The sequence below is a fragment of the Pogona vitticeps genome, chromosome 3 (genome assembly GCF_051106095.1).
Source record: "Pogona vitticeps strain Pit_001003342236 chromosome 3, PviZW2.1, whole genome shotgun sequence".
NCBI classification, from domain to species: Eukaryota; Metazoa; Chordata; class Lepidosauria; order Squamata; family Agamidae; genus Pogona; species Pogona vitticeps.
Genome location: NC_135785.1, coordinates 108,710,409 through 108,782,497, shown reverse-complemented (window position 1 = coordinate 108,782,497; position 72,089 = coordinate 108,710,409). Strand labels below are relative to the sequence as shown.

At 39.9% G+C, this 72,089-nt stretch overlaps 1 protein-coding gene and 2 long non-coding RNA genes across 4 annotated transcripts; 2 read left to right on the top strand and 1 right to left on the bottom strand.

The window, feature by feature from the left end:
- Positions 1-22,821: 22,821 nt before the first annotated feature.
- On the bottom strand, positions 22,822-23,253 carry LOC110083677 (uncharacterized). Its single transcript, XR_002301349.3, has 2 exons — positions 23,169-23,253; positions 22,822-23,070 (listed from the first exon to the last, which is right to left on the bottom strand). It is a non-coding gene; the product is annotated as an uncharacterized LOC110083677 (long non-coding RNA).
- Positions 23,254-26,362: 3,109 nt separating this feature from the next.
- Positions 26,363-31,018, top strand: LOC140705869 (uncharacterized). The gene is made up of 3 exons (XR_013543869.1): positions 26,363-26,448; positions 27,654-27,733; positions 29,059-31,018. It is a non-coding gene; the product is annotated as an uncharacterized LOC140705869 (long non-coding RNA).
- Positions 31,019-34,890: 3,872 nt separating this feature from the next.
- BMS1 (BMS1 ribosome biogenesis factor) lies at positions 34,891-69,423 on the top strand. 2 transcript variants are annotated; one of them, XM_072995044.2, is made up of 23 exons: positions 34,891-35,013; positions 37,077-37,314; positions 38,253-38,443; positions 40,635-40,714; positions 41,339-41,527; positions 42,835-42,977; positions 43,939-44,060; positions 45,460-45,656; positions 46,329-46,468; positions 47,062-47,792; positions 48,280-48,381; positions 49,741-49,892; positions 50,697-50,778; positions 51,741-51,817; positions 53,711-53,896; positions 54,224-54,412; positions 55,737-55,917; positions 56,868-56,926; positions 57,326-57,448; positions 60,790-60,937; positions 65,286-65,461; positions 66,172-66,333; positions 68,948-69,423. In XM_072995044.2, exons 2-23 carry the CDS (start codon positions 37,139-37,141, stop codon positions 69,176-69,178), a joined length of 3,837 nt encoding a protein of 1,278 aa, XP_072851145.2. In that variant the 5' UTR covers positions 34,891-35,013; positions 37,077-37,138; the 3' UTR covers positions 69,179-69,423. The 2 variants fall into 2 exon arrangements, with proteins under 2 accessions (XP_072851145.2, XP_072851147.2); XM_072995046.2 differs by having other exon boundaries at positions 34,998-35,013; positions 37,106-37,314.
- Positions 69,424-72,089: the final 2,666 nt, after the last annotated feature.

Here is a 72,089-nt window from a genome sequence, read left to right as displayed (position 1 = left end):
TTTATAGCCTACCTAGAATAACAATGTATCTCTTCCTTTTGCCCAAATGGGCCATTTGAAGTAACAGATGGCCTGGCACTGGAATGCATAGAAGAGGAAGAGAGCAATGATTGTTGTAACATTTACCAGTGAATCACCATCTTGAAGGCTGCACGTCTGAGAAACAGTGATTGAAGTCAAGGCTAAACTTGGAATGGAACAAAGTAAATCTAGGGGCTCTCTCACTTTATACCCAAATAAAAGTTCAAAAGGACTAAATCGAGTACTTTCTTGGAGTATGTTCCTATAAGCAGATAACAATGGCTGCATTTTATTATCCCAATCATGCGGGTTCTCTGCTACATATGCCTGAATCATTCTCATTGAGGTCTCATTAAATTTCTCCACTAGACCATTGGTCTGGGGATGATAAGGAGAAGTGATGCAGGTGATTCTGCAGACTTGGCACAATCTCTTCATTATCTTGGAGGTAACAGATGTTCCCAAATCAGTTACTATTTCAAAAGCAAAACCCATTCGGCACATATAGTTAACTAAAGCATCTGCCACAGTTTCAGTCTCTATACTTCTTAGGGGTACTGCTTCAGGGTATCTAGTGGCATAACCTATACTAGATAGGATGAATTTATTTCCATGTCTAGTTGCTTTGGGTAAAGGTCCCACTATGTCCAGACATAAGCGTTGGAAAGGGGTCGAGATCAATGGCAATGGGCATAACTTGTCCTCTCAGTTATGCAGTCTAACACCAGGGTAGACTGGAGGGGCAGGGGGAGTAGCCATTGTTTATAGAAACACTCTAGAGGTTGTTAGGTGTTCTGTGGTGGTGACTCCAGGTCTTGAGGCCTTCCGTGAGTCAATTGGGGCCAGGGATGGTATTGGGATCTTGCTAGGTTACTGTGTTCCCCGTGACCCAGACATTTCCTTACCAGAGCTGGCAGACTTAGTCTCTGCAGCACTGTTGGAATCCCCAAGGTTTCTGGTCTTGGGTGATTTCAACATCCATGTGGAGGTTTCTGATCCAGCTCTTGAGTACTTGGAAACAATTGCTTCCTTGGACATGTCTCAACATGTCAACGGCCCCACCCACATGGGCGGTCACATGTTAGACCTGGTGTTCTCCACCGAACAGAGTGAGTGTGGTCTGATGGTGGACTGGCCTTGTGTCAGTCCCCTTGTCATGGTCAGATCACTGCCTAATAAAATGCAACCTCTCAGTGGCTCTCCCTCCTCATAGGGAGCAATTTTAATGGTCCGCCCTCAAAGGTTACTGGATCCTGTAGGATTCCATGATACGGAATCCAGCTGATCTGACTGGCGCTCCTGTCAAGGCTCTGGTTGATGGCTGGCTTACCACCACCACGGTTGTTGACACAATTGCTCCTAAATGCCCTCTCCATTGCAGAGTTTGTCCAGTGCCCTGGTTTAATCAGCAGCTGTGAGCTATGAAGCAGAATGGGAGAATACTAGAGTGCAATTGGAGACAGAACCTGATGGAATATAATTTGAAAGCTGTCAGGATCATGACTAACCATAACCTTACTAAGGTGAGGGCTGCCAGTCAAGCTCACTTTGCTGTCCAGATAAGTGAAGCTTCTAATTAGCAGATGAAACTTTTCCGTATAATCCGTGATTTTATCCAGATTTTTATCCGTGATTTTTATCCATCGGTGGTTTGGCAAACTCCCTCTCTTTTGGGTGAGTGATTCTCACCATGAAAAGTGAGGTTCGGAACTCGAGGGTCCATCTGGATCCGGCACTCACCATAGAAACCCAGGTAGCATCAGTAGTCCACTCTGTCTATTTCCATCTCTGGTAGATTGCTCAGCTGTGTCCCTATCTTGATGGGGCACTCTCCATTCTGATCCATGTGCTTGTAATCTCAAGATCAGACTACTGTGAGGTTCAGAACTTGGGGGTCCATCATGAACCCACACCCCCTGTAATGCACTCTACATGGGGCTACCTTGGAGACTGATGTGGAAACTTCAAATGGTGCATAATGTGGCAGCCAGACTTCTCACTGGGGTGAGAAAATATCAGCATATTTTCCCTACTCTGGCATTGCATTGGATGCCCGTTCATTTCTGCATTTATTTCAAGGTGTTAATTATGACATATAAAGCCCTAAACAGTTTTAGGACCTCAATATCTAGTGGAATGCCTCCTCCCACCTTGTGCTAGCCAAGAAAGGCAGCTGAGGGGCCTTACACTAAGGGAGAGAAACAACAAGAAACCAGGCCTTCTCGGCAGTGGCCCCTTGCCTCTGGAACAGTCTGCCTGCAGAGATCTGTCTGGCTCCCTCATTGGGTGTTTTTAAGAGCAAACTTAAGATCTGGCTCTTTAGAAAGGCTTTTCCTCCTATCATCACCTGATTACGTTTGCCATCTTGAATTATATTACTGTTGTCTTTATTTTATTATATTGTTTTTACTTTTATCCATTACTGTTAGCCACCCAGAGTAGTCAACATATAAAGCCCTGAACAGTTTGGGACCTTTACTACCTGGCAGAATGTCTATCCCTCAGATCAATCTCCTGTCCCACATCTCCTAATCTTTGATATTGCCAGTGGCCACCCCAAGAGAGGCCCAAAAGTCTAACAACCAGAAACTGGGCCTTCTCAGTAGTGGCTGCCTCACTGTGGATTTCTCTACTGGTAGAAGTGCTTCAGGCCCCCACACTCCTAAAGTTTAGAAAGCAAATAAAAACTGGACTATTCACATAGGCTTTTGAAACCCTTCTCCCTAATCAATTAAGCAATCTTCTGACTGTTTTACATTTATTGTTTAACTAATGACAGTGTTCCTACCATCCTAGAAATCATGTTGTTTCTTTTAGTTGTTGGTCAGCTATAGGGGTGTTTTCCCTTTTTCTGTTTTTCTTGATTTCACATTTATTCTTAATTTTATATTTATTTTGGTTGCAAGCCAACCCAGAGTAATAGCTTGCCACTAGATGGACAGGGTTGAAATTAAATAAATAACCAAATAAGATCAGCTGCAAGCTACACTAGAATGTAATATTAGAATAGTTTAGCTAGCTTGAGTGCAAGTGCCTCTTGCAACAAAGTGCCACATTGCAACAAAATACAGGGTAAGAAGAAGCAGTGAGTTTAGCAACTGTGTGAGTTAAAGGAGAGAGAAAGGAGAATCTGCATAAGGAAAAGGGAGGGAGGGAGAAGGGGCTGTGCAAGAGCGTAAGTGTATTTATTGTCTATTCTAAATCCACTGTAACCTTCAATTTTACACCAGGTACAGATGGATTAGGCACAGAACAAAGTTTTTTTCAATTGCTTATACAGTACTAAGTTTAAAAATCTGTTCAATGAAATTACTGAAGGGGAAGAAATTACCCAGTCCTGGAAACAATCTATAATTGTATTAATTTTAAAACCAGAGAACTTGGCAACAAATATGGGTTCATATAGACCAATATTAATAAATCAGGATGGGAAGATATTCAGAGAGATTTTGGCTATAAGATTAAATACATTTATTTGGAAGTATATTGCTAAGGATCAAAATGGATTCTTACAAGGAAGACAGATGGTAGACTTCATAAGAAGAGTATTAAATACAATGTATATAGCAAAAGAATAAAAAATGAAATCAGGGATGCTATCATTAAATATATTTAATTTTTTTGATTCAGTGGAATGGGATTCATTAAAGGCATTGATTAGACATTTAGGGATCCGTACTCACCTCAATCATATGATACAACTATATTCAAAGGACACAGAATCAGTTACAGTAAATGATGGTAAAACGGAAATAATATCCTTAGACTGAGGAACAAGACAAGGATGCCCCCATCTCCAGTTTTATTCTTTAAATACAATGGATCGAGCAGAGATGTCCAGCACTCCGCCTTGCCCGGTGATCCTTGATATATTTCAGCCTGTGATGCCAGACCTGGTGGACAAAGCGCTTGATCACCGTTGGGCCACCACCTCCTCCCTTGACCCTTGCCTGGCCTGGCTAATCAAAGCATCTAGGTCAGTAACAACAGAATGGGCCACAGCAATAATTAATGGGTCTCTCCAAGAGGGCAAGGTTCCCCTTGCCCTCAAGGAGACACTCATTAGGCCCATTAGGAAGAAACCAAATTTGGCGGCAGATGATATTGGAAATTATAGGCCCATCGCCAATGTTTCTTTCTTGAGCAAAGTGGTAGAGAGGGTGGTGGCACACCAACTTCAAATGCTTGCCTGGCTCCGATCCTTCTTGGAGGACCATCCCCAGAGAGTGCAGCTTGAGGAGAGTGTTTCAGCCCCATGGAGTCTCAACTGTGGGGTTCTGCAGGGGTCGATCATATCCCCAATACTGTTTAATATCTATATGAGGCCGCTGGGCGGGGTCATCAGGGGATGTGGGTCTTCGTGCCACCAGTACGCTGATGACATGCAGCTTTACATCTCTTTTTCACCTACTTCAGTGGATGCCGTTCTATCCCTTCAGCGCTGCCTGGAGACCGTACTACAATGGATGCAGCTGAATGGCTTGAGGCTGAACCTGGACAAGACGGAGGTCTTGAGGGTGGGTGGTTCCTCCATCAGCAGTTTAGGTCATTCCCTCTCTTTTGGGGACGACGACCCTTGCCGCAAAGAGCAAAGTTCGCAGCTTGGGGATACATCTGCACCCGGCACTTACCATGGAAATCCAGGTGGCATCTGTGGCCCGCTCTGCCTACTTCCATCTAAGGTGGATTGCTCAGCTGCGACCGTATCTTGATGGGGGCCCCTCACCACTCTAGTCCACACGCCTGTAATCTTGAGATTAGACTATTGTAATGCTCTCTACGTGGGGCTGCCTTTGAGGTTGATGCGGAAACTTCAAATGGTTCAGAATGCAGCAACCAGGCTCCTTAGTGGGGTGAGGAAATATCAGCATATCTCTCCCACTCTGGCTGCTCTGCATTGGCTGCCCATTTGTTTCCACACTGACTTCAAAGTACTAATGATGACGTATAAAGCCCTAAACGGTTTGGGACCTCAATATCTGGCAGAGTCTTCTCCCACCTAGTTCTACCCAAATCACCCGACATAGCCAGCAGGGATGGCTGAGGGGCCTAATGCCGAGAGAGGCCTGGAAAGAAAGAACAAGAAACCAGGCCTTCTCGGCAGTGGCCCCTCGGCTTTGGAACACCTTCCCGACAGAAATTCGTCTGGTGCCCTCGCTGGATGTTTTTAAAAACCATTTGAAAACATGGCTTTTCAGGCAGGCTTCCCCTCCAGTCAATTAAACTGACCTTTGCTTTTTCTTTAATCTTCTCTTCTTGGCAAGGATGTATATAATTGTTAAAATTTTATTTTATTTTTTAATTTATTTTATTTTATTTATATCCCGCCTATCTGGTCGTATATGATGTTGTTTGCTATGTTTTTATGTATGTAAGCCGCCCCAAGTAAACCTTGTCTAGGGGGCGGGGTAAAAATCTAATTAAAGTAAAGTAAAGTATTCTCACTAACAGAGTTACTAGCAAATACAATAAGAGAAAATAAAGTAATAATATATATAGGATACAAAGAAAAATTCTTGCAGATATGTTATTAATTATCAAGCACTCATTAGAAGTACAAGCTGGATTTCGAAGGGGCAGAGGAACTCAAGACCAAATTGCTAACATGTGCTGGATTATGGAGAAAGCCAGAGAGTTCCAGAAAAACATCTACTTCTGCTTTATTGACTATGCAAAAGCCTTTGACTGTGTGGACCACAGCAAACTATGGCAAGTCCTTAAAGAAATGGGAGTGCCTGACCACCTTATCTATCTCCTGAGAAACCTATATGTGGGACAGGAAGCAACAGTTAGAAGTGTATATGGAACAACTGATTGGTTCAAAATTGAGAAAGGAGTACAACAAGGCTGTATATTGTCTCCCTACTTATTTATATGCAGGATACATCATGCGAAAGGCTGGAGTGGATGAATCCCAAGCCAGAATTAAGATTGCTGGAAGAAAAATCAACAACCTCTGATATGCAGATGATAATTTCATGGCTGCTATCACCATCTGCAGTGATCATGGAGCAAAAAAAAAAGGAAAATCTGTCACTGCCTCCATATCTTCCCCTTCTATTTGCCAGGAGATGATGGGACCAGTGGCCATGATCTTGGTTTTTTTTTATGTTGAGCTTCACACCATTTTTTGCAAGGCCACAGAGCAACGAAAGAAAAACTATGTGTCAAAAGCGAACACTAATGAGCCACACAAACAAGATATCTGGCTAATTGCCTCCGGGGCCACACAACATGTTTGTAGACATGATTTGCTTATAGTAGTTGAAAACCCCAAGGAATCAATAGAAGCTCTAATGGTGGAATTAAAAGAACTTGGTGAAATGGCAGGATTAAAAATAAATCACAACAAAAATTATGACTAAAACCATTCAAAAACAGGAGATTGATGAACTATTACAAATTACAAGCTTCCAGGAAGGAAGGAAAGTAAAATATTTGGGCGTATTTTTCACAAAGAAAGCAAGTACTCTCCTGAAAGATAATTATTTGAAACCGATAGAGGAAATTAAGAAACACCTTTCTAGCTGGGCAAATTTACAATTGTCAACAATGGGCATAATTGCTACAATCAAAATGAATATTCTACCAAAACTCCTATTTCTTTTTCAAACAATTCCAATTGTTTTAAAACAAACAATATTCAAGGAGCCTGAAAAATGCATTTCCAAATTTATCTGGCAGAGTAAAAAAAGAGAAGAATTAAAATCAAGCAATTACAAGACCTAAAAGTAACAGGAAGAATGGAGCTCCTGAATTGGCTTCTCTACTATAGGGCATCTGCATTGGTATGGATCAGGGAGTAGATAACACTGGAAAATATGAGGCTCTTGAAATTAGAAGGATATGATTTGAAATGTGGCTGGCATGCATTCTTATGGTATAACAGGACGGAGGATTTTAAACAATTTAACAACCACATATTAAGGAAGGCACTTCTGTCAATGTAGAATAAAGTGAAAAACCAAATGTATATCAAAATACCACACTCGGTGATGCCAATTGAAGCATTTACTCTACCATATCTGAGAGAAAACAAAAAAAATAGTAAGATACAGTGAGGTTTTAAATCTTGATGGTTCTATCAAAACAACAAGAGCTAGGAGATCAAGGCACCAAAATGGATTGGTTGGTGGAATCACAATTATTATCAAGGTTTGCTAAAGATAATCAACAGGGCTTTTACCTAGAAAATACCCCCTTTTGACTTAGTGTACCTTGGCTCAATGATCTCTGACACTCTCTCCCTAGACATCGAACTGGATAAACGCATTGGCAAAGCAGCCACCATGTTCTCAAGACTCACAAAGAGTACGGCTCAATAAGAAGCTGACGGCATACACCAAGATCCAGGTCTATAGAGCCTGTGTACTGAGCACACTCCTGTACTGCAGTGAGTCCTGAACCCTTTGTGCATGGCAGGAGAGGAAGCTGAACACGTTCCATATGCGTTGTCTCTGATGCCTTTTTTGTATCACCTGGCAGGACAAAGTAGGGTAGCCCTAGATCGAGCTGGAATTTTTAGCATTTATACATTACTGAAACAGTACTGTCTACGTTGGCTTGGGCATGTTGCGAGAATGGCTTATGGGTGGATTCCAAAAGATCTCCTGTATGGATAATTAGTGCAGGGAAATCGCCCAAGAGGGAAACCACAGGTGCAATACAAGGAACCTGCAAGCGGGATCTGAAGGCCTTAGGAATGGACCTCAACACCAAGTAAGTCTAGCAGATGGAAACAACACTGACATTTGTGAGACAGGCAATGTATATGTAAAAAGCCTGAAGGAAATGTTGAAAAATGTATGTTCCAAAGATTAGCCATAATCTAATCAGTGTAGCATGCTTAGACAGAGAAGGTTTTTCTGTTAAGTTTGGAGTAGGAGTTTGCAAATTAGAAAAGGCAAACATCTTAGTTTCTACAGGACATTTAAACACCAATCTCTATGTATCGAATGTATCAAATGAGATGAAATGTTCTACAAATGTATTAAGTTGTGGGAAAATATATGCTTTTGTCAGATATGTGTCTGTGGTGTCAGCAGCCATTGTGAGGAACCGTACAAGTCACGTATGGCAAAGGTGGATGATTAACCTGTTTGCTGGTGTATTCAAAAATTATCTGTCTCTGAGTTGATTAACTTGCCTGTGTATTCAGGAATTTCCTGTTTCTGGGTAAATTGTATTAACTTACTTGTGTATTTAAGGTGTTAACTGTCTATGTTTCCCCTGCTCTGTATTCAGGAATGTTTACCCTACTTGTGTATTCAGGATATTAACCTCCTCTGTTTAGAATAGTTTTTGATTAACTTGTTCAAAGGTAGGGGATACAATAAACTGGGGGGAGGCGACGGATCGAGAGAAATTTCTCACTGAACAGCAGGTTGCACAGCATGCTGTTTCAGTTCATCCGGATCCCGCCCTGAAACATACACCCGAGCGCTCGTCTCCTTTCTCCTTGCTGGTCAAGAGGGGAGGGAGGCTTCATCTGCAGATCCCGAGATAAGTTTCATCTGCAGATCCCTACAATAAGTTTCATCTGCAGATCCCGACAAATGGTGCCCTCTCTGAGGTCCACTCTCGAAGACCACCTACTCATCACGCCCAGTGAAGGGCTACAGCGCGCGCACGCATCCTCAGGATCCCAATGAGTAGGACTGAGGTCAACTTTCGACAATTCGCATTCATCTCGCCCGGCATGGGCCCCAAGACGCATCAATCATCCGCAAGGATCCCTCGGTGAGTGTTCAATTTGTCAAGTAAGACACCTAGACTCCTAACAACATGGGGAATTATATATCAAGTCTTCAAGAACAATATGTACAGGACCAGGAATGGTCTAAAATAGACAGCTATTTTCATGGACAGCCAAGAGTTAAAGCAGAAGTGATTTCTACATGCTCCAAAGTGCGTACTTGTCTTCAAGGTGCATGCAACATCCTTTTTGATCCAGAATTTGAGGCTAATTTGCTCAAACAACTTCCTCAAATTCTGCCTCCCCTCCCTTCAGCCTCTTTGGCTTCCCTGCTGCAATCTGACCAGCCTGAGAACACCTCCTGGAAAACCCAGGATGAATTAAAAGCATTGCCACCTCAGGCAACTGAGATTGATAACCGTCCTTCAATGGATACAACAGGTGCTTGTTCAGAAACTTGTCCAGAAACTAGCTGTGTAATTTCTGTCATGCAAGAATCTCCCACAACAGTTCCTGTCGAATCTGAATTTTTCCCAGCTCAAGGCATCCGTGAACTGCAAAGCGGTAGCAAGGACAATGAGATGGAACGCTTATCTGCCCCATGGCTTGTCTCTAATGACTGCAAGGCCTTGATAAAAGATTCCTTTCCACCAGCAGAAGGACTCATTTGCCTTCCAGAATGCCACGATTTAGCATCTCAGCAAGCAGAAATTAATGCTGATGCACCCCCTGATGGTCCTCTAATTCAGTCAATATTTATGGGAGGAGCTGCATTTGCTACTGCTGTTCAGCAAAGCTTCACGACAACAGCTCTAACTCAAGCAGCAGGAGTGGCTATAAACACATTCCAAGCAGCAAATCAAACTGCATGCCTGACTCCCTTCCTTGCTGGCCTGGAAGCAGCGGCTACCTCAGTGTCTCCACCTGTTCAGCCAAAGTTGCATGATATCTCATGGAATTGGGACCCAGGCCCAGATTTCTTTGATATCATGGACTGGGGTACAATAGCAGCTTTACGAGCATTAGATGCATCATATAAAGAAGGGAAGGAGGAAGAGAATCTAAGGGGGGTAGCTGCTACACCCCAACATGAAGCTTGTTTTGAACTGCTTTTTCCATGTGTTAATCCTGTTTGAGTAAAAAAAATCCTACTCAGCCAGACATGGCAGTTATACAGATCACCAAAGAATGCCTCCCACCTAGCCAGTAGAGAGACTAATGGTGCATATTGGGGTGGGAGGTGGCGAACCAGCTTCTTAAAGTTTCCCCCCATCACCTTCCAATCTGGAGAAAGCATTGTTTACACTCAAGCCACTTGTAAGGATCCAAATGATGTCCTGCACACTCTAGGTTCCATGTTCTTAGAACTACAAATCCTATCACACCTTGCATTGCTGAGTTTCCTGAGTAGCTGAGCATATGGGACTTCATACAAGCCTGCATTCCTGTCTCTGCCTTCCAGGAGTAACAGTGTCACATCCCTGAGAAAATGTTTGTTCCAAATGCTGTAAATTGTCAAAAATGTTTGTTTTCTTTCTGCAGGGTGTTGATAAGAGTGCTTGACCTGTGTTTCCTCTGTCTATTATCAGATCTTAAAGGGTAATGGGTATTGAATGTCACAGAGCTTCGTTTTAATGCTCAGAATTAACTGCAGTTTTTTAGTCTTTGAGCTTTTCCTAATGATGAATTAATTTTGTTGTAGACTATATGTTTATTTCTTTTGCATTTCATGTCTATATCTTTCTATTACAATTGATTGTGGAGAGACTTTTAGCTCACTGTGGCTCTCTCCTAAATATTTCACAAGCTTTCCTTGTAAGCTTTGAAAACTTTTGCACCTGAGGCAGAAAATCTAAAAGCACTTTCCCTATTTCTTACAGTAATAAGAAGCACAATAACTTAACAACTTTTTACTCTTCCATGGCTCCCAAAGTTTTCTGCCTGAAGCAGCTACCTCAGTGTGTCTAATGTTAGGGCCAATTCAACATATGCAAATGATTGTTTCCGATTGCTGCCACAGAGCCATGACTGTATGGGTGTAAGTTTACTCTGAGTTTATGACTGTTCAAGTCTGCATATGACTGTGTTATGGTCATAGCTCCATGATGCCACCTGAGCATTTTTACAGGTATCTTTTTATTATGGGACCAGTCACTCATCAACAGTTAATTTAAATTTAGATATATAGGGCACTAAAAGGCACCTCTATCTTTTTTTCCTACTCATCCCTCAAAATAAAAATGAAACACAGTACAGAATAAAAGAAAAAACAGCTATAAGATTTGACTGGCAGATTATAGGGGTTAAAGTTGCTGTTTTTTAAAGTTGCTGTTATTTTGCCAAGCTGTACACCTGCTGATTGCCTTTTGATTAGTGGCCCAGAAGTACATTTACTGGGACATGTATGGAAGCTACTGCTGAATCCATATCTACCATATACATTTCTCTAATCAAGTCTCATACAAGAAATTCATGATGTGTGTGTGTGTGTTCAGTGGGGAATCACTGAAGCATAGGATTTCCTTTAATTCCACAGGGCAAGCAATTGTGGAAAGAGCACATTTAACTTTTAATTCTCTTTTGCAGAAGCAAACCTCAAGCAAATGAATTTCTGTAGAAGATGTTTCTATGCAAAAGTTCTGTATGCCTTACAATTTTCTGCTTTTTCCCCCATAGCAGTCCGCTGTGTTTTATGTATCTAAATATTCATCATGCACTCTTAGCAATGGAATGGTTAGTGATCAATGTCTTCTTTTCCTGAATATGGTTATGTACTTATTATGCATCATTATTGTAACTGTAATTTTAGTTATCCAATATTGTGTTTGCTTTACTCTACACTGTGATGCTGATGTCATCAGAGCCCTAAGCAATTATCAGGCTGAATATCATATCCTCCATGAAGATGCTGCTTATGACTCGCTGATTACGCAAAGATGGATTTTGCCACCATTCGATAACTGAGCGACATGGATCCCTAGATACAGAACTTTCTGACTGTATAAGTAGCGATGGACGGTTTCAAACAAAAAAAAAGACCAAAAAAAAAAAAAAAGGAAAATGTTGGTAAATGGTTCTGCTGATAGGACAGAACATAGAGCTTATTAGCTAATTCTGGTATTTTCTATAAGTCTATGTATCTTTCTATATTTCTATATTTAGGTACTGTACTATAGGGGTATATAAGTTAAGCCCAGCAGAAATCTTATAGGATGAAGAAATGCTGTAGTGTTTATACTAATGCACTGGAATGCCAAATTCCAGGTTTCATTCCATCTGAACAATGTTTTAAAGTTTTAAAGAATTATATTGCATATGACAATGAGTTTTGGCTCTCAGCGCAACCAGGAGGCAGGTTTAGTTAGTTGAATGCCTCCCTTATTCCAGTAGCCTGGAATATTTCACATTGGGAGATATCTATTCAAATTTTCCTTTCATGCAAGCTAATTTTACAGGATCAGGTTCAATCTGTGCTCACATGTTTCTGAAAGATCCAAATTTAGTTACTATGTGTTCTGCATTCTTCTGTAAGTTTGTACCTCAACTATCTTTTACCACTAAACAATTGTATCAGGTAAAATATCGTGTTCTTGATACTGTCCCACCCTTTGCCGAAGACGAACCTGACTTCATGCCATCATACCAGCACCGGAACCCCCTGGATTCAGAATTTTCAGGAATTTATAACAACCATCGTCTTCAACGAAATAAATAAACGGATGGGATGTGGGAAAATATATGCTTTTGTCAGATATGTGTCTGTGGTGTCAGCAGCCATTGTGAGGAACCGTACAAGTCACGTATGGCAAAGGTGGATGATTAACCTGTTTGCTGGTGTATTCAAAAATTATCTGTCTCTGAGTTGATTAACTTGCCTGTGTATTTAGGAATTTCCTGTTTCTGGGTAAATTGTATTAACTTACTTGTGTATTTAAGGTGTTAACTGTCTATGTTTCCCCTGCTCTGTATTCAGGAATGTTTACCCTACTTGTGTATTCAGGATATTAACCGCCTCTGTTTAGAATAGTTTTTGATTAACTTGTTCAAAGGTAGGGGATACAATAAACTAGGGGGAGGTGACGGATCGAGAGAAATTTCTCACTGAACAGCAGGTTGTACAGCGTGCTGTTTCAGTTCATCTGGATCCCGCCCTGAAACATACACCCGAGCGCTCGTCTCCTTTCTCCTTGCTGGTCAAGAGGGGAGGGAGGCTTCATCTGCAGATCCTGAGATAAGTTTCATATGCAGATCCCTACAATAAGTTTCATCTGCAGATCCCGACATTAAGTAACGTTATGCCACATTTTAAGTGCATACATATTTTACATAGAATTCTAGATCATGCAAGTTTTGATGTGTTAAAGAAGACCCAACAATGTATAAGCAATTTAAATTTAAAGAGTTGTGATAAGTATTTAGATTGCAATGTTTGTAAAGCTTCCAAGTCAAAAAGACATCCAGTCAACAAGAAAAGCAATAGAATAAGTGAAAAATGCTTTAGTCTTGTACATATGGACATTGTGGGTCCATTTCAGGAGTCATTTGGAGGAAATAGGTTCTGTTTAGCAGTTACAGATGACTTCACCAGGTATACTTAAGTTTTCATTTTAAAGCATAAGAGTGAAACATTCCAAAAAGTTTAAGGAGTGGGTGGCTATAGTTGAGCACAGATTTCAAATAAACATAGCCAGTATACCAACAGATCGAGGAGGTGAATTCATGAGTAAGCAATTTAGAGAGTGGCTAAATTAAAAAAGGAATACACCACAGAATTGCTAATGTTCAGGTTCCTCAGGAAAATGGTGCTGCAGAAAAAAAGGAGGCATACTGCAGACAGTGATGAATTCTATGCTAACTGATGCAAAAATGTCTAAAGGTTTTTGGAGTAAAGCCATGCAGTGTGCAAACTACATAATGAACAGTTTGGAACTTTGTTATCCAGAATACCCCATATTTTCTATTACATGGCAAACAGCCAACATTAAACCACATAAAAACTTTTGGTTGTCACGCATGGGTGAATATATCCAAAGGTTCTAGAAGAAAGAATTCTCCTAAGGCAAAAAAGCTGGTATTTATTGGTTACCAAACTGGATGTAAAAGTTAGAGATTCTGTGACCAGTTTGGAAACGTTACAATCAGTAGGTCAGTAAACTTCTGTGAAAATGAGAACTGATCCCACATTCAGACAAACAATGACGTTTTCTTGCCAACATCTAACGACCAACAGAGCCATAGACAAATTAAAGAGGAGAAAGTGAAGTAGAACCTGAGGAGGAGCATGGAACTTGTAGTGAGACAGAGGGACGAAGACCAGAGAGAGTGGTTCCTAGACGTTCCCAAAGATCAAATTTTGGAGTTCTACCTCAGAGATTTACAGTAACAAACATAAATCTAGTTGTAAGTGAGCCAGAGAACCACAAGCAAATGTTAAAATTGACAAAAGCCCAGCAACGAAAGTGGAAAGAGGCCATGGCTGCTGAATACAATTCCTTAAAGGAACATAATATATTTTCACCAGTTAAGTTACCAGAAAGTGAAAATGTGATTGGCTGCAGATGGGTATTGAAGTTAAAAACATTGCCTGATAATGTTTTTAACAGCAGTACAAGGCAAGGTTGGTGGCTCAAGGGTTCACACAGAAGAGGTTTGAGCACTTCAACCAGGTGTTTGTTTCAACAGCCAAAACTGAAACCTTCAGATTAGTTTTGGCTGCATCATGAAAACATGAGGTACATCACATGGATATCTTTACTGCCTATTTAAATGCAGACTTAGAGCAGTGAATATTCATGAAACAAATTCCAGGGTTTGAGCTGAAGAACACACTTGTAGTTCTACAGGTACATAAAGCTTTGTATGGGTTGAAGCAGAGCGCTAGGGCTCTGGAACAATAGTCTAAATAAAAAAATAGAACATTTGGGGTTCAAAAGGAGTTTAGCCAATCCCTGTTTATATGTAAAAAATCAGGGGGGTGTACAATTGTTGTTGCTGTTTTTTGTAGATGACCTGTGCCTAGTTGTACCAAACAATGATTATGTTAAGTGGTTTATATCAAAACTGGGCAAAGAATTCATGTTAAAGCACCTAGGTTTGATATGTAACTATCTTGGAATTGAAGTAGATAGAGACCAAGATGGGAATTTTTTTATATGCCAGAAAAAGAAAATTGAAAACTTGTTAAAAGAAAGTGGTATGGAAAATTGCAATCCACTTAAAACCCCTATGGAAACAAACTTTCACAGACATTTTGAAAGTGAGGAATTCCCAGACAGGGAATTATACCAATCCAGAATAGGATCCCTTTTATATTTAGCAACCTGGACAAGGCCAGATATTGCAGCTTCTGTTAACATTCTTAAGTCAGTTTGCTGCAAAACCTTCTCAAAATCACTGGAATGGGGTAAAAGGGGCACTAAGGTATTTAAAGGGCACCAAAGATTAAAAAATGTTAACAGTACACTATCCAGTACTGTGCAACATTAGTAGGACCTGGGGTAAAATCTCCACTCAGCCATGAAACTCACTGGGTAGCCTCAGGACTACAACTGGCTCAACCTGATCTAACTTTCAGGGTTGTTGTAAGTACCAAGTACAAAAGAGGAAAGCTGAGTGGAGGAGGTACGCAAGTGTAATGTGACAAATAAATGATATTGGCGGCAATCACAAAAATTGTTAGTAAAAATTTTGCTGTGTTCAATCATCTTTACAGATATATTGCTTAGACCTCAAGGAACACTAAATCTTAGAAATCTTATAAGGTCCTCCCCTCCTTTTAATTATTTTTAATCTTATCAACCTCAAGTGTTTCCAGGGAAATTCAGCATCCAGCTCAGCAAGTAAAAGAGTGGGAGCATTAAAAGGAACCATTGAAAAAATCAGCAGTACCCACAAAGATTCTGTGGGATTCTCTTCCTTGCCTACAACTCCAGTACCATATCAGCTTTAATGTATAACAGCCAGGGGTTATCCTGTGTCAAATCTCAGTGCTATTTGCAGAATAAATAGAAGCAGGCAAATGATAATCTTCATTTATCAGCCCTTTATGAAAGCTGAGATGTTCAGCCTTCCCTCTAGGCAAAGGGACTTTTGCATGCATCACGTGGTACAAAACTTGGATATGCAAATATCCACTGAATCACATTTCTTGTCAAAAGGAAGTCACAAGCACAAAGACAACTTATCTGTAAATAGGTGCTTGGCTGCATATGAAAGAAACAAGGATAAGGTTTTGAGGTCATTTAGATGAGTCATCCCAGGAGAATACTCATCTCCCAAGCCAACTTCACCAAAGCATAGAGTGCTGTCCTCTGAAGATGCCGGCCACAGAGACTGGCGAAACATTAGGAAGAACAAACTTCAGAACACTGCCAAAGAGCCCGACAAACCCACAACAACCAGTCATCTATTTATTTTGAACCTAGATTAGGTACAGGTATCTTCTGTTTACAATGCCCAACTTCCTTTTTTTGCCTTTGGATGCAGCTTACAGTATTAGGAAAACATGAAAACAAGCTTCTGAGGGTTGCTGATATGGGTTGCTAGATTTCCCTATTCAGGGAGGGGGGAGTAGGTAATGAAATTGTGTCCTTCAGCATCAGAAAGGGCATTTTAGACTCCTCTACTTGTGAGGAAGGTCAGAGGGGGTAGCTTCCAAGGTGGGCTTCACTCCCCAAACACCTTTATCTGACTGTTTGAATAAATGTTTTTGGTTTATCCAATCAAATCTACTATCAAAATCTACATTAAAAAGTCTAGTTTTATATCCCTGTGTAATAGAGGTGGGCAGGTATGGGGGCTGATGCAGAAGATCTAAGTGGCTGCACATACAACACAATTGTCTGAAACCTTATCTGGGCAAATTTGTTTGAAAGGGGCCCTTGGGCAGTGAAGATTCCATGGGATTCAGCAGCATCAGTCAAATTAACGTTTTTCTTGCTCTGCCCCCTTGAATATTGCCTAGATGGTATCCAATATGTATTGCCCTCCCTGCCATGCTTTTCATCCCAATCTTAACCATGCTGCCCTGAGTTAATTTCAAATACTTCCAAATTCAAAACTGGAATTCTTGGGATTACTTATGGGTGAGGTAAGACCCACTGACATAGGTGCAACTTTTAAGTAAATACAGTTAGGATTTGGTGGTAGAGATTGCAACTGAGTGGTCTACAAAACTGCTTTTGCATCTGACCACTCAACTTTTTAAGAGAAGTACTTAGATAAAATGGGAACCTATTTGGATCTTAATAGTTTCTTGCATTTCAGTGAAAAAAAGGACTGGGAACTTCTACGTTTTCTATAGACTCATTCAGAACAAGAGGATTAAATTTTATGAACAGCTCTGCTGAATGACAAAGAGTATCTTACATTTCCAGTCATAACAAGTGGGGAAGCATTCTGTACAGCTGTATCAAGATGAGCTAGTGTACACCTGTGGGTTACCATGTAAAACCTTAGGTTATGCCTTGCTAGAGTACAAGCTTCCATTGGGCAAGTCAAGCTCTAGAATGCTTGGATCTATATGGTTCTACCTAATGTGCTTGCTAATTGAAACCAACTGGCCAGCTAGAGAGTTTTGCTATGAACCAAGGCAAGGAGAAAGCAGAAAGAATCTATTCTCAGAAACCACGGAGAAAAATTCAATACAATAAGGCAGGTTTTCCAGTTCAGAGGCTGTCATTCAGCCAAGTATTTCCAAGAACAAAGTGCAACTGTTATAAACCAGCACAACATCAGGGGCATTATCGACCACTCCAACAGTACTTTATCAGATCAGCAATAGGCCAACTTTCAGGATCAGCACATCAAGTCTAAATTAGGAGATGCCAGGATTTCCCCCCTATATATAGCAAAAAAGGTGGTAGAAATATATTATTTGAAACATTCTCTTTGGTCACCACCATGTTGATCAAAATCTGCCGGTCTTCTGGAAACCCTGATTCTCCTCTCTAATGGGCAAAAGCTTCTCTGAGGCAGGTTACTCCCATGACTGCAGGGGATCTGTGAGCGGACTGTCCAGTCCCATGGGGCTGGACCCTCGTTATGTCCACCTGTGCAAGGGCATGCGTATTCAAATACGAATACCCCCATCTCTAGACATTATCAATTTCCCTGCCAATTGCCACTTCCAGATAAACAGAAAAAGGCAGTGAAACAGCTGCTTTCCATGCACAGCTCAGTATTATGATTCCTACATGACTGAAGCATAAATATGTTTTCCCAGTGCATTGTCATTCATATTCAGCCTTGCAACAGTTTTTCAGGGATTAAGAAATTTCTAGCCAAATTAAAGAGAAAGTTACCAGGTGGTCTGTGGTCCGTTCTACCCACTTACATCTTCAGCAAATTGCCCAGCTGCGCTCCTGTCTTGATGTTGGGTCACTCACCACTCTGGTCCATGCGCTCGTAGTCTCAAGATTAGACTATTGTAATGCTTTCTACGTGGGTCTGCCTTTGAGAGTGATGTGGACGCTACAAATAGTCCAGAACATGGCCACTGGACTATTAACCGGGATGAAAAGATATCAATATGTTTCCCCCACTCCGACAGCTTTACACTGGTTACCCATTCATTTTCCCATTGATTTCAAGGTATTAATGCTAATATATAAAGTCCTGGTTTAGGCCTCGATACCTGGCAGAGCATCTGTCTGCACTTAGCTCGACATACGTCACTCGATCAAGCCAGACTGGGCAGCTGAGGGGCTTAACCCCAAGAAAGGCCTGGAAGGAGATCCTGTAACAAGAAACTGGACCTTCTTGGTGGTGGCCCCTCATCTTTGGAACACCTTATCCTCAGAGATCTGACTGGCACCACCACTGGGAATTTTTAAAAACCAGTTGAAGACTTGGTTCTTCTGACAGGCCTTCCCCCCTCCTATTGCATAGCTTCCTTTTCCCATCTTGGATCCTGTTTTCTTTATTTTTATTGTTCTTAACGAAGCTATTCAAATGCTGTTTTTATCTTTATGTTCTGCAAGCCACCCAGAGTAGATTCCCGAATCTAGATGGGTGGGGTAAAAATGGAACAAACAAATAAAATAATTATTTAAAAGGGAATACTTATTATGGGGGAAATTTAATGGTAACCGCATGTGTCTTTTAAGTTAAGAAATTCTACTATCTGTAACTTCAAGAGCACAAAGAAGATGGGTTTTCTAGAAATGATCACTCATCACTTTCTAACCTCCTGTGGTATTTGAAGAAATCTTGCACCCATAACATCCTGGGTCATTTTTGTACTACTATGGCTTAGAATTGGGAAATTAACCCATTAACCTGAGCCATGGACTAACTATCTGGGGCAATATGAGTCTGTGTTAAACAGTTTTGCTAGGCCAAGAGGAGGAGAGAGAGAGAGAGAGTGGGGTGGATGGAATTCTGAGATATCATTGTGAGGTAGTTTTATGAACATTGGGTGAATGAAGGCATTGAATGAGGGAAACACAGGTGAACACAGATGTTCTGTTTGGTTTTAACATATAAGCCCTCAACAGTTTGGGACCTCAATACCTGTTGGACCGTCTCTCCCAAAGATTTGCTGAGCATCTTCATGGGATGCTAATTTTTCATCTGGACGTCTGCCCAGGAAGAGGAACTGGAAGTAAGGAATATTTTCAACACCCTTCTGGTCTATGTTTATGTTTGGTTTTAAAACTATCACGTAAAATAAGAAATACATGGAGTGGAAAACAATCAGGAAACAGAAAGAGCTCCCACAGAACCTCTTTCCCCAGAACCAACTCTGAGAGATCCACTATCGGAATGAAGCAAATCCAATTCAGAAGAACAAGCTGATCAGAAAGAACTGCAACTTTTAACAGGTTTTAGAACAGTATCGGTCACATGAACAAAAGAAGCAATGTCAACAGGAGACAAACGGGTAGGTTCAATACAGGCTTTCTGGAAGACTACCATCTGTTTTCATGCCATAGAACAATTTCCAATTTGGTCCTCCAGGTAGAAACATCTCATCCGGATTGGGAGATGCTACTGCTCAGTAACAGATAAAGCAGAAAACAATGTACTGGAACATTATTGGTCCCTACCACCATAATCAAGACCTACTACAGCCTTCTGGAAACATTGTCGTGCCCACACATACCACACAACAGCCAGAGGCTTCTTATGACAAATTTATCCAAACCAGTGAAACCCCTTAGATCATTCCAGGAGGGAAAACAGCTCATTTCCCTTCCAAAAACCACTTATATCCAACCAGAACAGTCAGCACAGCAATATAGCTCAACATTCCAGTTCCTACAAGACCAACAAATATAAATATGCATTGCTGATATACTGTATTCTCCCTCACTCTGAAATTCTTTCTATTATTTTAAATGTGGTTTCAAAAACAGAGGAGAAAAACAATCACATAAGGTGTAAGGCAAGCAAATAAATCGAGAAAATGTAGCCAATTGTCATTTAGTCATTTCCAACTCTTTGTGATCCCATGGACCAGAGCACGCTAGGCCCTACTGTCTTCCACTGCCTCCCAGAGTTGTGTCAAATTCATTCTGGTAGCTTCGATGACACTGTCCAACCATCTTGTCCTCTGTCGTCCCCTTCTCTTGCCTTCACACTTTCCTAACATCAAGGTCTTTTCCAAGGAGTCTTCTTTTCTCATGAGATGGCCAAAATAATGCAGAATAAGAAATTTTCCTCATTTTGGGTGAGTGGGTGGGTGAATGGGTAGGTGGGGGACACTAAATTGAAACGTTTTCCACTAAACCTTGTTCTAATAAACAAACTTCACTGTGATTTCTATCTTGCTTCCTTATTTGGCCACTGTGGAAGTGAGATGCTGGACAAAGGAGGCTCTTCATCTAACCCAGGCAAGGCTCTCCCCCCCGCCTCAAACTATTGTGAGTAGGTTTCCAGCAAAACATTTGTTTCAGAGCATTGCACATACACAAGTGAACACTGCCATTAAAGTTTTAATTGGACCCTAATCCCGGCTGCCTTCTACACCCTAGAGTTCCAAATATAGGAGGTTCCCTTTAACACTATCCATACATGGAAGAATTTTAGCTGTATAAGAGAAACTCAAGAGGAATCCTTCTCCAAGGTTGACACTGCAGGCTAGTTTTGGTCAGTCACTGTTAGACCTGGGCTACAATATAGGGATCATCAGAGTTGGGGAACCACTGGCTACACATAACAAGGGATTTCTAATCAATTTCTCTTTCTATAGTAAGGGGACATTATTCTTCCAAAACAGGAAGAGCAATGCAAACGTTTCTTCATTTTTATAGCTAGAAGGCAGGTGAGAAGCATTTTTAAATGTAACTTTTCTAAGCTTTGGATGTGGCCTGACACAGATTTGCTGCCTAGAACCTTCTAAGAACTGCAATGCAAAGCAGTAACCTGTACAAACCTGGCTAAAAGGTAACATTCAGCTATCATGAAAATATAAGGAATTATTTTGCAAAACTTCAACTACAATGGATAGGAACCGCTGAGGAGGTGCTTGGAGTCACAGCTGCAAATTTAAAAGTAACTTTCCAAATTCTGCAATGCTATTAGTTACCCATCTTATAAGACTGATTGCAGGATTACAGTGTGATATGTGAGAAAAATTCACAAGCCCTCTATCAAAGTAAGATTTTGTCGTATGCTCATCAAGCTGAGCAAATTGATTTGTCACAGTACAAACCTACAAACATTTACGTAGAAATAAGTTATTAAAATAAGAGGCATTTACTCCCATCAGTCTCCAGTTCTAGTGTACATAGCTGTTCCATTCTGCTGATTTTCACTGAAATTTAGACTGCCTTAGCTGTAAATGGTATTAAATCAGCTTGCGTCACACTCACGATATAAAAATTTTCATTGTAAACAGTGGTATCAGAAATTAAAATGAAAGTAAATTAAAGAATGTCCCATTAAGCTCTGGTGAAAATTGGTCCGAGTTCCTAGAAGAATTTCTACCAGAAATTACAGCTTTCCTACATACAGTAGCTGTCAGCTATAAAGGCCAGTGGCCACAGAGACAGATAACTAAGCCCCATTCTGTGTATTCTACAACTTTTGTAGCACCTTGCTTGATGAAGGGCTCTAGTGATCCCGAAAGCTTACGGACAACTGTGCTTTGACTTCACCTAACAATCAACACAGCTCTCTGTGGAATGCTTGAAGACTACCAAACTTAGCTGTGAGATCTAGGAGGGGATTAGACTTGCAGGAAGCAAAACTTTGATACTACCCAATTTGGACTTGAGGACATCTGAAACTGCCTTCAGATGTGCTAATATCAAGCACGCCTAATAAGTGCTTGATCTCCAAGCAGCTGTGAACTTCAGATAAGAAGGAGCTGGGCTTGAAGTCACAAGCAAACTATGTTCACAACAATTATGTCTCCACCCTAGGTACGCCAGGCATCATACCTCCTGATATTTAGGAAATTAGTTAAGAATAGACTCTATAAAGCAGCCTTTAAGAACATATCCCCAAATAATGTTAACATAATTTTTTAAATGTTGGTCTTTTTTTAACTAATGTTCAAGTTGGCATATCACCCTATTGACATATGGAGGTAGCGTTCAGGGCATTGGGGAGGGTTTCATATTTTATTCTGTACCTGTCAACCACCCAGAGTAACATATGTTTACTAATGGAATGGTGTACATATCAAAGAAACAATTGGCAACTGAAACTTTTGTTGCATCTTTCTTCTCAACCAGCAGAGTAGTCATTTCCTGCTGTATCCTAATACTGTACTCATTTGTACATCACATCAAAGGGACATATTAAATATCTGCTGTTTTTCCACTTTCACCATAGCTGGGAGAGAGTTAGGACACAAAGGCTTCAGGCCTGATTCTACTTTGTCTTCTTGCTGCCTTTTGTGACACACATTTGTGCTCTCCCACACACAGAATTACCCTAATATACAGTAAAGTTTGAATCTTATACTTAATATCAGCCTTAAAAACCTATTCTTAATAGAAGGCAACAGCCTCAGCTTCACATAGCTTAAACTAGCCTTTGTAATGCAGTGTAGTATACGAAAGTCTATAATCACATTTTGGGGGTACCAAGGATAAGAACATTGTTGGTGTGTATAGAAAACAAATACCCTGAAGATGCATACCCTTGGGGTCTGCTTAATGTCCATGTTATGTTTCAATTGGCTATGCTTCAATCTTACAGATATGGTCAGCACCCACAGACATTATAGATAACAAAGGTACCCACTTTGTAAGGGGTAGAAACTTTCTCCATTCAGGGATCTCCTTTTTTTTCAACTTGTTCCTGGTATTTCTTTATCAATCTCTGTGCCAGTTCAGCATTTCCCTCTGTTTACTCCGTCCCTCATTTCCTGTTCGAGATGAACTCCAAAGCTACATCTAAACCTGGAGGGTTCAACCAAAGAGTGACAAATTAGGCCAGGACATTTGAAAGGTAGAATTTAAAAAAAAGAAGAACAAAGTTCAGCCAAACAGAACCCTACCAGAAAGCAGCCTAGTCAACCAAGGGTGGTTCAAAAGCAGAATCAACAACAGTCCAGGATTCAAAGAAGCAAAATCCAACCAGATAACATGGAAGTCAGGCTGGACAATCCAAATGCCGAAGCCACACCAATGCATGTTCAGGCACAAAAGAGTAGTATTTGAGAAGTCCAGGAAAGGACTGGATTCAGTAACTTACAGAGTCTCTGGCATCTTCATCCTTAAAATAGAACCTTATAAAGCTGGACTCACAGAGCTGAAAGCTGGCTTCTGCCTTAGACACTTTGCATGGAGTTCTTCCCATCAGGAGGGCCTTGTTCTTTAGGTGTCATAAGCCCACAAAAGGATTATTTCCTTGCAGGCAGCCATTCCACCAAGCAGCCACAAGCCTTACTCAGGCTTTTAGCTACCAAGAGTTCCAAGGGCTGAGTGGTTGTAGCCATCTTGTCCTGCAATGAAGGCACTGAGCTCACAAACGCTCACCCGCTTCTCCACAAAGATCGTCATGGATGGCCTGTTCCTTAGTACCACCTGGCACAGGAAAATTATTTTTCCATGGTGGCATGCCACTTTACTGGGGAGCAGTGTCTACTTTGTCTTTAAAGATTTGGAGTACCTACATGTGAAAAAATAACACAAAGTAAAAAAACTATGATACTCCCTACAGATTTAAATATGCTTGCAGTTTTATATCTAGGAAATATAACTCTCTCTTTTACTCCATACTTTCTTTTCTTCACATTGTTCTTTTTGAGTAGTTTTCCTTTCCTTCTATTTTAGTGTTGCTTTATCTCTTCCCTCTGGTCACTTTCTTTTTATTATTTACTAGATGGCATCTCTTTCTGAAGTCTGTTTTGAAGAAATTAGGTGGTCATGCAGAAAGTAGCAGCACAAAGAATAGCAGTAAAGGCTCCATAAAAAAAACAGTTTGGAACATTGCATTTTAAAAAGAATGCATTGTATTACTCATTACTTCTTGGCAAATAGGTTGCTATTATTATTGCTTAGACCACAAAAGCAATTTGTTAGGTTGTGTGATATGACTGCATTTCAAAAGCCCCTGCCCCTGATTTATCTAGTTTCTTCTAGCCACTAATTTTAATAGTGAACCACAAAAATATTTATAAAAATATAGGTAACTCAAACAATGCTTCTCTTGCTGCTTAGGACTGATAGAAGGGCCCAAACTTTGAATACTTGTTGTCAAAATGTCACTAAAACATCTTTTAAAACTTCTAAAAGTAACTACTTGTAATGTTTTATACCTAGGTAACAGATACCTGAGACCCTTAAAAGCAACTTTATAAACACCAAGTAAATTACTAGTTAACTGATAATAACTAGCACTAGGCAACTACATTACTTACAATGAGTTACTTCCATGCTATGTCCAGAAATACTGTTACCCAGGTAATGGCATATTTGCATCTCTTGGATAGAAAAGGTTCAGCAGATAACAAAGGAAATTTAATGAAATCCTTAAGAACTTAGAAAAAACAAAATAAAAGACTTCCATTCTGATAAACTACTGTATAGCCAACTGCTCAAAATGCTGCTAATCTGTACCCAATTTACTAGACAACAATTTGAGCACACTTACTACTGTTGTTCATCTTCAAAGAAGAAAAAGCCTTCTCATGCCTCACATAGAATGCTGTTTTCCTGCCTATAAACATATACTTACTTGGACAGAGAAAAGTTTCACCAGGCAATTCCATCACAAGTAGTTCTCCTACTGGTGCACCAATGAGAAAGGGCAGAAGAGAAGATTTTAAACAGGCTGATTCTCTCTAGCCCCACCCAAAACCAGCTGCAAGCATTTGCACCAAATCTCAAGGCTTGCTATGCTCAAGGAGACCTCCTACTCTTGAGGAATCATTGTCTACCATCTCTCTGGCACAGCAAATTACTACCAAATGTCAATTTAAAAAAACAGAATACCCATGAGGTGCACATTCTCAGGGCCCCTTTAGTATCCATGCCAAGCATCAGGTGTTTACTTCATGGTCTTGTGGCTATAGGAACACACAGTTTTATCATTATAGATGAAGTTAATGGTGGTGCTTAAATAGGAACTACTCACTTTTCACATGTATCAACTCAGAGCTGTTCAGCAACCAGCTCTGGGCCCCCAAAATCTGGGGATTTCACTTCTTCAAGAGGGTTGTACTCTCTAGATCTCAAGATCTTGCTCAAAGCAGTCATATCTTGAATGATATCAAAATATATTCTCTAGTTACCCAACAAAAAGACCAAGGCCTTCATGTTTTTCTTCTCCAAGCCTACAAGGAGACTTGAGTGACTTCACCAACGGCAGCTGGTTGGCAGATCTGTGGGATGGAGCAAGCCAGTCTTTTCTCTGCAAGGAGAAAGAGGGAAAACTTTGCCACCTCCGCCTCTTATAGAATCTAAACTCCATTTTGCTTTGTTGGCAGTCTGGTTCCATGAGCTTAGGGCCAATGTTGAGCCATTTGCCTTAACCACTATTGTCATACCATCATTGCCTGGTTAAGAGATGTGAAGAATTTCCAAACTCATCTTCTTGTAACATTATAGGGATCCAGTATTGCCCAACCTTGGATTTTGTTATTACTGCTCTAAGGACTTGATTCAAGGTGAACTGTTGCCTCAGTCTCTGCTGGTAGTGAAATGTCAAGTTTGACCCACACCTGGGAGCTGTGAAGCGATGGGAAATCTCTACAAATTTCTAAGGGCACTTGCCCTTCAAAGTAGACAATATTGGGGATGGTCAGGCAAACAAACACACTCTAACTGGGAATTCACCTCTACTTATTTCTATGATGGTGAGGAGAAGAGAAATATAGTGAATTCACACAGCTATTTCAGAAATCATCCCACCTTCCTGTCTCTCTGTAACAAAACATACTCAATGCATCTCTCTCACACACAAACAATCCTACAAAAAGTAACAATAAGAACCAGAAACTCAGTGGCTGGAAGGCTTTCTTGACATTAAAAAACTAAAAGTAGGGTAACCTGATAAAAAAAAGGACAAGGTTCCTGGATCTACCTGGGGGAGAAAATTTCAGCAGATAGCTTGCAAGAAAAGCTGCACCTGGTAAAATTTCCTCCTCCATACAAATAATAAAGGGCCAGGAACCCTGTATTTTTTTTATCTGCTTCTGATGAATTGGAGTCTAGCATAAAGGATCGGTCACTGTCATGATACAGGGAGGGCAGAGTGACTTTGGACATAAGTCCATTTATTTCTTCCAACTACGAAACACCTATCAAACAAATGGGACTTTGTTAACCTTTAATGTAAGTCATATTTGATTCAGTTCCTTATATGGGTACATGAGAGAAACAAAAACTTTGGGCAAAAATTCCATGAAAATAGTTTATTCATTTAGAAGGTTTATATTCTGCCAGATTAGCGCAAGCTCCTGTGGGTGGTTTACATTGCAGGACAATCAATTAAATATAAGAAACAATACATTAAATTGTTCACACTTGCTTCTTCATAACAAGTATACAATAGAATCTGCTGCATCGTTGTTGTTTTTTGTAAGGAATAATGAATTTCTGAAAGTTACAACATTGAAGTAGGCAATTCCAGTATTCCTGGGGATGGGGATTTGTTTATAAGGCTGGAGATGCATTGTGTGTTTTTTGTGCTTTGTGGAGTTGTACCAATGGGGACTCATTCAATTTCACTGCACACATGTTGTGCATTGACAATAAAGGTTATTACATTAAAATGTAACCATATATGAACAGCCTACCTAGCTGCCCTATGAAATGTCTGTATAAAATAAATACACTAGGCTGAAATCCTGTTGCTTAATTACACACATATAACATTCAGTCAATTCCAGCTAATGACTTGGAGCCCCTGCTAGGATTCTCTAGGTCCTGTACCAAGCCAGCAGGGACTCATTGTTACTGACTGTAGTATGTCTACCACATGTGTAATTAAGCAACAGGATTGCAGCCTTAATGTGATGATCAGAGTCAGACTGAGGACAAGATTTAAAAAAAAAAAACAGAAGGCAGAAATGTCCTGTTAGATAAACTCTCTTGCACTCCAGAAAGCCAAATGCACATCGTTAGGCTCTAGTGTATACTATGCTGAAGTCAGTAGTCCCTACGAATTTTCAGTACTGTTGAAGGTAAAGAAAAGGAGGTTTTGGCCAATTATATATATAAAAACAAAAAAACAAACCCCCCAAACAAACAAACAAACAAACAAACTTCCCTGCCTGGGTGGGTGTCATGTCGACAATTAGGTGCAGATGGGGAGCAACATGTGGTGGGATTTTCACAAATTAACTATGATTAACTAATTGGGTGCAAAGAGCATATTTGGCTTGACTAGCCACATCCCAAAGAGGTGGATGAGTTTTAAATGGGGAAATACATAGGTTTTACCTTTCTTGTCAGCATACATAGCAAGTCTATTAAGGAATGTTTTCTCCACAGAAAACATGGCATATTTGAACAAGCATTTTTACTTCTATTTGCAGGATGAAGCCTTTCCAGAAGAAATCAAAAGGAAACTGGAAAACACTTTTCTGTTTGCTTTTTATATGGAACTTATTCTATGGTAAGTACATACACTGCTTTTAAAAGTAAATTGGTGTTAGCTCCAAGTACAGCAGACCTTTTGACTGAAATCCTGCCACTTAGCATATGTTGCAACAAGAGTAGGCTCATTGAATCAGTGGAGATTTGGTAAGTCAACTTCTCTGTAAATTCAATTGATTCAGTTGTGACTTACTAAGAAATAGGATTTCAGTTCCTGAAACAATGGGGTTTACATTGACATTATCTCATTAATTCAATGAGTTAGCTCTAGATGTGAAAAGCTAGATGGAAAAAAACTTAGAAAAATGCTTCTAAACTCAGCAAATGTTGTATGATACCTTACAAACTTAGCACCTCTTGATGACACAAGCTGCCTTGGATACAGTCCATTTCATGAGAATCAGATGCATGTCTTCAGGGTAATATGAAAATCTTACTTCTTGTTGTAGGAGACATTTAACAGACCACATCTCCGGAAGTGGTCACAGGAGAAGGCATGCTTACTGTATCAGGCTGCAGGGAGGGTGTGGCTATAAAACCAGATCAAAAGAAAATGAAGTTTTAAAATGACATGTGTCACAGTTTCTATCTTTGTATTGCAGTGAAATATGGTAAGGTATGGATGAAGAATGATTAACAGCTATGGGATGTTTTGCAGACAGTGAATTTGTATATAGTAACTGAGTCAGTGGAAATGTGCTATGGGAATGAAATGACCCATCACCTGGAGAGAATCAGGCAGGGTTTTGGTTTGGAAGGAGACAGAGAGGGGGATGATGCCCTGAAGAGAGCAGATGGAATCTGCAGGAGTGAGGAAGAGACAGTGAAGGAGGGTTGTGATTCTATGGTTGAGTTTGAATTGGTAGCATTACATTAACAATAAAGAATACAATAGCAACTACTGTACACTGTATGTTGTAAACTGGAATATGCAATATGTGGCCTGCATAGTAGGCCATATTATGTACAGCAGAGCTAAAAGAAGGGCAGCATGGTAAGGAGAGAATAACATCATTTTGAAAAAAAAAACTATCCAATACAATTATATTTATTATTAGCAATGTACTGCCTTCTAACCAAAGTTATATTAAAGTACACCATCAATTTTACAGACTATATATAGAGACAGTAGTGTAAAAGTGGATTCAATAAAGATCTTCATGAGCTTAATGTCCTGTAGGGACCACAGGAAGGTGTTTGTGTTTGCCAGGGGAAGGGGGAAGGGCAAGGAGTGATAGGTAGTTCAAAGTGGATTTACCACAGGCTTTTACACAGAAGGTTTAACCACAGCATTTTCATTCTGGTTATAATGTGCATGCTTTTATTTCTCTCATACTGTGTTAGGTTTGTTTCAAAACAAGAAATGCCCTGAAAAAACAGAAAAGAGAAAGAACACCCACAGAACCTTTTTACACAGTACCATGCAAGAGTGTGACTTGGTGCATTTCCCCAGCACCTTGCCCACCGCAGAAGACTCTGGAGCACCATCCGTTGACATAAAAGGTTCTTTTATTTTTAAACTGCTGGGATTAACATTAGTAACCTTCTCTGTCTCTTGCTTCAGAGACTTTGTCTCATCTATCTTCTCGTCAAACAACAACAAATCCTTCTTAACAGGTAGAGGCATCAGACTGGGCTCTTTGTGTTTCCACTTGTGTGGGATACCCAACTCTTCGGTTATAACATTGCTCAAACTGATTGGTGAGGGTGAAAGATCCGTCCCACCTGAGGCTCCCACACTTTCTTGCCTGGGGTTAGCCATAATCTGGGTCAGAAAGGACTCTCCCCACGGGGTTTCCTAGAAATTTCAGAACATATCCTGTTTCCATGTCTTTGTGCCACCCTTCTCTGACACTCTCTAAATTTCTTCTGCCGCTCCGTTTCTTCAGTTTCACCCCAGTAAGGTGGCTTATGATATACTTGTCTCTTCCACTCTTTCTCCGCATACTCTTTACGAACCTTAAACTCTGTCCATTCTGCTGTCCACAGGTCTTCTTGCACTATTTCTACCCAATCATTCTTTCATTCATCCTTCTCTTTTATCACACATCTTATCCTCTACTGTTTCCAGCTGCCCCAAACTTTCCTCCTCCTGTCCTTTTATGTCTTTTTTACCTCCCACCAAAATGTAGCCCTCTGTCAGTTCTTTCTTTCATTTTTGTTTTGCTCATTTCCACTTAGGCATAGTCCTGTCATGTCTTCTTCCACAGCTGGCATACTTTCCAACGCATCTTCGCTCAAGCGGGTGGATCGCACACTCTGAGGCGTTCCCACCAGGGTGCTCCCAGCCTCACAGAGAGGGATCCAAAATAACCCAGTTCCATCTTAAAGTTCTGTTCACCAGTCAACCAAACTGCCCAAGAAGAAGCTGCAAACTCTCTCATCCAGCACAGCAGTTCAGAAGCTGTGCATACCAGCAACATCAGCCAGATACTAACTTGAAAGATCAGAACATCCCCTCTGGAACAGGACATGCTGCGTCCTCTCTGAAGTATTTTGGCTTGGGCCCTGCAACTAAAAACATACTAAGGAGTAAGAGATGCTGAAAACTTTCCCAATATGCACTAAGAGAACCAGAAGGATGCTATTTATCATAGGGCTCTCATTGAGAACTATTTCATAGACCAACATCTACTCTACTATGGTTCTCTGTAAATCTATAACTGGACGAGCAGCTATCTGCACCTGCTTACTGGTGCTTGATTCTAACAGGGAATCTGGACAGGTCATTGGATATTGTGAGCTTCCTTTGTCTGTAATGGCTTCTAGTGTGTTTCCATGTCAAATTCAAGGTGTTAATATTGACATATAAAGCCCTTAGTGGTTTGGGACTTCAATTCTTGTTGAAGCTTCTCTTCTTAAGATTTTCTACCTGTGCAGGGTCCCAAGTTTTTTTTTGTTTTTTTGGGGGGGTGGCTACCCTGAAGGACACCCAGGAAATGAGAACTAAGTGGTGGCTGTGTCACTTTGCAATGCTCTGCCTATGTAGGTACACCAGGACCCTGTCCCTTTTAACTTTTTCAGAAGCTTGTTAAAATAGAGCTCTTTAAAGAGGGCTTTAAAAAATGTCCACCTAGAGTATATTTTTGACCCATTATGTTTAAATCAATATCCTTAGCTATCACCATTGGGGGCTTTTCTATTTTGTTTCTCTATGGTTTGGGGTGGGTATTCTTTTATTGGTTGTCAACCATGCAGAGTAGTGGCTTGCCACTACAAGGATAGTGTACAAATTAGGCAGACAGATGGATAGATGAGCTATAACTGAAATGCACACCTTGCTGGTTGTTGGTAGCCCAGTTCTACAGGTGATGCAGAAAGATGAGAATACTGAATAGACCACCTGGAAGTACTAAATACATGCCTTTGGAGTCCAGAAGTGTCCTTACGTCTCTTTTCCCAAGTGGTAAAATGGCCAGAAACATCCTGAGGCAGATTCTGGCAGTTCAGTACAATAACTCTTATGGATCAGAATGGAATTACCAAGTTTTAAAATGACCAAATTCTCTTTTGGGAGGATTTTGACCAAGATATATGTATATATGTTTGTGTTCTAGGAACTGAATGTACATAACTGAAACTGCTCAGTCAATTTTTCCAGTTGAATCTATGTAAATGATTTTGAAAAAACAATTTTTAAAAAAAGTTTACTCTTAAACAGGCTTTCGTACCTTTATGAACTGATTTTTATCTTGATATAGGTATATACTTAGCTACTATGAAAAATTAGATTGACTAGTGAAGAGTTTTGTCTGATTTAGATTGACTAAATATGCATTTAATTTTTTTTGAGACAGAAGATTATCATTGCTGCTCACTGAGCCTAGAGATGGCAGTTTAGCAGCAGTGTTCATTAATGAGAAGGTCATCTTGAGGCAATTCAGCTTTTATATGTCTAAGGTCATGCCTTCAAGCTGGAAAGCATGTATACATTATTGAAACAGCACCGTCTACGTTGGCTTGGGCACGTTGTGAGAATGGCTGATGGTCGGATTCCAAAAGATCTCCTGTATGGAGAATTAGTGCAGGGAAATCGCCCCAGAGGGAGACCACAGCTGCGTTACAAGGACATCTGCAAGCGGGATCTAAAGGCCTTAGGAATGGGCCTCAACAGATGGGAAACCTTGATGTCTGAGCGTTCAGCCTGGAGGCAGGCGGTGCATCACAGCCTCTCCCAATTTGAAGAGACACTTGTACAGCAGGCTGAGGCAAAGAGGCAGTCCCGAAACAAGCAAAACCAGGGAGCTGGACAGGGGACAGATTGTATTTGTCTTCAATGTGGAAGGGATTGTCACTCTCGAATTGGCCTTCTCAGCCACACAAGACACTGTTCCAAGACCTCCATTCAGAGCACGTTACCATAGTCTCTCGAGACTGAAGGATGCCTACAAAACATGCCTTCTTGTGTATTTTATTACATTATGATTGCTGGCCTTTCTATGATTGAAGGACAGGTGACATTGTATTGATCAGTCTTATATAAAATATTAAGCACATTTTTCTTTCTTTAAAAAATCATTCATCTTAAGTATGTTGATATATTTGGAGTATTTCCAGTATTTCTCTTTGTGAACATGTTTGTCTGTCCCATACAGAAGTCACAGAATCTACCTTTGCTACTTGTTGTTATGCCTTGACCTATAACATTATAGCATGTTATAATAAAGATTAATGTACTCATCTGTAATGCTGTTGATGATGGAGGAATAGGGATGCTAGACTCTTATCCACTTTAGGTGCAAGTAGATGTATCTCAAACAAGAGTTTGGAGTAGTTACTGTTTCTGCATCTTCTTCCATTTGTGCTGGTCAGATGATTTTGGAGCTAAATGCACCCATCACTTCCATCCACCAATCTGCCTTTTTATCCCAAAGCTTTACCCCATGCAAACAAGATGTGAGAGACCACAGGTATTCAGAATTTATATTAAATTCCCCAGTGAATTGAAACCCTTTATGGGAATGTCTGATATCATAATACATAAGAAATATTGAGTCCTAAACTCTTATTCTCTCATTTATCAGTAATATACTAATTTAGGATATGCCCTTTGAGAGCTTATCTGCTGTAGGGATGATCTTAAGATTTAGAATGGGGAAGCTGAAAGAGTTAACACTAGGAACTGTGCTTTTCGGTCAAGGTCCTTGCCTTTGGAACAAGCTTTTAACAGAAGTTCACCAGGCACCTTCTATCTCAGTGTTTAAGGTATTAGTAAAAACAGTATTATTTAAAATTGCCTTTTATTAGTTATTGTTGTACTTCAGATGTTCAAATGTGTTTTAATTTGTTTAATTCTATTTAAGATAGGTTTTAAAATAGTGATAGGGTTTTATCTATTTCATGTTGTTTGTTGTATTGTATATGGTATTATTTAATACAGTATATGTAATGTTGTGAACCACCCTGAGAAGATGTGCACTACGGGGTGGTATATAAGTTGAAATAATAACTAAATAAAATATTAATTGTATAGAATGATTTCATTTTTTATTGCAAAACCTGGAAATAAAGGGTTATGAGTAACATATTTGCAACTAAGTATTATTTTGTAAAAAGAGTGCAATTAAGTTACATTTCAAAAGTGAAAAAATAGGCATAAGGTTACTTTATTGGCAAAATGAATATTTTCCAGGGACTTCCAAAAATTATCTCTGAAAGAAGGTTCAACAGGAATGTTCTAAATTTTATGCTGTTCTCTTATCAAAGGATGATCTGAGGAATCTAATAAGGTCCTTCTGTCTATATATTCATTTCCATGCAGATATGTACTCTTCCTCAGTGTAAACTGAATTGCACAGTCACCTCCAATAGTAATCAGTACAGTATCAATATTAGAAATTAAACAGGGCATGAATATTGAGAGGGCTGGGTTTGCTAATGCCACTCCTTCCTTCTCAAGTTTTCTTTTCAACTCTGTCTAGTAGAGCAGTAATATTACTTTTGGTCTTGACAGGCGCGGAGGCAGCCATGGTTCCCTGCATCTTTACCATGGTTAGAATTAAGATTTCTTTTATCATTCCTGTCTCAATGCATTTCTGTAACACAAGGTTTCTTCTTTTCTTAGAAACAGAGGCGTGGGTGTGCTTTCTTTCCAAAGAGGGAAGTGCTTTGCTATCTATTCCAATATTAAGGCTGAACCATAAATTAACTGCTGCTGCTCTGCTAACAATCACAGATTACAGTTCTAATTTGAATAAAAATGGATTTGGTGGATTTGAGCAGGCTAAGTTAAAATTTAAATGAATGCAAAAGACACCTGATAAATCTGTTCTAAAATGTAGCTTAATATATACTTTTTATTTTATTTATTTATTCGATTTATATCCCGCCCATCTGGTCTGGTCGACCACTCTGGGCGGCTAAATATAGTTACTATAGACAGCTTAGATTAAGATCCTGAAAAGACATGCCCCTTAGACACATTAGAATGCGACTACAGTATATACCTGTAGGCCAGGTGGAAAAACAGAAAATGGACTGAGTGGTATTAGTTTATTAGTAAAGTAATAGGACTTTCAGACTGTGAATGACGTCAATTCACAATAGCAACCTGAGAGTTTTCTTTACTAATATACCAATGCCACTTTGTCCTTTATCTGTATCCCCACCTGGTCATGTATAAATACGGCAGTCATATAGTCTTACTCTAATGTCCGAGGAAGTGGACTCGATCTATAAAAGCTGATATTAAAATATAATTAGTTTTCAAGGTGCCACAACGTTTTTGGCTGTGTTTTTCCCCCTTTCTCTTTTTGGTCTGATATGCTTGTACTGTACTGTACAAGCATTCTTTGAAACCTATCCCTTTGGGAGGGAATGGATCAGATGTTTGTACTGCCGGGGGAAGAACGGCTGATGAAAAACCTATTGACACATCATCATCCATCCACAACTGATTCAGTTTATTGAGGCAACGGGAACAGACTATCACACTCCCCGCCCCCAGGAGACCGCCAAATGCGGACACCGACTCCCCTTAGCGACGCGACGCACAGTAAGAGGAGGAGCTCTCCCCTCCGCCCTCCTCGGCTCAGGCTCTCAGTTACGCCCCTTTCCTCCTGGCATGTCCTCCTCCAACCGAGGTCCAACCAACCCCAACATCCGGGTATGCTTTGGCTTCGGGTCGCCATGGTTTCCCTTCGGTGTCACGACAATTTCCTTCCTCCTTCCCGGAACAAATCTTTGAGGGCTCATGTTTCCGAGAGAGAGGGGAAGTGGGGAATGGGATGGGCTGGCACGTTGTTTCTTTTCGGGCTGCCGGAGACGCTGAACTGGGGTTGCACCGGGAAGAAGTCGATGGTACGCGGTGGGCTTTGAGGCGGTGTGAATAGAAACGAGTGGACGGAGGAAGGGTGTGCCATATATTCAGGCTCTCGGTCGTTTCGCGACCCGGGGAGAAGGGGGCCAGGCGTTCAAATTATCCTCGTTTTTTGAACGATCGTTCTGTTTTTCTCCTACTTTTTATGTCCTAATTCCCGAAATGTAGCATTAAAGTGACGAGCCGTAGAAAATAGGAATAAAATCAGTGATCACAAAGAAGTTGACATCTTAAAGCAGAGTGTGTACAAGTGCCTGTGTATGTTGGTTTAGCAGAGATGGAGAGCACGTGGCTGTCCAGGTATTGGACTAAAATTCCCTTCACCATTCATTGGCTGGATATGGCAAAAGGAGGATGCGTTCCAAAAACGATGAAAGGCCAATATTTCTCAGCTCTGATCTGTATACTTGCATATTTTTTTACAGTTATCGACATGCAATATATGACATGTACTGTACTTCATACACAGATTAGTGATATGTACAGTCATAATAATTTTCATGTGAGAGAGTGGACATGTGCTTATACAGGGAGCTCTGGGTGAATATAATATATTTGCCCCCTTAAGGTTTTATTTTTTTTAACACAGAAGAACATATAAATGTTCATTGCAATCTTTACATTGTTAAGCATTCAGGTTTCTTGATTAACAGTAACAGGAAGTTTGGGACAGGAAGAAATAATTTTGAACAGATTACTTTTTAAAACAAAAATTAAGTAAATGGTCATCAAAGTGGGGCTGGTACTCAGAAATACGTCATTCTATGAAGTGTGATCTGTTGCACAGGAATGTGCATGTGTCCCATCTCAGAATCTCTGTGGTAGCTGCCTAGTAACAAATTCTTGTTCTTACGGTTGAAAACAAAGTTAGATCTCTGAATTAAATGTCTTTATAGTACTCCCCATTAACCAACATGGTCCTGACTGCTGAGCAAATGTAGTGCCCACTAGGTGCTTTTTCTCATCTATCCTACCCCACAAAGACTGTGGGGAAAAATGATGAGGGTTGTGGTCCTAATATCTGGAAGGAATTGTCTTGGGGAAATCTTTAGCACTTCTTTACAAGGCTCCTGTAATGCTTAACCTGCCATTTCAGATATTGCAATGGGAGAGTTTTGAGGAATGAAAAGCCTCAGGGAAGCATTTGTATATTAGTGCATGGTTAATTAAGAGAGTAAACACTTTCTCTGCTTTTTGCCTGTACAAAAAAAGTACGGGCAAGCTTTTAGTTTTTGGCCAGAATCCATTTTCTAGTCCCAAACATAGCAGACCAATTGAATCACTGATATTTATGTAACTGTTCAGCAATTGATTCAGTGGGCCTGCTTTAGTTGAGACTGATAGTAGGATCCAGTTAAGCCGGGTATACGGTTGATACAGCAGGCAGAGAGTAGGATTCAGCATGTAACTGGAAGACATTCAGACAGGGAACTTGATAGTAAAGTAGGGATTTCACATGTGTTCAAGATTGCTCTTGATTTCACTTATGAGATATGAGAAGATATGTGTCGAAGTATCACATTTTTTTCCAGTTAGAGCCGACCAGATGTAGGTGAGGAAATCTGTGTCAGTCACCAAGTACCAAGGTGCATATTACATAAACCTAAGAATGCATTTTTTAAGGTTTTGATAATGTGGAAATAACTTGTTTTCTTATCCATGTAATGATCCATATTAGAGATGGAGGTATTCATAAACACCGGGATATTTGTATACAAATACGAATATCTCCATGCAGCTGGATTTAATGAGTCCACTCATGCATCCGGCGGCAGATTCCTTCCAATCACTCCTGGAGCCCCGCTCAGCTAGCCACTCCTGGCAATGGGAGGGAGGCTTAGTGTCCCTGCAAAGCTGCTGATTCGCTAGCTCAGCAGAAAGAGAGTGGGGCTTTGGGAATGATTGGAAGGATGAGTGAGGCTGCTAGCGGATGCATGAGTAGGCAGTCCAGCCCAAGGGAGTGGACCCCCTTAATTACAGCTGTGGGGGATATTTGTATATGAATACGAATACACCCATTTCTCATCCATATCGTTTCTAACAGGTATTTTTAAAAATCTGATATTGGTAAAGGCAAGTCTTTCACTCTAACTACTGGGAAAAAGAATGGAGACAGTTAACCAGAAACAGCATCGCGCGAAACACAGTGGGCCAAAGGCTGGCAAGAAAAAGAAGCGTCATTTGAAAGACTTGGGAATTGAAGATGAGGAGGATGCCAGGAAGAGAAATCCAAAGGCCTTTGCAGTCCAATCTGCTGTCCGGATGGCCAGAACCTTCCACAGGTATATTACTGGTAGATTTTATTATAGTCTTATCTCTACCTCAGCCACAATATGCAGATTTATTCCTTTTGAAATTTAATGAAAATACATGCAGCATTTTTTCAGACTCAAGTACTGTTTTGCAGCTGGAATGAACAAATAGTTTGAGCTTTCTTCAGAAGATTTCTCTGTGTCTAGTATGCCTACTGTCTCCCCCCCCCCCCCCAGCCCTACTTTTCTGGGAAAATAGAGCAGAGCAGTGCTACAGTCTTGCAGTAATTCTGTGGGAGGTTACACTGTGACTAGCTAAAGACCATCCAAGGAACTGGGCTTTAAGCGTTGAAGTCTAGCAGTGCAATTATTGCATCACACTGTGTCTCAGACAGCTGTATACAGTTTTGAAATTGTTCCTGTTTAACATATTAAGACAAGAGTCCTGAAGTAAATGAATGTAATTAATGGCATGAAGTAATCGGTTAGGTTTGTGGAATATGAGTGATAGGATTTAACAATGGGTGAAGAATTGGACCATACAATTTGAGTTATTTTGATTCATTCTAGCTTGCCTAAAATAATTTCCTGAAAATAGGATTCTACCTAAATGATATATTATTGCTGATTTGTAAAACATTGTAACTTTATGAAGTAGTAACAAAATTTGCTTTCCCTCCTTTCTTTTCTGATTGTACGATGTCTTCTAGGTTGTAAGCATGAGAGCAGGGACTGGCCAGTTGCTGCTCTTATATCAGCTAGCCTTGGCACCTTTTGGGGGTAAAAAGTGGGGTAAAGGGGTTTTCAATAAATTAAGTAAACTGCAGCAAGGGAATATTGTGGTCATAATCACATGTGAATTTAAGGCAGGCTAGGCTTGGTCTATAACTAAGTGGTGTTCTGCTACAATATGATTACAGTCATTGTTCCTTGATAAATTAAAATAATCTCTCCCCCGCTAAAAACAGGACTCAAGATTTGAAGACAAAAAAGCATCACATTCCTGTGGTTGACCGCACTCCATTAGAGCCTCCACCTGTGGTGGTAGTTGTGGTTGGCCCTCCAAAAGTTGGGAAGAGCACCTTGATAAAATGTCTTATTAAGAATTTCACGAGGCAGAAATTAGTTGAAATCCGAGGCCCTGTAACGATTGTATCAGGTAAGAACTGACAGGTATATAAAAGTCTGACTCCAGTTATTAGTGTTCTGTTTACAGTGGGGGTCTCGACTTACGAACTTAATCCGTATTGGAAGGTGGTTCGTAGGTTGAAAGGTTTGTAGGTCAAATCTGCATTTCCCATAGGAATGCATTGAAAACTATTTAATCTGTATCTCTTTTCCGTCCATAGAAACTAATGGGAAACTGCTATTCTGCCTTCTGTCACTAGAGGGGAATATTTTTCCCTTAGGTTCAGGAAACCAGGAGGAAGGCAGGGAACAGTTTGCAAAGCACTTTAGAAATCTTTTTTTTCAACAAAGCCAATTTTAAATCATGTTTTAAAGCATGTTGTGCTGATTTTTTCAGCACAAAGACACACAGGCAGGCTTTTTAGATACTGAGCAAGCCTCCCCAAGCCTCTTCAGAGCCAGCCGATCAGCTGATAGGCGGGGAGAGGTGGGTACAGGAGCGGGGAAAAGCACAAAATGACTGCCAGGCTCCCTTCTGGGTGTCAGCTTTTAGCTGTTTCCTGCTCTTTTTCCTGCTCTTTGGGGGCTACCAAGGGCTGGTAAGTGACTTTCTTTTATTTATTTTTAAGTTTCTGACCCCTTTTTTCCCCTCCAGAAGCCTCTAAGGGGAGGGAGGGCGCACTTTTTTCCCATTCGTAACTCAAGGGAAGTTTGTATGTTGAGTCCTTATTTCCCCTATAGGGCGGGTTCGTAAGTTGAATTGTTCGCAAGTAGGGTTGTTCGTAAATTGAGACCCCACTGTATAACAGTGCTGTAGTGGGTTTTGTGGTCTGAAATATTTTACAGTAGATTTTTTAAAAAGGAAAAAATAAAATAAAATCCTATGAACCTTTTTGAACCCCTTTTTCCAAAAATTATTTTGTAAAATATTGGGTAGGGCAAGGGGCCTAAAAATGCCTTGGGGAGCACATGTGATTTGTAGGCAGCATGTTGCTCACTCTTGCTCTGCACCATAACTGGTGTCAACAGTAGTTCAGAACCCATCTGTCATCAAACAAGTTTCCAAATGTACACGATGCATACCATGTTTTATAATGTAGTGCAGCCCTCCAGATGTTGGATTACAGCTCCCAGCATTTACCTTCATTGGTTATTCTGGGTAGGGCTTTGGAAGTTGTAGGCAAACAACATCTAAAGCCCAGCAACTACTGGTATGGGCCTACACCTCAGTTTTCACTTCTCAGATTTGTTGCTGTCTTGATACTGCAGAAGGTGGAAGAGCAGCTGTAACTGGTTTGTTAATTCAGACATCATAAAAAGCTATAATTAATGCAAGCCATGATTTGAAAACTCACGTCAGTTCTAGATTCTAGTTTACTGGGTGAACTCAGTGGCTTGTCAATTCAGACATCATGAGAAAAAATAATTGTAGATTGGTGTGATATATGAATTGTCCCAGTGTGCACAGTTATAATTCTCAATAATGTATGTTGAATATAATGTCTAGTTTGGCATTTTGCTTCAGTTATAGAATCAAGATTTTTATATTTGGGCACAATGTAGCAAAACCTGGACTTTTTGTGTACTTTTTTCTTTTTTTAATGGAAATGAATTCATTTATGTTAAACACAATGGTCAAAATCCTGCTGCTTTGCATAGTAAAGTGCACTAGAGTAGGCAGATTGACTTGGTGGGGATTTAATGAATCAACTCTCTGTAAGTTCCATTGATTCAAATGGGCCCACGTTAACTGCAACTTACTTTAGCATAGTAATTCACAGAGTAGCCCCATTTGGAAAAGTGGAACATACAGAAGAGTGGACTCATTAAATTCCCATTGATTCAATGGGTGTACTGTACTGTGATTTACTATGCTAAGCAATAGGGTTTTGGACAGTTACCAAAATAGGAGAGTATGAAAAGCATGAAAATAATGAGCAAGCCATGGATGTGAGTAGTGAGGCTTAGTGTGAATCACTTGTCTGTGTGCTGTGTATAGTCATACATAATATTGTAATATATAATCGAAATAATCCAGAACTACTTCAGTTTCCCTACTGATACACCTATTTGTAAAAGGGACCAATTATTACATGTTTTGGTAAACAAGAGAACTGTAGTCTCATGTGTAGTTTGGCTATTAACTTTCTGTTATAACAACTGTAAAATTTATTTATATAGTACAAAAAGTGGCCTGTTTATATCTCCCCTTCTCTTTACAGGGAAAAAGCGTAGGCTGACCATAATTGAATGTGGATGTGATATTAATACAATGATTGATCTGGCTAAAGTTGCTGATTTGGTAAGTTGTGGACAATGATAAAGTTTTTTAAATACCTGTATATAAAATCTATTTTGGAGAAACATCACATGCTAATGAGAAGATTCATAAGATTCAAATTCCTAATGCTGTGGGATTGCGGTATAAGAATAGTAGCTGCATTGTGTAACACACGTGTCCTAAATCTCATTAAGTGTGTTAAAATTAGTATGTAGCATGTTGAAGACAAGGCCTTCATGGACTACAACTCAGTGTCATTAGATGCATAGGGTATTGCCTCACCTGGCATATTACTGTATATAAGATGTCTTTGTGGGTAGAAGATTGTGGTTGGTAAGATCAGATGCAATTGAAGTCCTAAAAAGTCAGTCAGTGCTAATTAACAAACAATACTTAGGGCCCAAATACTTGGGTAATGACAGAGAAAGCCTTGCATTGATAGCCAGTTAGCATATGTAGCCTTTTTTCCTGCTCTGGTTACAAGAGACAAACTTGAGCCTCTAGATGTTGTTGAATTCTGTCTCCAGTAGGGACAATCAAGATTGCAGTTTTAAGTGTGGATCATAAATTTTGGATCTAAAGAGCTTCTGTTCAGCTTCAGATTAATTTTTCACCTGACTGATTTCTCCATTGTTTCTCTTTCAGGTTTTGATGCTAATTGATGCCAGTTTTGGCTTTGAAATGGAAACATTTGAATTTCTGAACATTTGCCAAGTGCATGGCTTTCCCAAAATCATGGGTGTTCTTACACACTTAGATACCTTCAAGAACAACAAACAGCTCAAGAAAACTAAAAAGAGATTAAAGCACAGATTTTGGACTGAAGTGTATCCGGTATGATTGTGTAGTAATTGTGCATAAATGAATCACCCTGTGTTGTGTATCTAAAAGAAAGAAGGCATATGTGTCCACAATGTCTGGATGATCTTCGCAGTTGCAATGTAGAATTTTAGTCAGGGTTGCTAACAGACTGCGTTGAATCTTTTGTAGTTCGTTTCTATCTATGCGGATTCATCTCAGAAATGACTGGTAGTTTTATAGCTCCATGTCTTTTCATGGGTTCAGTCACACACTTCAGCATTATTCGGGAGGATTTTATATCATCAGAATTGGTAGCAATCATTCAGCATCCAAGCAGTATTTTGATATAAAATGTGTATTTCAGGACAAGCATTCGTTCATGTAGTTGTGCCCTTTTCCATTGCTTTGCAATCTTGACATCATATTTATGCAACACACTATGTTATGTGCACTTAAAGCAAAAAATGGCATATTCTGTGATCTGTGTAAAATTTACATCGTTTTATTTCTGTTACTGCATATTTTCATCTGCTCTGTTAATTATTGGCTGGAGAAAATGAGCAAAGAGTTGCATAGGCCAGTGTAGCTTCACCTCTCACTGCTGTTCAGACACTGGATGAGTTTCCATGTCATAGTCCTAAAGGGAACCATGGGATCCCTGGCTTGGTGGATATCAGTAAGATGCTGGTGTACATTGTCTGCCTAATTTCAGCATCATTAGTATTGATTTTACTAGCACACTGCAAGTACACAACAAGCTTAGGTCTAGATCAGGGTTATCTGATCAGGGTTATCTGATATAGAGTGACATGCAAACTGGGCCTTGTTCCAGCTTCTTAGTTTTATTAGTTACAGTTCATGCATTTCCAGTATATTTTATAAATGACACAAAACTAGTGATAGCAAAATTTAACCTGTCCAGCACAAGGCTGTTCCTGAAAATTGCATATTTAGAGGAAGTCTTTGTACCTTTCCCCATCTCACCCCTATGATATAATATCAAATTCAATTATGATAAAATGAAGTTATATATCATTGGTAGTCAACAGAGTAGAACATGGGTAAAACATTGCTAGATGTTACAGAGACAAGAAATTGAGGGTTGATGTGGATGCTGGTTTTGCTCTCAAGCCCATTGAGCATAATATGGAGGTTCAAGGAAGGTGAATTTCAGTACCATGGTTTGTCTATCCTTGCATAGATTTGTCCAACACATTACGCTGAGAGGGAATCCCAACTTTCCTGAAAAAACAATTATATGAAATCAAATGTAGTACTTTGCCTCATTTGTAGTAAAATACATGAGTTCTGCATCTTAATTGTTTCATTTGTGAATGTAGGGTGCCAAATTGTTCTATCTCTCCGGGATGGTGCATGGAGAATATCAAAAGCAAGAAGTCCATAACCTGGGACGCTTTATTTCTGTTATGAAATTTCGTCCTCTTACTTGGCAAACTTCTCATCCCTATGTTCTAGCAGACAGGTAATTTTGCTTTGTATTTTTCCAGTTTTCCTCCACCAGCCCACAATGTTAGATGATTTTTATTGTTGCATTACAATATTGTGAAGATTTCTGATATTTGATATCCACAACTGTTTCCTTTTAGATTTTGAAAATGGGTCATGGTAACAGAGCAGCCAGTGATGAGCAGACAGGTTCATCCTAGTATAGATACAGAGAATAATAAACATATGGTGATTATGTCTGTATATAGGCAGTGAAGGCCAGGGATGGGCAGGATTCCCGGGGGCCCATATGCATCTCCCAGCACCCTGCCCACCTTCCCCAATTTATTTTCTAGAAAAATGTTGTTTAAAAGGGTTGGGGTTTTTTGCATTTCAAGGAAGGTTGGGGAAAGTTTGCTTCCCCAACTATAACCTTCAGGGTACTACCTAATCTAAAAATTGTCAGCACTTTTTAAATCAGCCATCACTGATGTAAATTTGTGAAAGCACATCTGTAACATCTACACATATATCCAGATCATACAAAGATTTCCAGTCACCATAGTTGTGTTAGTTTGCATATTCAATGACAGCTTGCCCTTGTCTTCTCCCAATGATTGTTAAACAATGCAGTTGATCTTTGCTGCATTGGTTTCTGTTACTCCACTTAAACACTTCTCTAGTTTTGTTGCCAGGGTGCCTACAAACTTGATGGTGATTTCTAAAAATGTATTTCAGGTGTTTATAAGGACTTGAAGATTTTGTTTTTGCTAATGCCAGTAAGACTGTACCAGTATCCATCAGACATGGGATGTTGTTGCTGGCAAATGCAGCAAAAGAGAACATGGTAACATTCAGGGTTACACCAAAAATAAAAAGAGGGTTTTTTTTTAAAGGAAAAGTTTGAATGCTTAAATATAGGCTGTTTCTGGAGCAGACTGTAACATGTTTAAACTTTCAGAAAACTTTGTTCTGAAACAACTTCTTATATTTTGTAGAATGGAAGATTTAACAAACCCGGAAGAAATCAGAGTTAATCCAAAGTGTGACAGAAAGATTTCACTTTATGGTTATTTAAGAGGAGCACACTTGAAAAACAAAAGCCAAATACACATGCCAGGTTGGACACAATCACTTTTAAAAAAATAGTTGTTTTTTTACTCTCTGTCCTGTACTTTTAAGATCAATTGACAAAATGATTTATATATACTTTGCATCCAGGGAGCATATTAAAAAAATATGCTGGGTCCTTAATTGATAAATATAATAATCCACCTCTCCACACCATCCCAGCTGCAAATAACTGTAACTTTTGAGGAAAGGCTGAAAACAACTCTGATAAAGATAAGAAGTATTGCTGTTCCCGTATTGCAGACTGAGGGTTGAGACCGCAATCTGTAAATCCTGCTGAGCATGATAAAACTCCAACTTCTAAGTAAACATGCATAGGACAGTGCTGGAAGTGCCTTTCCTAAAGCTACCTGTGAATTAGTGACTGATTTCATTGTGGTAGGTCCTTTAAAGAGCCCATGTGCTTGCATTCTACATCTCTGTGTGTGATTAAGAAAATCTGCATAATGTAGCAGTCTTAATAGGAATTATTGAAAGAGAAAAACACACTTTCAGTCGCATTCAAAATCTCCTAATACTCGAGTACTGTATGTGAATTGGAGCACATTCATTCTACTGAACTCAATGAGACAAAATTAATTTAAATACAGAATTGGTTGCACTTCCTGTTTTTTAAAAATATTTTTTAAGCAGTATACAGTAGTACCTCAACTTACGAACGTCTCCACTTATGAACATTTCGAGTTATGAACTGCTCCGTTCACAAAATGTTGCTTCAACTTGCGAACGGAGCTTTGACTTGTGAACAAAAAACCCGTTTCCTGCCCTTTTTTGACCTAAGTTCGTCTTAGGTCAAAAGAATAAGAAAAAATTTCTCCCCTTAGTGGTAGAGTACGGATTAACCAGCTTTGTATTAGTTCCTCTGGGAACTAATACCTCTACTTGCAAACAGCGCCTCGACATAAGAACAAAAAACAGCCAGTACGGATTAAATGCTTTTCAATGCATTCTTGTAGGAAATTTTGCCTTGACTTACGAACGTTTCAACGTACGAATGCCGTTCCAATACAGATTAAGCTCGTAAATTAAGGTACCACCTTGGAAGCCCTGTTAGGGTCTCAATAGGTTGGTTCTGACTTGAAAGCACATAAAAACGTTATATTTCTTAACATGGGTAACTACTTAATATGTCTTGGTCAGATGGGAAATATGAGAAACAGGTACTTTGATTGCAGAGTGGGATTCAGTTTTGTAGGTAGCAATATCTTAAAATCAGAATTAAATTGAGCTTAGTAGCAATCTGCAAAAACTTTCAAGAAATCTAATCTGTGTAGCACTTTGCTGACACACAATCATAGTAATGATCATTTTACGATCATTGCACAAATTATTGATTTTAACCAGTTCTTCTTTTGTACCTATTCCTGCTTACTTTCCTTTTCCATCAGGTGTGGGTGATTTCACTGTAAGTGATGTCAGTTTTCTCCCAGACCCTTGTGCTCTTCCCGACCACCAGAAGAAACGTTCATTAAATGAGAAGGAAAAGCTGATTTATGCTCCTCTGTCAGGTGTTGGTGGCCTAGTATATGACAAAGATGCTGTTTATATTGACTTGGGAGGAAGTCATGCACATCAGCATGCAGAGGTAAGAATTTAAGTGCTTGGCTTTATATTGCTAATAATAAATGTTCCCGCTAATCTGGGTGCACGTGTGCATGACTGCTTCCCTCTGCATTGCTATCTTCCTTCTCTGTGCAGCGATCATGTTAGGTTTTGGTCATGACGGAACTCATCATACGGGGGCGGATTTGTGCACGCATGCAGGGGCGAAGTCGTGCACGAGAGGCGGAACCCTGCCCAACAGGGTTGAAACTTAGAGGGTACATTGCTAATAATACATTGTTAATTCTAAACACACTTGTTGCTCTCTGCCTTTCCATGCTTTATAAGTCACATGGCGCTAAACATGTTTGAGAGAAAATAATTAATTTATATTAGTCCAGTAAAAGTGTAGACTGAGAAATTAGCCTGGTTTCTAGCATTTACCTGCATTTCAGTTTTTACCATAGATATTTATAAACAAGATATATTGTGTTGTTGTCTGGAAGAGTTCATAATTCCTTCTTAGAGGTTTGTTTGCCTTTATTTTTGAGGAATTGTCCAGGAGAAAAATCAACCTGATTTTGTTCCAGTTTTTAGGTGTTGAGTATAATTCTTAGAGATTCAGGCAGTCAGAAGAGTACTTTGACAGATAGCTTATGCAAATACCAGAGTGAGTTGATCAACAATGATTTCTGAAACAAGTTTGGTTTGTCAGGAGGAAGTAAGACCAAACCATGAACTAGTCCAGAGCCTCATCTCCACACACTCAACTATTGATAGCAAGATGGCTTCAAGCAAAGTGTCTCTCTTCATGGATTCCGAACCACTAGGGACTGAAGACATTGATGTTCAAGAGTAAGTTGCAATCTTCTGATCAAGTGAAGCAGCATTTCTCGATTACAGAGTGGAACAGTTTAGAGAGCATTTCATTTCGTATTTATAAACGTGACTTTTCAGTTTGGAGTCTTAAGCTGTCCATAGGGTTAGTTACTCTCAAATTGTGCAGCCTCATAGTAATGTAGGTTGTGTATACAGTCACATATGCAGGGTTGACATGACAGATCTTTTCCATCTGAACAGCACACACAGTGCTGATTAGGTGTGAGAAACCTGTTTGATCTACCTACTTGTGTGATTGTACTATTCTCATGTGACCAGCGTATGAGTATGAGGTTTACTTCAGAATGCTGAAAATTCCAACATTTTTCTGCAAGATATATGTGTAGCCTTTATATTAGACGGAGACTTGTGGTGGTACTGATCATAAGGAAAAAAGGGGTATGCTGTTTTCATTATTCTGGTGGAGTAAGGGGGTTATTTTATAGTTGTGAGATTAAAAAGCCATTGGTGTCTTGGAACTGAAGTACTATATGTTTTTCAGTTTGTTACCGTAATTTTTGAATCATTGCTGAAAACTGTTTTGATGCTTTGCTTTTGTCCAACTTCAGAAACATTTTTGTGATGCCCAAAGAAGAGAAGAAAGTTGACTCCCACACTGGGAGGGTACGTCGAAAGGCAGTGTTTGAAGACGAAGATGAAGGAAGTGATGAAGAAGATGAAGAAATGTCTGTGGATGACAAAGGAGGTGGGAATCATGAGGAGGATGAAGAAGGAGAACACGGTGACAATGATATTCCAGGTCAGGAACTGGTCATGAGAACTTCCAACCAGACTGAAAAGGAACTCAAACAGGAAAAGCTAACAGAGCTGCCAGCATTCGCTGATAGTGATGACGATCTTGAGATGACTTCAGATGAGGAAGAGGAAACTGGCCTTGCTTGGAGTGGAGAAGAGGGAGATGGCAGCGAACAGGAAAGTGACGAGGAAAAGATGAGCAATACTTTGTCTGTACCTAGAAATACAGATTTATGTCATAGGCCTGTGAGCTGTGAAAAAGGCAGAAAAGCCAAAGAGTTGAAAAATACTAGAAGCCAGGATAAAAAGATGGCTCTTGAAGAAGCATCAGTATCTGAGACGGAAGAGTCTTCTTTAGAGGAGGAAGGTGAACCAGTAGATGATTCTGATATTGAAGAGTCTTCTGGGGAAGAGTCCCAGCCACAGAGTGCTGGTTTTAGAATACCTGAGTCAAGGTCTCTGAAAATTGAGGATGATGTTGAAGATCTGTTGAAAGAGGAAGAAGAATATATAGAAGCCTCTGACTTTTCTGCAGACACTGCTGGTAGGTACTGTTAGTATGTTGCTTTCGTGTTCTCTAATTGCTAGAAAAAGGACTCGTGTGAAATGGCTTACATGTCAGTGCCTGTTATCCAATCAGTCCTATGGTCTTATTTTGCATAAATTAAATATAAATAACTGCTGTTAATTCCTGTGCAGTATTTTTTGCATGCTGTTTTATAATTTTACATAGGAAGAAGCTAAGGACGAAATTCTGTATCCGCTTAAATTCAAAGTAAGCCTCATGCCTCTAAGCATGCGTGTGAGTGTACATATACAAAGAACTGCCTTGTAAATTGCCTGTGTGAGATGTAATTAAGAAAAAACATGTTCACCTCAACATTAGAGCTTTTGAAATTATCTAATGATGATTAATGTCAGCAGGCACAATTTATTTTGAAGTTGTGAGGACTATTTACATTAGAGATGTTGCCAAAATCAATGACTATTTTTAGAAATTCAGACAAGAAAACTATGTTTGGTTCTTTCAGGTGCACTTAAATGGAAAGAAGATCTTACTCAAAAGGCAGCTGAAGCATTTCTGAGGCAACAACAGTCCGCTCCCAATCTCCGCAAACTTGTTTATGGGACAGGTAAAATGCATTGCCTAGTCTGAGGTAGAAAATGTAAGGAAACCTATAAAATGTGCAGGGAAAGAAAGGAAGGGAGGAAACAGAAGACAATTAAGTCATAATATTATGACTCTGCTACCATAAATTTTACTAGCCTGCTGGTCCAGATAAATTTATGATGTTCTTCCATGGTACATTGTCAGCCTGAAAGAAGAAGAGATCAACTTTCCTCAGTTTATGAAATGTTCATCATTTGGTTACCTTGATTCTTATAGGTAACCAGGCTAATTACTATTTATAAACATAATGTTTGTTGGAAGGTCCATGCTTTCTGGGTTCCATTGAAGAGGTGGCCAGATGATAGATCTGGATCCGTTAGTAGAGCTGTTACTGTGATTTGTGATTGAAGTGCAAGGATTTCAGATTAGCAGAGGTTTAACAGTAAGAGTCCCTATCCCTTCTTCTAAATTATACTTCTGAAGTTAAGAAAGCTTGGATTTTTGTGTGGAACTCAGTTAAGCTTTAATAGAAATTTGTAGACCCAGGATGCTTTAACTTCAAATCTGTATCTTTTGTACTGGGCTCAAGAGGGTTTGTTTCAAGATTGTTTTTTTTTTAAAAAAAATCCTATAAGACTGAGGTCTTACTATCTATCTACTAATGTATGCTCCAAAAACTCTGTTAACCGAGTTTCCAGGACTCGGCTTAGTTGAAATCCCAACCATCAAAACTGAATTAAATTGCTGGTAAACTGTGCAAAATACTGATCACAGTGGTAAGTACTGACAGGTGATCACTTTAAGAAACATGTGCGCTTCAGAAATTATAGTGTTTGGCAGACTAAAAAATCCGGAAAAATTGGCAGTAGCTGAACATGCCCTAAAACAAACTGGACATGAAATTTTATTTCAAAATACTGAAGTACTGGATAACACCAGCAATCATTATGTTAGACTCCACAGGGAAGCCATTGAAATCCACAAACACCAGCAGAGCTTCAACAAAAAAGAAAGTCTAAAACTCAACAAAGCCTGGCTCCCAGCACTGAAAAATACAGCCTGGTTGGTTGGTTGGTTGGTTGGTTAAGAAAGTCAGTGAGTATTTAGCAGTGGAGTGATAGCCTATTCAGTATACAAGTATATTCCATTGAAGCTTGGGCTGTAAAGGATATAAAAATCTCTGTCATGAATAACAGTGGTAGAATGACATGAATGTTAATTAATTATACTGAGGAGACTGGCCTTTTACAGTTGCTAATGAACTTTTCTTTATAGGAGGTTGTCTGGGCAATTCACACATCATAATTTCTGGGTTGTTCTCTTCTATACTGGAAGCACTGGAAACTTTCTTGAAACTAAAGTGTTTTTTATTCCTGTTTAGTGGCTGAGGATGAGGAGAATGAGCCACAAGAAGATGAACTTGGAGGGTTGTTCCACGTTAGCCGTCCCGACAAGGAGTCCAAACGAAAAGCAGATGCCCTTGACTGCTCCAAATTTCATGTGGAAGCCCCTCAAGATTGGGACTTAGATGAGGTGTTTTTGCTTGAGATCCTTTGCCTGTTGTAGGTTTTATATTGTGAGGATGGTCAGTTTGTGACGCTCATGGAGGTTAAGGAAAGAAATGCTGTAGATAAAAGAATGAAAAGAGGCAGCTCCCAGAGGCAGATGTGCTAGTTAGGAGTACTGTACAGATGTTGTCCTTTTTCAGCCAGCTGTTGAAACAGAGGTTGGAAGAGGATAATGCTGGTGGTAGATGCATTGTGTGTTTCTTCCTAAAGTCCAGGATCTCTGAGCTTTGGTGGTCTCAGTGATGAAAGAAGTGTGTCATGGCTGGACTTCGAAAGGTCGGGGAAAAGAAGTGGCCAGTGGTTTGGTATAGGATGGAAGATAACGGAGAGTTGTTGAAGGGAAGACAGGATACTGAGGCAGGTTGAAAAAAACAAAGACAGAATATTGGAATTATGAATACATGTGTATGGTTTACATTTGTTTACTCCTGTCATGTGGAGGGAGGCCTTAAGGGCAGATTATTGCCTGTGAAGACTTCAAAGGAGAATAAAGCCATGTTGCATGACAATAGGGTAGACTCATGGCTTACTTTAATGCTAAACTGAACCAATTTTGCTTAAATTTATGAGTTCATGGATTACTGAGAAAACACAGTAGTGGAAATTTTCTTTAAAAAGAGCAAATGATTTGAAAATATTTTTAAAATACTTAGTATGGTGGGCTCAAGCCATTGTATCTAACGTGGTAACATGATTTCATCTAGTTGTTTCTAGTATATATCTGGATTTTGGGACCTATAACAAACATGCTCTTCTTTCTTTCTGGCAGGTGATGAACAGTATTAGGGACTGTTTTGTGACTGGAAACTGGGAAGCTGATAAAGATGCAGCAAAACTATTAAAGGAAGATGGTGCGTCAGAGAGTTCTCCTTTGTTAGTTGTTCTTTTAATGCATGTAATGAAAAGTCCTGCTTTTTAATATTTTATTTCAGCCCTTGTGAGTATAGCTGCTTGTGATTGGCTTTGGTGTGATAAGTAAGGCCTGTTTCGGGGTGGGGGAAGATTGAAGGAGGTAGTGAGATAATTCTTTATCCTGGAACAATGATAAGGATTATAGGGATGATTTGGATGTGAACCTCTTTGTTTGGGAGAGCAGCACTCCTTGGTATACTTTTTTAGACACAGTTTTCCATGTTAAGAAGGAATGGGCTCTGAGGTGGTTGTGATTCCTTGGTTAGAGGACTTTTGTGGCAGTATTCTCCTTGTTTTAATTAGAATATTAAAAAATCCTATATTTAAAAAGAATTAATTTTAAAAAAAGAATTAAAAAATCCTATATTTTAGACATGAATGTGGAAGAGGCTTCACAAAAGTCTCTGGATCTGGTGGGCGTACATGAAGGGTCAAAAACCAAGAACATTCATTTTGGCCAAGACTGGGGGTGTACTTTGATATCCAAAGGGAGATTTGGGATTGCCTTCCCTTTTCTGCTATAGCCTTCGGTGCTTCCAGAAAGCTGTTCTGCTACGTGGTTGCTGAGAGGGAGGGGGTTATTGGTTCTGGCAAAAGACTTGGGATCCAGCAGAGGTACATCCACAGCCCTGTTTTCTATATCATATAATTTCTTTATCAAGCTTCATGGAAAAGCACATCCATCCAAATAAGTGATCTATCCAGTATGCTGTAATTGATTTTCACACCTTATGAAAATGTCCAAAAAGAAGAGACAGGGTAGGGGGACCTGTGTTTGATTCAAAGAGAACACACTGAAGTATGTACATGATGTAGACTGTTAATGGGGGTAAACAAGATACGGCTGTATAAGAAAGTCTGCATTGGAAAATACTAATAATATTTCTGACTTTTTTTGTAGAAGAGTTATATGGTGATTTTGAAGACCTTGAAACAGGAACCATACACAAAGGCAAACAGAGTGATCCAGGAAATCAGGTTTGAGGAAAATTCATATTTGCTTGTTTAACAAAGCCTAGTAAATGACAAAATTTCTTATTAAGAGAGCTGTTTCACTTCCTGTATAAGACACTTTTCAGTTGAGTGATAGTGAAAATAGAACCTATAGTTTACAGACATACTAAAATGAGTAATTTGTTTCTCTATGAGAGCCAGACTGATTTTCACATATTCTTGCTATGGTGAGTCCTGGATATTGATAATCACTAGTTCACAATTTTCATTGGCACCCCATAATTCCCATACCATGATTTTGTTTCCCGATCAACTCATTCCACCAGATCCTCTTAGGCCATGCTCCTGTGAGGTGCCACATCAAGGGAGGCCTGAAGGACATACACTAAAAATCAAGTCTTCTCAGCTGTGGCACCAGCCCTCTGGAATGGGCTCTGAAAGGAGCTGTGCCTGTCGAATTATTGCTTGATGCTGTTTGGTTTGTCCGCCTCTGTGTTGTTTTATTAATTTGATTTTGATTATGTTATGTTTGTACTGTATTGCTATTGTCCTTTTACCGCATTGGCTTTGACTTTGATTGTTAGTGCCTTGCACTAATCGGGCATTATAAGAGTTTAAGAAATAAAACAAATAAATAAATTGTTCATTAGACATTTAGATCAACCCAAAGTACGAAGTCACATTATTTATGTAAGATTTACATTAAAAACTTATGCATCGTGATTCATGTTCCCTAAAAACAGTGGTGGCAAACCACACAGAATGAAGATTTACCGTGATCATGCTGTGAAAGGAAATATTTACATTTGCTCATATGATAGCATATTCCTTTTTTGTTTTGTTTTTTCAATTGCTTATCTTTGATACTTTCACAGGAAATTGTAATAATGTATTTCAACCTCATGTGAAATCACTTTTTGAAGACTAATTACCTGTAAGAGAGCCAGTGTGGTGTAGAGTGATGGAATAGGACTTTGGAACCCTGGGTTCATATACTGTACTGTACTTGTTTGGCCCTGAAAACTGTGTACATTGTTGCAGTGGTAAACCCACTCCTTAAATATCTCACACGCCTTGAAAAGCCTATCAGGGTTGCCATGTTAGGTGTGACTTGAAGACACATAACAGCAGTTACACACATTTCTGCTTTAGTCCACATATATTTAAGGTGCTTGGAAAGGCAGCTCACATACTAAAAAAATATAGCTACTGCAGATCCAGTGTACTGTCTCCTTTGCCTGCACTCTGAAATACCATTTCTTAGCCTCAAGGTATAAATTACCACAGTTCTTTTAGAACTTGCAGTCCCTCACACTCTGATTATTCTACTGTGTTTAGAGCATTGTTGGAAGTACCAGCTTAGGCAGGACTCTGCAAGTAGAGTGTTGCAGGGTTAAAACCTACTTCTTAAATATAACAGATGAGGAAGAGAAGTGTGTTAGCCTAGCTTTATTTCCTTCTTTTGCTGGTTTTATACTGACAGGGATTTAAAAAATTTTTTTTGGCATAAGTGATTCTTCACATAGTGTATTTGCCTTCAGACATACAGTTCATTCTGCTCTCTCATCCTCACCCATTTTTGCTGCAGGTGTAATATCTAGAAATGAGTTTGCTTCTCTTTTTTTGTCAATAAATTGATGCCCAGAATTCAGGAGCCTTATTCTCTTTTATCAGAAATGTGTCCATTCATGCTTTCTTGGGGAAAATGTATGTTATATTGGATATGATCTAGCACAATGCCACAAAAATGTCATTAATGCGTACTGCCATCACACAAACAATCCTTTATTCCATTGCTTGCATTATAAAATGGCTGTTGCCAGAGCTGGCTGATTGTCTTATAAAACAAAAGGTTTCAGAAGGGTCAGATGAGACAAAAATATTTTTTTTCTCCCTTTGTCCACACTCCATTGTTAGGCAGGAAATGAAGAAGAGAAAGAGGATGGTGAAGGAGAAGACGGCAAAACTAGCAAAGAGGAAGAGGAGAAGCAGCAGCGCATAGATAAGAAGCGCAAACTGAAAGAAATGTTCGATGCTGAATATGATGAAGGGGATGCCACTTACTTTGATGATCTGAAAGGGGAAATGCAGAGACAAGCTCAGGTATGAATGTCAAACTTGCATTTCAGTCCTGTGCCAAGGCATGGGCCGGCACCTTGTTTAATTAGCTGCAGTTTATTACCATAATTTATGTGAATACAGGTACTCCATAGTAAAATCTCAATGTGGACAGTTATTTATTTGATTTGACTTGATTTGATTTTATTTGATTTATATCCCGCCCATCTGGTATATTATACCACTCTGGGCGGCTAACAACAGCATGTATACAATTAAAATAATATAATATAAATCCAGTTATATTTCCTTATCCTAATTTATTTTTCTTTCTTCCTCTTAATGGCTGTCTAAACTGATTCTGTCACACAGCTTAACAGGGCTGAATTTGAAGATCAAGATGATGAGACCAGAGTTCAGTATGAGGGCTTTCGGCCAGGAATGTATATCCGAATAGAATTTGAGAATGTTCCTTGTGAATTGGTGCTAAATTTTGACCCACACTATCCAATTATCTTGGGTGGCTTGGGAAACACAGAAGGAAATGTGGGTTATGTGCAGGTATGTAGTAAAACCCTTTTTTTTCTTTTTGCAATTCTGGTGCAGGATTCTCGTTTATCACCATGTCCCTTTTCTCTGTGTACAGTTTTTTTTGGATGGGAAGTATGGACCTCTGAAAATGGTGTCAGAGAAGCTCTAATGGTGTGAGCAATTCCAACCTTAATTAAAACTACCATTTCTTGACAGGGATAGTCATCCAATCCATTGCTATACTTAAATTCTTCAATTTTTTCCCTTTACACTTCTAAAGTGCTATAATGGTGGCTTGTGAGGTCTCAGCTGTATGTACCCTTTTGTAACACAAATGATACAACTTCTGTGATTCTTGCTACCCAGTTATCCTGTTGTCTGTAATTTGTGGGTTGAATGCAGAGGATGTCCTACATGTCAAAGGTCATTTTCTGCTCTGTTGAGAGCTGTTTTACTCCTTGCAGCAGAAAAATGAAAGTACAGTGGTGCCTTGCATAACGAGCGCACCGTTTAACGACGAATTCGCATAGCAATCTATTTTTTTAAGATCGCTAATGCGATCGCATTGCGATGTTTTAATGGGCAAAACATCGCATTGCTATGATCGGTAAGCGTTTTGCTTACCGATCTTCGCATTGCGATGTTCCTAAAACAGCTGATTGGTGGTTCCAAAATGGCCACCGGGTGCCCAAAATGGCCACCGCAACCATTTTCGCGCAGTTTCCTCACCGAGGGCGTGAAAATGGCGGCGCTATGGAGGAACTTCGCTGAACGGTGAGTTTAGGCCCCATAGGAACGCATTAAACTTCGTTTAATGCGTTCCTACGGGTTTTTCCGTTCCGTTTAGCGATGTTTCCACATAGCGACGATTAATCTGGAACGGATTAATGTCGCTATGCGGGGCACCACTGTAAATTTGACCTTGTACTCCTATGGCCACTTAACATTGTTGGACGTGTGACAATTTGCAGTCACATCCATCCATCTGTCTGTTAAAGCACTTTGTGAATGCTTAGCTAGTGTTTGTGCAATTATTTTTATAACAATTTTAGCAGCTGTCTTTTTAATCTAAGCTTTCGAGTGTCTCTTTAGAGGTGAGACATGTGAACTGTTTCTTTCATTTCCCTGATCCCTAAGACAATGTGATTCTTCAGGTTTCCATTTAGGAGTTCAGGGTCGTATTACAATGATCTGTTGTCAATTTTGAAGTGTAGCAGATAAACCTCCAGTACTTTCGATAATTCTCTGTACAGCTGAAGTGAAATGAACCTCCAGGCCCAAAAAAGATTGCTAACATAATTGGTGTTAATGTTGAAGGCTGCTTTTGGTTTAATTAGTCCTTGGTTTTCCTCAGATGCGCCTCAAGAAGCATCGCTGGTATAAGAAAATACTTAAGACTCGTGATCCTCTGATTCTGTCATTAGGCTGGAGGAGGTTTCAAACCATCCCTATATACTACATTGAAGACCATAATGGGCGTCACAGGCTACTTAAGTATACACCACAGCATATGCATTGTGGAGCAACGTTTTGGGGTAAGAGTAATTGTACCTTTCTCATGAGGGAGAGCTCCTTTCTCTTTGAGGGTGAGCTCCAGGCACCTCCTGTAAAGCTGGGTTCTTAACAATAAATATTATTTGACATTTTACAGAGAGACAACACAGGTGGGGAAGCTTTGGCCTTCCAAATGTTTTTTTAATGTTAGCTACCCAGTGTCATAAAGTACAGTGGGAGTTGTACTCCATAACATATGGAGGGTCTGAGCTTTCTCACTCCTGATATAAGCTCATAGAGGTTACTGTGTGAAATGTAGAGAGGAGTTGATTCATATATGTTGTAGGGCTCTGAGGTGTTTGCAGTCTTCCCAGTCCTTGGTAAAGAGGCAGAGCGTTCCATAGCTATCTATTTATCGGCATTACTATAAATGTAATAATCATTTTCTCCTAGATAATAAAATAACAAACATCTCGTCCGAAAATGGAATAAATTGAATTCAGCTGGTGAAAGTGGTCTATGAGGGAAATAACAGTGATAATGCTGTTTTAGTATCTGAGAATGACATTTCACTGACACTATACTTATACAGTGCTGCAGATTGTCTAGCAGGGTACTAGGCAAGTTCTTTGCATATGAAATATGCCACTTGTAAACTAGATGAAGACAAACATCAAAACCAGATATGAAAATTGATCTCAGGCAGGAGTTGTTCCTTAGCCTGCACCTTAGTATCTTGAGGTCCTTGGAGGAAAGATGGAATGTAAATGTAACAAATACTGCATGAAAGAGCCTAATGCAAGAAATGTCTGCATTTGTTTACCTTGAACCGCAGATGGATGTCTGATAAATAAAGCAATATATCTCATTTTTGAAAGGAGTTATTCATAGTCGTAACAGCCTTGTTTGCTTTAAATTTTATATCTCCTGCTGTCTTCAGTGGAAGATATGCTGTATATCCATGACATCCATGGTTAATCTTATTTTTCAGGCCCTATCACACCACAAGGGACAGGATGTTTGGCAATCCAGTCAGTGAGTGGTACAACAGTAAGTATTTTTCTAGCAATTTAGGGCAGCTTTCCCCAGTTAATGCCTCTCTGTGTTTTGAACTCCAGCTCTCATGTTTCCCAGCCAACTCTAGTTGATGGGGAGAATTGAGGAACAGGTTTCTCATGTTGTGATGCTGTATTTTAGATCAAACAGAAACCATGCAAGAGACTCAATAATTCTGAAAGATTTAAAGCACAATATGAAATGAAAGCCCCTCTCTCCTCCAGGCCCATTCTAAGGCATACTTGGAAGCCAAACTCTGAAATTCCTGATAAGAAATTAGGATAAATACCCTTAAATCATTTATCATTTTCTACCATATTTTAGTTCTATAGAAGGTTACATTTTATGATATATATATAATTGTAAACTTGCCTGTACTTGGATGTGTTTCAGCCTGATTTTCGGATAGCTGCCACTGGAGTTGTACTTGACTTAGATAAGTCTATAAGAGTTGTGAAGAAATTAAAATTGACTGGTTTCCCATTCAAAATTTACAAGAATACAGCATTTATTAAGGTATGTATTTTAGCAGTAGCTATTGTATTTCCATATATATGGTGCTCAATAGTTTGTGTGTAGATTGCATTTTTAAATAAATCCCCAGATACTCCAGTCATGAGTGAAATATGAGCAATATGCCATACTGTTGAAAACCTTTGAAGCTGAGTAGAATCTGTATAAAACATTCACAGAGCAGGATTAAAACATCCATAACCACCTGCCTTGGGTGGCATTAGTTCCTCCCTTGTTTCTTTATTGAACTTATTAATTCTGCGGTTCTGGTTAAGAAGTTTCCAGAGCTCAAATTGTTTGAGCAGCTAAAGGGGAGCCTTATCAGGTGTTACAATTCTGTGGTATTCTAAAGCAGGGGTCCCCAACCCCCGATCCATGGCCCGGTGCCAGTCCGTGGCCTTGGCAGGACTGGGACGCAGACACAGATCTCCTCCCCCCCGCACCCCTTCCTCCATGCACGCCCAAGTGCATGCACAGCCTGCCCACATGCATGGGTGCCCTGCGTGCATGAGCACACCCCGCCTATCTATGCATGCGTGCAAGCACACGCACGCCACCCATGACGCAGCCTGCCTACCCACGCATGCATGAGCGTGCCCTGCACCCACCCACAAGCACAGTCTGCCCATCTGTGCATGCATGCAAGCACACCCCGCCCACCAACAAGTGCAGGGGAGAGTGGCCTGCCCCCCCATGCATGGACCGCGTTTCCCCCAACCAGTCCACAGTTCTGAACAGATTGGGGAGCACTGCTCTAAAGCACTCTGGGAAGAACAGTGGCCTTCTTTTACAAGATCATTGTTAAACAGGAGCATTCAGCTTCCAGAGGTCCAGTGACTGCATGTACACACTGTTAGACCATGGAGTGCAAAATCTTATCTACCCCATTAAAAAAAATCAGAACACACCCCCATGCATGGGGAGCAGTTTTACTAGGGCATTTGCTCACTCTGAACTGTTTTAGTGCCCAAGAGAAGCCTCCCCCCCCAAAAAAAAAACCCTCAGAAGGATTCAAAAATTACTTCCAAGTTTTGAAAAAAGCTCCTGCCCATATATAGCAGCTTACATGAAAGCAAAAATATGGCAGAGTTGTATTTACAGATCCAAAAGACATAAGGGTGTTAGGTGTGGCAAGAGAGATAAATACTTAAAGTGCTACATACTGTATATACTAAGTATTCCATGGCTAAAGGGCGCCATGGATTTTTTTCTGTGCATACAAACATTGTTCTATCAGTTGTAGTCCATCTTGCCCCTGACTGCTCAGCAGCAGCTTTGTGTAAATATTAGCAGTAAAGCCTTGTCAGGAGGCTTTGGGACTGTTTTCTTCATTGCTCTTCTTATGGTAGGGAAAGAAAACCAACAGGAATCCATCCCTATTTGACGATGTGGAGAAAGTCCAGGATTCTCTTCTGGAGTTCTCTAGTGTTAAATGTGGGATGGGGTGGTTAGAGAAATTCATGCGGCATAGATCTAACAGGAGCTCTTGCTTAGAGTCATCTGATTGAACCTCCATGTCAAGAGGAGTGAACTTTTGAACATACCTAACTGGCAAAAATCATTTTATTTGAAGAGGCCTTTAGAAATATCTTACCCCTTTGATATCCTTGTGTGCCCATGAATTGAATTGACTATTTATTTTGATTTGCCACCCAGATTTCCTTCATTTTTTGGACATCCTGGGTTTAAATGTTTATTCGTTCTCTTTAATTATGTCTTTGTGGGCGGGATTGAGTAGTTGTGTTTTAACTGTTGTTAGCCACCCAGAATAGTGCTTAGGTACTAGATGGGTGGTATATAAATGTAATGGATAAAATAAATTATAAGGGTTGTAATACCTTCTAGGTTTTCTACTTCCCTGACAGCCATTACTGTAGCGAGATGGTGGTAGTGGGGGACTGTTGCTTCCATGGTCTTGTTTGTGCAATTGCTAGAACATTTGGCAAGCTTTAGTTGTGTTCATTAAATCGGACTAGATATAGTTTCATGGACTACTGTAGCAAACTTTTCCTAGATCAAGAGTGACATCTAAGACACTAGTTTTCATGTCCTAGCCGTCCATATAATCCTTACTCTACTGAAAAAAATAGTCACAGAAATATGGACTGCGTATGAACTATCACCCTTAATACAGTGGTGCCCCGCATAGCGACAATAATCCGTTCAGGAAAAACCGTCACTATGTGGATTCGTTGCTATTCGGAACAAAAAAGCCCATAGGAATGCATTAAAACACGTTTAATGCGTTCCTATGGGCAAAAAACTCACAGTTATGCGAAAATCCTCCATACGGCCGCCATTTTCACTGCCCGGTAAGCGAGGAATGGGAGCGAAAACACTGCGAGCGGCCATTTTGGAACCTCCAATCAGATGTCTAAAAACATAGCTATGCGAAAATCGGTAAGCGAAACAGCTTACCGATCATCGCAAAGCGATGTTTTACCATTAAAAACATTGCAATGCAATCGCAAAAACAATCGCAAAAAACACATCGCTATGCGGATTCGTTGTTAAATGGGGCACCCGTTATGCGGCGTACCACTGTATTTTAGGCACAGTTTTTGTTTGCACTCATATTTCTTTGTATCACCTTGCTTAATTCATTAATCATATAGGGGCACCAGTAGATCTGCCATAACTTTGTCAGGTTGCATGTTGAATACATGGAACTTTGCTGTATTTGAAATCTGTTGGTTACTAGGAAGGATTAGTTTGAACTTAAATGGCTGTCTTAGGGGGTGGAATGTGATGGTTCCTCCTAATGGCATATACAGATAACTCCCAGTTGCTTAAGCTGTGACATTTAATTTGAACTTTCTTTGTGGGAGGTGTGTCTGTCAGCTTTGAGAGCATGCATATCTGTTCCTTTTGAGATTCAGACCTTGCCCCATGCTTTCTATTGTAATTCAAAGTCTCTTCATCCAAAGACGGACATACTTGCCAACTTTCATTCATTATGATTTTATTATAGACTTAAAGGTTAACTGTAAACAAACCATCCTTCTCTGTTTGCAATGGACTCTGATGATGAACTATTGCAGGAAAAGTTCAGAGATAAGCTAATTGTTTTATTGAAGGGTTTGCATTTTTTGTTCCTAGATGGCAGCACTACATGCTCCTTTGAAAGCCACTTTTGAAATCCCACTAGTCATGGTTTAGTAAATGTAAAGTAGTTCTTTGGATCTTGGCATTTATTTATAGTGTTAAAATTTTTTTAGAGATTTCTTAGTGACAGTGATATTTTTTAAAAAACTTCACAAATGTGCTTAGAAGGAAATTAGGAAAAATGCACACTAAATGAAAGGTATTCTATTATTGCTTTGTCTTTGTTTCACACCACATAGGGAATGTTTAACTCTGTATTAGAAGTGGCTAGGTTTGAAGGAGCAGCTATTCGTACTGTGAGTGGTATCCGAGGACAAATTAAAAAAGCCCTCCGAACGCCAGAGGGTGCCTTCAGAGCAACATTTGAAGACAAATTGCTTATGAGTGGTAAGTCAATCTTCCAGTTATCCAAAAGATCATTAATAGAAAATACTTCGTTACAAGTTTTCAATTTGAACTCTAGAAATAGCGTAAGTTGGATGTTTTCCACCATCCATTATGCCAGACAGTTCCTGAAGCCTAACCTAAGCAGTTTCTTGTAGAGATCTATTGTCATAAACTGTCCTCTTCTGGAAATCAGTTGTTACTGTATAAGGGATAAAGTTTAGATATCACTTTAATAACAAGTGGCCTCTGTGAATCACACCCTGGATGATTCACACCTGTGCAGAGCCTCACCGGAAGCAGTAAACACATTAGAATATGCCCCTCCCCACCCATATAAATATTTTGGCGCCAAGCATCCCTTTTCAGTTTCTTTCAACTGCTGCGTTGAGAGCCTCATAATTCTCCTTCTGTGAGCAAAAAAGAAAGAGAGCTTATTTTTGATTCCTTCCTGTTATCAATCTTTTTTTCTTTTAAACTATTAAATCAAACTCATCATCATCAGAGATTTTTTTCTTTCCCCTCACTCTGCCTCTGGCCACAGCACCCCCCCCCTTCAATCATTGGTTTTTCTCCTCAATTATTTTTTCCTATTCATGGCCCCTTTGGGCCCGTTTAAACACTGCATTTCTGTGATAATAAGATCCCACTTTCCAACGGACATGCTAAGTGCCTTTTCTGTTTGGGAGAACAACATCAAACTTCCTTCTGTACCCATTGCAGAAATTTTAAGCACGGAGCTCTTTGATCTCGCCTCTCGAGGCTAAAACTCCGACTTTGGGGACAGTCCTTACAACCAGTTCAAATGGCCCAACCTCCCTGTAGGGCCACTTCCTAAACCAAAGCAATGGAAAAAGCCATTACTGAATTATCGAAATAACGTCCATGAGCTACACCAGCTCATTCCGATTCTCCATCTGCATCAACTAAGACCTCAAAGACACACAGATCAAAACTCTTTATACTGAAGTCCTCGACTTCGAAAACAACTAAACTTCAGAGACCGAAATGAGCTAAACAGTCTAAGCCTACAGACATACAACCACAACAACTCTGAATCAATTTCGGTCAGATCTCCCTCAGGTGATGATAGACTTCTGTCCCATCAACCCTGATCTCAGTCTCCACCAAGGGGTTGATAGAATCGATTGACTAACGTCCTCTCCTCCCAGTCCACAACCTTCCATTCCTTCCAGCAATCCTTCAATTATTCCATCCCCTGAGGATTCCCATCCCAAATGGCTTGACACTGTGCCGTATTCGATGCCCTCGGATCACCCACTGATCCCTAACCAGAACCGTTGACGTCAACAATCTCAACAGCTCGCTTCATCGCGTGTGGTTCAAACTCATGCTCAGCATGCACACCAGGTTGCCATTTTCCTTGACCAGTGCTCTGCTTGACAAACTGCACCGACTAGTCAACCAGGTGTTTTACCCGATTCGATAATACCATCTAGTAGTCAGCCTACCTCTCGACAACCATCGGTGTTGAAGTGGCCACATCACCGAGAGGTGATTATACCTCATTTGGTATCGAAAAAACTTCAGACAGTCAAGCAGATTTCAGCCACACATGACACTTTTGCAGCCTCAGCCTCCTGATCCTTTCCTACTATAATAGATGACGGAAATCACTTTTCACGCTCGGCATCGCCAGCGTCTGTTTATTCTACTACTATGCCATCACATCAGTAACCCCCGTTTCAACATCACAGAGACATAGGCTCTGATATCAAGGATCCTTGATATCGATCCTGGTCCATGGACACACGCTCCATTCCATTGCATCAACACAGTTCCCGTCCTCTGGTAAATCCAAGTCATTGACCCTAGCACGGTTATTACACCAAGGTCAACACCGAGGTCCATCCCTACCAGTTGAGGTCCGTCGACGCTCAGCCACCATATTTTTATGTCAGCGATCCTTGACATTGACAACATTGACAAATGTCCATGGACATGCTGCCTCCATCTTTTTCAACTCATAACTGGCAATACTACGAAACTCAGCCTCTTGACACTGAAGTTGATCGATAGTCTGTGCCTCTGCCACTTGGGCACAGCTGTCCACGTTTATTCATCATCATAGAGTCGATCTCCAGCAGAAGTCTGGAGGACATGGTGTTCTAGCCTCTACCTTGGCATGACACCCTACCTCTGGGTAAAACAGCTTATTAGTTACCCAGGGTGTGATTCACAGAGGTCACGAAGAAGAATGACAGGTTACCCACCTGTAATTGTAGTTCTTCGAGTGGACCTCTGTGATTTACACATCCTGCCCGTCCTCCCCTATGTCACACCATTGTTTCTTACTGTTAAGCGCTGGTTGACACAACTGAAAGGGGACACTTGGTGCCAAGGTACTTATACAGGTGGGGAGGGGCATATTCCAATGTGTTTATTGCTACCACAGAAGTTCTAGAATCTTCCGATGAGGCTCCGCGCAGCCGCAAATCACCCAGGGTGTAAATTACAGAGGTCCACTCAAAGAATTACAGTTACAGGTGGATAACGTGTCGTTTCATGGTATGGTTTTAGAGTATGTTTCTCTTGGTAATAGAGAGCATTTAGATATTAACTGAAGTGTTTAACTTACATAGAGGGTTTCAGCTATAACAGTGGTCCCCAACCTTGGATCCCCAGATCTTGGACTGCAACTCCCAGAAATGCTGGCCAGCACAGTGAGTAGTGAAGGCTTCTGGGAGTTTTAGTCTGGGGACCCAAGGTTGAGAACCACTAGACTACAGGGATGTTGGTGCATTTATGTTTTACCTTCTTACAGTTTATGTTCATATCCCACTTTCCCCCCAGTGAGTTCAGGGGAACGTATAAGACTCCCCTCTTCACGTGTTCACAACAACTCTGTGTGATCAGTCATGCCAAAACAAAGTTTGACTTGGCCAGGGCCACTTGGCAGGTTTCATGGCTCAATGGGGGTTTCCAGTCTGGATCTCCTAATTTCCAGTCCGACATCCTATCTGACTTTAGCTTTCAAGCCCTGGTATACACATGCAGCTGGAGGAAAAGTTTAAATTGCTTTGCACCAATGTATGCCAGTGGTAATGTATGGCATAATTTTCTTGAATGCACCTTATATGAGAAGCTCAATGGAAGTAGAAAGTGGGCATAGAGGTGGGAGGACTGAGCTAAGACTTTCCTCCTTTATGCGTTAAGTTTTGTTTTTTTAAAACGCAGAGTTTTTCCCCATAAAGGAGCATTCAAAATAGCATTCTCCCAGAAACTTTTTGAGAGAGCCCAATCTGTCTTATTCTGCTACACATGTATCCCAAGTCTAGTAGGAATTTCAGTGGTATCTTGGTTTACGAATGTCTCGGTTAACATAATTTTCAGTTTACGAATGAAAATCCATTGAAAAAAATGCCTCAGTTTACGATTTTGTTTTTGCATTACGAAGCACGTTTCCCCAGTTTGCCATGTTTTAAAAGTTGATGCGTGATGTTTTAGAATTTGAAATTCGATGTTTGAAATGTTATTGCTTGATTAATTATTAAGACTTTTTAAAAACTTTTTTTCTGAACTCCGGAACAGATTAATTGGTTTTCAGTGCGTTCCTATGGGAAACTGCATTTCGGTTTATGAATTTTTCGCAATACAAAATGTCCCAGAGAATTCATTAAATTCGTAAACCGAGGTACCGCTGTATGTTTTATTCTGTCTGTGAACTGCCTTTAGTGGATGTTGCCCTGAAAGGTATAATAAAGTTACTGCAATAAAGCAAGCTTTTAATTCATTATTAATGTATTGATAATTCATTAATAAGTTATTGGATGATATTTAGATCGGTTATGCCTGTGCAACAGAAATGATGTCATTGTCAGTGGCAGATTGCTGCTGATTAAAGACTTACTTTTTCAATTTCAGGATGCATGTAACTTTGTCTCATTGTGTGCAAGCTTGAAAACATTTTTTCAGTCAGTGGGAATCTGCTGCTGACAGTGTCATTCCTGTTGAACTGTAGAGCTGCACATCTGGATTTTGATCATTTTCAGTAAATTATATCTTAAGTGTTTAAGGTGCAAGGTGTCCAGAATTTGGAAAATGACTTTTTTATATTTTTATATCTATTCAGAGCTCATCCATCATGGTCTACATTTCTTGTATATGAATTTGAGTTGGCGCACAACTTATTCCTCAAAATGGCTGCTACACACTTTAAATTTTTTTATTTCAAGTATTTCTGTGTCTATTTAACATCCTCTCAGTGTAGCTTACAATGGGAAAAAACATATGGGTGAAAAATTTAAAAATAAATCTAAAGTGTTTTTAAAACATTCATTTTATATCAAGTTAAAGGAAAACTGGTTTAACTGTTTTCTTCCCTTTTCAGATATTGTGTTCTTGCGAACTTGGTATCCTGTATCCATTCCGGCCTTCTATAATCCAGTGACTTCGTTGCTAAAGCCCGTGGGTGAAAAAGACACCTGGGCAGGAATGAGGACTACAGGCCAGTTAAGGCGCGACAGGGGGATCAGGCTAAAACAAAACAAGGATTCGCTATATAAGGTAGAGCTGTCTGTGGACTATGGGTACACTATTTCAGTGTTAAATAACTCTGAGGAAACTTAGATGCTTATTTCAAAACTGCTTCTCTGTACTGAAAGAACATCTACATGAGTCTGACTGTGTAATGGTATCTAAATGGAGAGAATTCAGTTTTGACTCAGATTGTGCCTTTTGAATGTTAAGAACCCACATGGATTGCTTGTAGTCTTGAATGATTTCTTGTTTGTATAATATTGAAGTTTATGAACTTATCTCAGCCCGCCTTGCTGGATGTTTGGCACTCTCCAGCAGGATGTGAAGAACAGGATTCAGTCTGAGCATTTCAGTTCTGAGTGCTTGTTTTTACGAGCTTTTAAATGAAGAAGAAAATCTGTTAATAAAGTCATTTTCTCGGATGCATTCTGTAGGAGCTGCTGCTTAGGTAACATGGGAAGAATTCACTTTTATATTCTTCCATGTGCTAGTACTACCCACATGTTGTGGGGAGAAGCAGGAACTCCTTCCAAATTGCAAAGATTTTGAACCTTATCGTTTTGTTTCTGGGTAGAACTATAAACGTGTCATAAGGAGAAGGCCTAAATAAATAGCTTTTTATTCCATTTATTTCAAACATTTATTATAAGGCAAAGTACAATAAATGAATAGAAAATAGCAGTCCCACAGAAAACAAAAGGAGTGTCACTGTTCAATTTACATTTTGCACTTTTTAGGTTATTATGCGGGAAAAGAAGCATTTCAATAAACTGCATATCCCCAAAGCACTTCAAAAAGCTCTGCCATTTAAGAGCAAGCCTAAGTTGCAAGAAGGAAAAGGAAAAGTCACAAAGGACAAATGGAGACCGGCTGTTATCAGGGAGCCCCATGAAAAGAAGGTACGTTTTTTTCTGATATTGTGTAGTCATTCTTTCATAGGTGTGAGAACCAGAACCAAAAGGAAGGTGTTCTTGCTTGATCATATCTTTACAGTCCATGTCATTTTTGCCCTGATTAGCTAATGTCGCATGCCAGCCTTGTAATTTGACTTGCAACACGGATTTAAACATCAAGGATGCATACCCACTATCATCTATTTAAAGTTTGCCAGTGACTTCATTGGGGTGGAGACTGCATTTCAGTTGCCTGTATATGTCTCAGTATCCTCAGTACTAAGGTCTAGTTAAAGAAACAAATTTTAATTCCTGTTTGGGGAGGGGTGTATGAAAGCAGAACCTTGTGTCTTGCTGCCTGAGCTGCCTGATCTAGTTTTTGTTTAGTGCTGTCGTCCCTTCAGCTTGTTGTGCTGGGGGACTTCAACATCTATACAGAGATGAGCTCATCAGGAGCAGCTCAGGGTGTTATGTCTACCGTGCTACCGTCGCAAGCGGTGTCTGGCTCCACTCATGTTGCAGGGCACACTCTTGACCTAGCTTTCTGTACTGGGCAATATAGTGATGATCTCGGTGTGGAGGAACTCTCAGTAGTTCTGTTGTCATAAACAGATCACTAATTCATAGGGTTTTAACTTACCATATTTTTCTGTGTGTAAGATGCCCCCCATGTATAAGACATCCTCCCACTTTTCCAACCCAGAATTAAGAAATCTAAAGGGGGCTTAGCAAGTGGAGGGAGAAAGGGAGCAAAGCGCTGTAGGATCGCTTTGATCCCTTTCCCCCTCCACTTGTTTTTGTTCTCTCCTCAGCTTACTTCTGTATATAAAACGACGATCAATTTTTAGTCTAAAGATTTTAGACAAATGTATCATCTTATACACAGAAAAATATGATAATTGGAACTCTGAGCCATAGGAGGGCCAATTAAAATGGTCCACCATGGGAGACTGATGGATCCTAAAAATTTCCAGATGGCTCTTGGGGAGTTTCTGGTTGTCTTGGCAGGTGATCCTGTCAAGGCCTTGGCTGATTTCTGGAATGCAGAAATGGGCAGGGCTGTTGACACAATCACTCCTGAGTGTCACCTCCAATGAAGTGCAGCAGCACTCATATTATCTATCTTACCCCCCATTATATGGTTGATGTACCATGGTAGGCATAACACCACCTTTATTCGTATTTTTAAACATAAAACGTAGGTGCAGGGTATTTGAAGGGTGGTATCACCTCATATGAACCTTCTCAACTTTTACGATCTTTTCTCGGTTCCACCACCCTCCCAAGCTTGTTTGGTGAGGACATGAGAGAGGGACTTCTCCAAGACTGCTTGGAGGTTTTGGAATGTGCTGCCCTGAGAAGCCAAGTTGTCCCCCTCTCTTTTGTCCTTTTGTTGTCAGTCAGGCAAAGGCCTTCCATTTCAGGCAGGCTTTCAAGCCATAATTGGGGGTCATTGGAATGCTGTATCAGTTATATTTTGAAATTTCAAATTTTTTAAAAAAAATCAAATTGTTTTTAATCTTGATTTTAATATTGTTTAATGTTTAATTTTTTAAAAAATAAAGTTTTGTATAGTATTTTAAACCTGTTAGTGTTGTAAATTTTTAATCATTGTGAGCCACCTTGGGTCCCCCATGGGCATATAAATAATATTAATCAATCAATCAATCTAGCCCTTAATTTTTGAATTAATTGCTTTTTTTTAAAGTTCTACTTTTCTGTTGCACTTGGAATTGCAAATATTGCCTAAAAACATAAGCTCCCAATTTAGTCGCAGTGAGGTTTTTTTTTTTTAAAAAAAAAAATATATATCCAAAAATCACCAGCAAAATTGATAGCTGTGACTAACTTTTTTCAGCTTCCCTGTATCTGAGGGGAAAAGGAGATAAATTTGTGATTCAATGTAGGCCTGAGGTAACTGTCAGGATAAGAGGCAAATAAATGTGCACTTGCTAGTTGTTCACAAAGTGTCTTACAGGCCTCCTTGTGTGTGAGTGTTGATCTGATACAAGGTTCAACAATGATTGTTTTTAATATATACATTAATCATGGTAGTTATTCTAGGAGGGGGAGGCACTAAAATGATCTGAACCAACAGCCTTATTTTGCAGACATATCTTGATATAGGCACAAAAGGATAACTTTTTGCTTTTGATTTGAATCTTTGTGCCACCTGTAACAGCCTAGAACACATGGCTGCTTACATTGCTCCAGCTACCCTGTTTCCCTGAAAATAAGACCAACCTGAAAATAAGCCCTAGTATGATTTTTCAGGATGCTAGTAATATAAACCCCACCCCCAAAATAAGCCCCATTTAATTGAAAGCCCGCCCTCCACCATTGTGCAGAAACCAGAAGAAGATGACATGGCTGTATTTGAATAAATGTAGATTGTTGTACATGGAAAAAAATCCTTTGAAAATAAGCCCTAATGCGTTTTTGGAGCAAAAATTAATATAAGACCCTGTCTTATTTTTGGGGAAACATGGTAGCAGGACAGTGTCTGATTTCCCTTTCGTCATTAAATTATTTGAATTTTACCTATGCTTTCCAGTTCTTTGCCACTGGCCAGGATTGTCATTATGTTGATACATGTCACACTGTTCTTTGTTGTGTTCAGATTGCAGCACTTCTCTCTGCTTTGGGTACGATACACAGCTACAAGCTGCAAAAAGCCAAGGTGAAACACCGTGAGCAGCTTAAAGAACGCCTTAAGGGGAAACAGAAAGAGGAGGAAGAGAAGCTTAAGAGGCAGAAAGAAGCAAGGAAGAAACTGTTTCGCATTATTGGACAAAGAGAGAAGAAGAGGCAAAAGTCAAGCCTGAAGGGATCCAGTGAACGAGAGAAGTGAATTTCTAGTTGTTGTCCTCAGCAAACAAAAAAGTCTTTCCGCTCTGGAGTGCCTAAGGGAGGGCAAGACCCCCCCCCCCCAGGTTCCCCAGTATGTTGTGGACAGCAGTAAACATACTTTAGAGGAAACGATGGTGGGAAGCAAACTTAACACATCAGATGTAAATAAGAGCAATTCAAAAGCAGGCATTACATGCTGCTCACTATCTGATTATTCATTAAAGTATTTTATGTTATAGTTTTGAATGGGATTCCTTTTGTTTTACTTGTTGTAACTGAGTAAGAAATACGTGGTATGTCGTGTATATGGTTTTAATGGTGAGATTTGAATAGCACAATTCACTGAAGACTTGAAGAGCAGCCCTCAGACCAATTTGAACACGTTCATAGATCATTGCCTATATACAATAAAATTCAGTGCATGGGATTTAAAGAAGCTAATGACTCTTTCTTAAAATGTGAAGACAAATATTCTTGCCAAGTAGGTAGAGTTCATTTTGTTGCCACATCTCCCCTGGGAAGGTAGGTTGCTTGATTCTTAACTGTTAAGTAGCTATTGAGTAGGCTTTCTGTTCCCACAGGCAGAAATGAGTCATGGGTATCATCTAACTGATTGGACCCATCCTATTTGGAGTTTGTTTCTAAATTACAATGTTGTGTGGTATAAGAAACATGAGTCTGCCATCAGAAAAGGCATCCTTTTAAAAACACTTAATACAGGAATGCACTCCAACACTCATCATCCTTAGCCAGCATGGGCTATCAAAAGAGCTGGTTAGTGGTAGAGCAAATGCTTTGCATGTAGAAAGTGTAACGTTTAATCTGTGGCATCTCCAGGAAAGGCTAAATAGACTCCTACCTGGAGAAATGGAGAACAATAATTACATCTTGATAAGGAGAGTAATCACTTGAAGTGTAAATTGTGGCCACTGAGCTATTACCCACTGAACTGAACTCCTACGTTCTGTTGTGTATGTTACATAAAAAGGACAAAGTTAATTACGCACTGGTGACCTCTGATCTTTATGTGCTGAAACCCATAAAGGCTCACTGATAACAGCCTTCTGAAGAAGATGGCGACAGAAGCAAAGGGTGTCCTTTTGCTTTTCGTTGTCATGAGCTTTGTGCGCAAGATTGAAGCAGGTAAGAGCTTACAAAAATTATTTGTTACAAATTTTATGTGCAAGGGTTGATACTGAGTCAGGTGCAGGTTTAATGCCCTGCATCCAGTTTTGTTGACATACGAATCAGTATATTTAAATACATGTAATATTAACCTAGTATGTAGCACCCCCATGATGATAAACTAATAACCATGACTGCCAGTTACCTAGACGGGCACACCTTTAGTGGAATTCACAAGACTTACTGTACTGCTTGAAATGATTATGAATCACTTTTCTGTAAACATTGTTCAAAGTTATTTCAATAGACCAGAGATGATCTCACATCAATGTAATTCAAAGAAATCTTGGAGGGCTTTGAAGCAAACGAAAAGGAGATAAAAGGTCAACATTTGAGGAGAGGAAGGAGATCAAAGCGGAAGCTAGGGAAAGAAGTAGGGACTGATTAAAAAACACTTGGGGACAAAGTACAGATTGATGTGAGAGAAGACGGGGAGAAGTGCTGAGAATGAGAATCTGGGAGACAAAGGGAGGGGGAGGGGAAAGAATGAAAGAAAAGGTCTTCTCTGGAGCCGGGCCAACAACATAGAGGCTTATGAATCTGCCTCCTGTAAGAAGATCACTACCAATTTCCATATAGGGGTGAAGTATTAGTACAAATAGTTTGTACTAATTAAATAAAGTACAAATAGAGAGTTTGGAGTTTGGTCAGAGTCCTGTTATGAAGTACCAGGTGCGTAAGGGAAATTGCGCTTTTCACAACTCCCTCTGGCTGTTGCACAGCTGAGCATACAACCAAGTGCATGAGCTGGGTATATCTGAGCGTGCAACAGCCCAAATGATCACACACACTAGTCAACAGAATTTTACATAAGATTCGATGTGGAAGTGGACAAGAGCATTTGATTTATACTTGGATTGTCTAGTCTGAAACGTTACGCTGTATTTGTCAGGTTTTCTGCTTGTTTTTTCTTTTCACATTTGATCTTTATTTCATTCACTCTGTCCCTCCCTCTCTCATTTATTTTATATCCCATCTTTTCTCCAATAAGTTTGACACAGCATATATGGTTCCCTGCTTTCTCATTTTGTTATTAATCTTGGGCCAGTTGCATTGAGAGAGTGCCATAAGCCCAGGATCACCCAGTGAATTTCATGGCACAAGGGGGCTGAATCTGGGTTCCCCGATTTCTTCACTTCTAGCACTCTACATCATGCTGACACGGTGCCTTAAATTGTGGATAGAAATAACTTTGTGGGGGGAAAAATAAAAAATTGAAAGTGCTTTCTAGTAAAACAAACTTTTACTTGTGTGCAATTAGACAGTGAACTGAAGCTTGACCAGGCCTTGCTCACTTTCAAAAATCATCTTCCTAAAGGAATTGCTGCTTTTTCAGAATCAGATGGCTGCTACAAAGTAAGTAGAATGGACTTCTGTGAGAAAAACAGCTGCTGTGGTTTTGAAATTCTGTGTGGGAAATTGTCAGAATTCAGGCTACTTCCCCCCCCCCCAATTCAACTCTCAGAATGCAAACGGTTGAGTGGCCACCCAACAGGGATGGTTTAGCTGTGAATATCTTCCATCAACAGCACTTGGACTGCAGAACCCCTGGGAAACTCCACAGTTTTACAGTGCTAATAAGCTGTGTAAATATGCATCACACCATCCCTCAACATCTAGCCTTGTTGCTCCAGAGGAAGAGGGAGGATATGGGGAAAGAGATCTAGTAATGAGGTATCCAGCTTTCCATTAGTTGATTAAAGCTAGTTCTGCATTTTCATGATGTT

Excerpts from the sequence above, each read along its gene's own strand:
- BMS1 (XM_072995044.2), top strand. The coding sequence starts at position 37,139 with ATGGAGACAGTTAACCAGAAACAGCATCGCGCGAAACACAGTGGGCCA. Across the intron at positions 46,469-47,061 it reads GAAGACATTGATGTTCAAGA|AAACATTTTTGTGATGCCCA; the intron begins GTAAGTTGCAAT and ends GTCCAACTTCAG. Across the intron at positions 53,897-54,223 it reads AAATGCAGAGACAAGCTCAG|CTTAACAGGGCTGAATTTGA; the intron begins GTATGAATGTCA and ends TCTGTCACACAG.